Source organism: Capsicum annuum, chromosome 9, assembly GCF_002878395.1.
Source record: "Capsicum annuum cultivar UCD-10X-F1 chromosome 9, UCD10Xv1.1, whole genome shotgun sequence".
NCBI classification, from domain to species: domain Eukaryota; kingdom Viridiplantae; phylum Streptophyta; class Magnoliopsida; order Solanales; family Solanaceae; genus Capsicum; species Capsicum annuum.
This window is the reverse complement of record NC_061119.1, coordinates 89,562,287-89,634,375: the sequence shown is the minus strand read 5'-3', so window position 1 is coordinate 89,634,375 and position 72,089 is coordinate 89,562,287. Positions and strand designations below refer to the sequence as shown.

General features: G+C 34.9%; 1 protein-coding gene and 1 pseudogene across 1 annotated transcript; both read right to left on the bottom strand.

Moving 5' to 3' along the window:
* Positions 1–38,526: 38,526 nt before the first annotated feature.
* LOC107841426 lies at positions 38,527–39,735 on the bottom strand (annotated as a pseudogene).
* Positions 39,736–58,898: 19,163 nt separating this feature from the next.
* LOC107841427 (elongation factor 1-beta 2-like) lies at positions 58,899–64,051 on the bottom strand. The gene is made up of 2 exons (XM_047396278.1): positions 63,940–64,051; positions 58,899–59,212 (listed from the first exon to the last, which is right to left on the bottom strand). Exons 1-2 carry the CDS (start codon positions 64,049–64,051, stop codon positions 58,899–58,901), a joined length of 426 nt encoding a protein of 141 aa, XP_047252234.1.
* Positions 64,052–72,089: the final 8,038 nt, after the last annotated feature.

Below are 72,089 nucleotides of genomic sequence, written 5' to 3'. Positions count from 1 at the left end.
ACTTAAGATTAGGCCCCCGATGCCCAAAACTTATCACCACCCTGATAATGCCTATCACTCGACTACTTTAGGTAAGGATCACTAGCAGTAGAGAAGGGTTCAAAACTCCCAAAATTCTCTTTCTACCACTTGCTGCCATCCCAACTATCCTGAGACTAGCACCTTCTTAATTATAAAACCTGCTCCTTTTACCCTGACAATCTCTAAACTCTACTGGTTTCCTCTTATCATCCTCCACATACTACATATGAATGTCAACTTAGAAATATCTATCTCTTTAATCAACAAAGCAGTCTTTATTTCCAAGATTAAATCCTGATTCAACCCAGAAGCAAACTTTCTCATCATCGCTCTCATGTCAGCCACTAAATCAGGAGCATACCTTGACAGTTAGTAAAACTTCAAGGCATATTTCTTGATATACATTCTTCCCGACCTGAGATTCACAAACTTCTTCAGCTTTACTTCACTCAGATCTTGAGGAAAGAAGCAATCTAAGAATGCATTAGAGAAAGTATCCCACGAAACTAACTCTTCCACATTAATAGCGCTCACCTATATCATGTAAAGTTGCTAAAGACGATCGTTGACAATATCCCAACTCGCGTTGAGGTTGAATCCACAAGGAGTGAAAGATAGAGTTCTAGTAGTATAGGTAATTAACTCCTACTAAGATAATACCCAAAGTGTTAGTACATTAAACAACATAATTGAATTTTTTTGGGGGTGGGGGGTTCTTAATAAAGGGAGAGTGAATATTGCTAGTAACTAGATTTCACAAACTAAGCAATAAACTTTGATTTGAATTTGATATTTGAAGGATCTTGGGATCATTTCTACCTAAGGGAAACTTAGGTGTGGGTGTGAAATATTTGATGCACATGCAAATAAACTTCAAATGTAGTAGGCTAGTTCTAGGGCCCTTGAGGTTAATTTCTCAATAAAACCTCAAGGATTTCAATTGTTGACCCTTTCAATTACTTAATAAGTGTGACAATTATATTCAGCCACTACCTCAATTAGGGCATCCTTATTCCTAGGATGATACCCGTGGTAAAAATCAACCATAAAATCACCCTTATATTTGAGATAGTGAAAATGAGTAGATTAAACCCAATAAATATATACTATTGCCTTGGTTCTTGCATCCCTATTTCAAGGATGATGAGGGTTCCTATAGTAAACTAAAACCCCTATTTCAATAATGGTTTGAGATTTCAAGAGCATGGAGTGTTTGCTCACAAAACCATGTGCATATTTGGGGTTTTCACCCACAAATCCCATTTCAAGCAATAGTATAACCCATTATCATCTAACTAAAATGCACACAAATACATCACAACCCATAACTAATTTGCTCCTTAGTTCAACATAATTCCAAGACTAAAAGATTTAGTTACTCATGAAGAAAAGAGAGAAACATACACCAAATTAGTTGTTTAATGCTTTCATTCTTGAAAAATATCAAAATCAAAGTTTCTAAATCAAATTTGCAATTCTTGCCGAATTTAGGGTTTCAATTTCAAATTTAAAGTATTGCTAGTCTCTAGAATGCCCAAAATGGGTAAGGATTTTGAGCTTCTAAAGGATTTGTGGTTGGCTACTGAAAATTATGAAACTTCCCTGAGCTAAATCCCATGTGACCGCGATCACACCATATTCGCCGTGATCACAGCTACCCTAACTGCGTGTAGATCACCACGATCATGGTTGCTAACTATCTTGATTTACCGTGATCACGACCCTTAGGTTGCGACCATGGTAACTGGGGCTTGTTTCTTCTCCAAGTCTTCCAGCTTCACTTCCTTTCTCTTCCTTTGATCCTATCATGCCTATATCTTTTAATATCATAACTTGTATGTCTGTAATATGTGGATATTAGTGCATTAAATCATACATAGGTCTCTTTTATTCATTCAAAACATGGTAATGTGCATGAATATCGAGCATTAATGAGCGGTAAATTTACCACTCTTCAACACCCCCAACTTAAAGCTTTGCTTGTCCTCAAGCAACAATACCCCTTACCATGAGACTATGCATATTTATGCCCACATTGAATGACCTAAATGATCATAATGACTTTAAGCTTAGTTAATACAACAATTTAGCTTTTCAAACATGGGCAAAACACTTTGCACAACACCCCTCAACATAAAATGTGATTTTTCAAAGATGCAAGAGACTTTAAATAGAAACTATGCAACAATTACTAATACTCTAAAATTGACTCTTTTTTACCCCAACAACATTATACTCTTTTTGCCCTATTTTTTGGGAGATGACAAAGTTACCTACCTCGACTTATTTACATGCCTCTTCACAAGAAAGAAAACTTCACACACCAATTCATCGAGTATGCAACAAGAAATTTAAGTGTAGAACATACCCTCTCTCCAAAGAACTCTCAATGTTGACAAGTACCATGCCATAGGCTTGCGTCTATTTTCAATTGCCACTACAATGAAAATACTAGGTTAGGAATCATAAAGGGATTTTTGTGCTTGTAACGTTGGTTCAGGGTAGGGTAGGATATCTTTTAGGAACAACATGCCTAAACCCTCCTTGAACATCTACATAATACCATTTCATCCAACTTTTGGTCATGGGCCACTTTTTTTGTTTTCACTTTACATATGTGCCTACTATTACTTCCTTGTTTCACCCATTTTCTTTTATTTCTTTTTCTTGCAATTTTCATGCAATTTTTTCTTTTGTTGGGTCCTTTATTATTCTTATTCATTTGTTTCAATGCTTAAGAACATAGGCATTCACTTTACACTTCATGGACCAAAGTTTCCTCTTTCAATCATCACCACCCCCAACTTAGGCTTTTAGCCTCAAGTTATAATTTTAAGTTCAAAGAGGGTAGGATTCAAAAGAAGGATAAAGATGGAAAGGATCATGGCTTGTAATGTGTTTGCCAAGGAAAGATCTAAAGGATCAAAGTGGCTGAATAGGGATAACGACTATGCAAGGGTAGGCATTTTAGGCTAAAGTGGACTTTTAATGTCGCAAAGATGACATAAGATCATCTCCCCAACCAAGTGGAATCAAAATTAGCCTTCAGAGACTAATGAGGAAAGTTTTAGATGGTAAAAGTGCACATGAGATTTGAACAAATAAACTCACCACACATGGTATATAAAATTCGTCTAGGAGGTTCAATTGGCCCTTTCGCTAGAGATAAAAAGCAGAGTATTTTCTAATTTTCACAAGTCAAAATTTTGGAGTCAAAAAAAGAGAAAAATATTTGTTACAAGGATGATCACATCCATGCCCTCGATTTGTTTTGAAGAAAATTTGGACGAAGGGGGGCGTTCACTTTGTATGGGCACTACACATGATTTACTAATTATGGCACCAACCCAAGCCTTTATCTCATATTGTGATTTTCATACAGACCAACCAACCATATGGCTATTCTATATTCACCATAGGTGTAAATTCTATCCCTAAATCCAAAATGCTACAGGTACTCAGACTTCCTTTGTATTTGTGACTTTGATGCCACGGGTACTTAGAATTCCCTTGCATCCATGACTCCAAACCCAATCATGATGCTTTCCCCTTAAGAATGTCATCACTCAATCTATCATAGGGAAAACCTCGTCTAATATTTCCATAAGTAAACTAAAGAAAAAGTAAAAATCTTAGAATAAAATAACTAATCCATGCAACTATGGGCACCATCAGAGTACCCAAATATTACAACCCAAGTCGTCAAAGAGAAAAAACAGCAAAATATTTAAAAATATCAATAATATAGGTAAAAATCAAATGAATATGGATACAGGCACCCCCAACCAAAGAGGTGGCAGTGTCCTCACTGCACAAAAAATCAAGCATAAAGAAAGATAAGGGTTCTCCCTGAAACTGCATCAAGAGCTGCTGTTAATCTCATACTCTGCATCATCATTATCCTCCTCAAGATTAGACCACTCAGTTGAGTCCTCATCATTACTCTCCACTCAAGATAAAGGAAGTCGATCATGGGGTTTTAGGACCTTGTAAAGGCCCTTCACCCCATTCTATATCTTATTAAATAACCTCTCTGTTTTTCTCCCTTATGACCATCTTTTCATGTGCAACCTGGAGATTACAATATGACACTGCTAAGGATGAGTAGGCTTTCTTAAGCATAGTAATGGTAGTTCCCTGCATCTTCTGTTCCTTTTGATACTTTGCTTATTCGGAATGTGACACATGTAAATGTCAAGTGGTGGATGGCTATCCCTTTCCCCGAGGTAAACCAGACATAAGTTCCTTAATGGATACAATATTAGCTCCAATGTCCTCAAGAGGCCTAGCGGTGGATAGCCTACAAGACTCAGGCTCCTCGAATGTTGACTTTCCCAAGTCGATCTTTTTTTTCTTTCTTTTACCTGGTGTACCCTCGCCTTAAATTATCAAAGGATCGATGGGGGTACTATGGTGCACCCAAGTTTTTCTAGAGTATTCTTCAACCCCAGCTCTCCTACAAATATTAGTAATCAAAGAGGGGAAGAAACATATGTACCACTTTTGTTCTTAAAGAACTTCTTATCAGAAACCACAAGCTGACCAACATTTAAAGGAATGCCATCTAGAATGCAAGTGACAAGTTAGACCAGCAAAATAGGGACTGATGTGATATGGGTGCGGGGGGAGACTCGGCTATATATTATGTTCAACCGAATTCATGCCTTGGAAGTGAAGTCATTCGTGTAGATGTTACTCTTGATTTCTGCCTATGAGACCTCCTTTTAGGGACATAATCTTTCCACCAATCAACATCCTGGCTCACACCCTTTTTCTTCGAACTCACGCATGTTTTCATTTGGGAGACCGTAGATATCATTAGTTCACTCTGCCCCAAGTTCACCGTTTTCCCTCGAATCTTGATAGTCATGCTGTATGGATCTGAGAAAAACACTACGCTAAGGTTGGCATAGAATTCATGGACCCATTTCTTATTTGCCTTACACAGATCTGGGGAAAAACACCGCCACCCTATAAGCTTGTCATGAAATGCTAAAAGTTTGTGACATATTATCCAAACATATTCATCTCTCCAGAAGCATCTTTGTCCTCGAAAGATCACCATAGTAGTGAGTGTGGAACTTGGATGCCATGAATCAGATGTGGTAGTATTTGTCCATTAGATTATCCTAAAAAAAGCATACAACACACACAACCATAAATACTATTTTTTTTGCAAAAGTATGCTATTTTACTCACCAAATCCCATTAGACAGTTGCTTGGTGGTGTTCATGCAAAAATTTGAAGTGCAGTATTTTTGTGCAGGGAAACAAATTATACTTGGTTACCATAACCGTGGGCCATGGTGCCGCGATCGCGTGGTAGCGATCACAACCCTCAAGCTGTGATTGCGATAATTAATACCAGTTTTAGAACCATTTTCCATGTTCCAAATTTTCAAATTTAAGGCCACAAGCATGATCTAAAAGAATAATCCACATTAACAGCGCGAAACAGGCCTACTAAGTACTCTATTATGCCCTTAAAATGTAAAACCATTATTAAGCATTCATTTGGGTATTATATCGAGCGTTTGGTGTGCACTCTTCATTTGTCTATATCTCTACACATATTTTGGGTACTTATGACTTTCCCTCTTATGTGCACACTATAATCCAGTAGCTAAACACCACACAAGTACAATTTATGAAGCAATTAAGCATGACAATCAAAGATTCAGGCCCTCTCTACAATATGTATTCTATAGCCTATTTTCAACAATTAAAGCATGGATTCATGACACCTACAGGGTATGTACTTCAAAAGGGATGCAAGGATGTTATTGGGGTGCTCACAGTCTTGGCAAGTAATGGATCTAATCAGAGAGTAAAGTTGAAAAGGGAGTGTGAGGGAAATAGGGAAATCAGATGGCTAAATAGCTAAGATGACCATGATCACAGTCAATTTCTAGCGATCACAGACATGCAGGTGACCATGATCGCAGCCTAGGGCCCGTGATTGTAGCAGCTGAGAGTATTTTTGCACCCCTATTTTCCCCTGCTTAACTTATTTCACAATTTGATAGATTTTCCCCTGTTCAGTTAATAGTGCAAAAATTTCATTCTTTTCCCTTTTTAAGCTCTTCCAACTCATTTAATAATGCCACAAATGGATGGGTTATTTAATTTTTAAAATTAAAATCTATACTACAAAAGCAAAAGCAAAGAATAGGAGCCACTTTTGTGGTATTTGTGGGTTTCCTCCCACATAGTGCCTTGGTTATCATCGTGGCTCATTTTCTTCCTTTTTTTATTATCAAGGTGAATCCCAATATTCCTCGAAGTTCACCTTTTAAATTTCAACATCAACCACGAATTACACTTGAAGTTCTGTGGGTTGTTTTCTTCTCTTGGAAACCTTAAAAAAAACCTCATCCTCATGCACTCTGAACTTCATCTCCCCAATTTTTAAGTCAAAAATAGTGCTTTCAGTGGATAAGAAAGTTCACACAAGGATGATGGTACCTCTTGGTCCATTTCATAATCTAGAACTACAAAGTTCACCGAAAGTATAAATTTTTCCACCTTGAATATAACATCAAACAAAATTCTAATCGGTCTCTTGATTGGCCGATCTGCCATTAACAGTCTCAAAGATATCGAGGTTGGGGTAGCTAATCCAAGATTTTTATAGATGGTAAAAGGCTTGAGGTTGATACTTTTACCAAGGTTGCATAGAGCTTTCACAAACACATGCATTCCGATGGTACAAGTGATGGTGAAAGCTCTAGGATCTTCTTTTTCTTCCAAAACCTTGCTATTTACAATAACACAACCATGGACGACTTCAATTGGGTCACCTTCAATGAGATTCTTCTTTGATATCAACTTTTTCATGAGCTTATAATATCCCAGAATCTCTTGGATAACTTCAAGTAACGGGATATATAACGCCCCAAAATTGGGTCCCGAGACGTCACACGGTGCTTAGGGTAACAAGTGACCCCAAGCTAACCCTCCTACTGGCATAACTCATAAGCAACTGATAAAATGCTTAAATCTATATAAAATCAGTAAAAACATAGAACTTCTCTAAACTTGATCAATATAAACATGAACTTTATAAGATTACAACTCTACTTTTACCAAACGAAACTGAGACTGAATACATTAACTTTTACTGACTGTCTATGAAACCTCTACTAGTACTGACTTTAGATAGTCGGGTCATGACTCCCAACTATCTAAGTTCAATATGACTAAAATAAGAAAATATGATACTTCTCGAATTGTATAACCAACTCAAGACCTCGAATCAAAAGGACTCGTCACCTGCTGACTGGGAGTGGCAGACTGACTGAATGTGGTATCTGCACTACAATTTGTACCTACATTATAAGACACTGTAGCACATAAAAATATATGGGGCTCAGTACTTTAAGGAATGTACTGAGTATGTGGGGGTGCAATGCAACATTATAAATAATATCATAAATGATTATGAAAATCATGCATGTTGATGATAATGACTTTCTTTGCTTGAATTAACTGAAATATATTCCTTGTAAATCAGAAATAGTAATGCAAGCATTATATATCTCATAAATCATTATAATTAACTCAAACTCTTTAACTCATGACTTAGAGTGACTCGGTAAATCATGAAACTTGAACTCTTATGGACTTGGGAGGTTCTTATAACCGACATAAACCATGTGAGCTGCGTGGAGTCTAATATTTTTCCCTCCTAAGGAGAGAATCCCACATTGACGGGAGCATCATACTCTTGCTAGGGTGTACAACCTAAATTTAGTGATCACAATCTCATACTCGGCCTCCGGCCCATAATTATCAATATCAATCCTATGGTGGAACGTAGTTTCAGGGAAAATACCACATTTTCAGCTCGGTGCTAAATACTACTCCTAGACACAAGTTCAGAACGTATTAGGAAATCTACCACAAACATCACAAGGGTCTATCATGAAGATCATATCAAATATCTTTCTCATTTATCAAATCACAATCAATTTGTGGATTCCTAACTCGACTCAAATCAAATCTATCTTTCTCAATATCAAAATGTATCGATTCATTAAATCATGGCAACATCATTAAATTTGAGAAAATATCAAGACTCATTGTAACAACTCAATCTCATGAATCAATATACTCAATAATCCAATTTTTCATAAGAAAGCTTAAAGCTTGACACATGTCTTGAAAGCACTTGAACTACCAACTCATGGTAGAAACATGAAATTCACAATATTAAATATCAAGTCATAATTTGGAAATTGTAAAATAATCATGTATCAAAAACTTTAAGAAAACATCATAGAACTCATTCTTGACTCTTAAGCTCAAATATCAATATATATATTCAATAATCAAACTTCTCATAGAAAAGCTTAAATCATGGCTCTTATCTCAAATCATTTGGAAATCATCAACTCATAATAACAATATTCAACTCATGAACTAAGTTCTTAATTTAAGAAATAAAATGATGAAATAATCATGTGTATCAATATTGAATAACTCAAATATCATAAATCATTAATAAAGTAGTTTGGGTGTAAACCCACTTTGCAAAATCATGAATTTCAATAGTAGAAATTAAATCTTTGGGCTCAAGAACAAAATAAGTGTTCTTGTTCAAACCCCACATACCTTGGATTATGATTTAAAGATGAGCAAGCTTGATTGGAAACTCTTCTTCACACTTTTGAGCTAAGTTCTTGATGCCTTTGACTTGGAGAACTTGATTCTTGAAAAACTTGGTGAAATCTTTGGAAGATTCTTGAATTTTCTTGTAGAAGATTTGATTTAGGATTTTGAAAGAAACCCTAGTTCTAGATCTTTCTTGGAAGAGAAATGAGAGAAAATGAACTTCTCCTTTCTACTTGGATATATATATATATAGGACCAAAATGGGCAGAAATGACCAAAATGTCCTTGAAAAAATGTCCCTAAATTGCTGAAAAAAAATAGCTGATGACATCTGTGACAATCCATCAAGTCCGTGATAGGCCGTCATGAATTGTCATCACAAAAAGGATAGATTTTATGATTTTCGGCTTAAGGTTGACGACATTTTGTGACAAGCCTTCAAACTTGTGACAAGCCTTCAAACTTGTAACAAGCCTTCAAACTTGTGACAAGCCATCACAAAATGTCGTCACAAAAGGTTGGATTTTGTGACTTTCTGCCTTAAGGTGACGGCATTTTGTGACAAGCCGTCAAGCTTGTGACAAGTCATCACAAAAGGTCGTCATGGAGTTTCTAGGCTGACACACTGGAGTAAAATAAGAATAACTCTTTGCTACGATATCGGATTTTGATGAAATTTGTATTCTTGGAAAGCTAATTCAAATATATATGTTTTGGTAGGTCATGGGCTCAATGAGTCATAGTATAACAAGAGATATGATCATTTGAAGTTGGATATGGAAAAATCCTTCCCAAGAATTCAATCGGTAAGGAATGTTTTGATTCACCTAATTGCTAAGACATCTTTGAGGCATTAATACACATCACCCTTGAATAGAAAAAATCCAAAGTACTATAATTTATCTCTCATGATATTGATTCATGGTTTCACTATTGGTTAGAGTCTCGGGGTATTACAAAATAGCTCTAACTCTTTCACCAGGTGTCCGATTCGGGTGAATTTTATGTCGATGGAAAGCTTATCCAATTCTCCACATGATAGAAAGTGGAATTTAGGGAAATAAAATATGATATAAACAAAAATAACTTTTGAAGTCATCCATATTCACTCAAAAGACATATTTAGGCTTAAGAAATGATTGGGGTATTACAGGATATTCGTGGAAAGATTCCTAAGTTTGGACATAAATTTATTGAGTTTGTCACCCTCCTTTTTTCTATGCAACCTTTGTATAAATGGGGAAGGAGATTGTACTATGGGCCTTACATCCTTTTGTGGCTTCTTATTCTCAACAACCTCATCGTCAACTTCCACCAATTCTTTTTCATTGTATTTTTCTTCATGAGCTTGTGGTGGCACATATTTTGGCTTAACCTTAGGAAATGTTTCACCTAAATCTTCTATCAAGTGATCACCAAAGGTACTTTTACTTCTAGTGACTATTTCTAAAACTTGAGCTTTATTCTTTGGGTTTACAATAGTGTCACTTGGAAGATTACCCCTTGGACTAGCATTTATTTAAGTAGAAATTTGCCCAATTTGGGTTTCCAATTTTTTGATAGAGGTGGAGTGAGACACAATGGTTTAGGAGAGTTATGAGAAATCTTCTTTCATTTTGAAGATCAACTTGTCCGTTCCTTCTACCTTTACCAAAAAATTTTCCAAAACATCTTCGAATTTACACTTGTCGAGGTCCAAGGAATATAACTCTTTGTTCTTTGCGTGATCATGGGGAGGTACATAGAGCTCATAATCATCGTATCTATCTCTCTAATCACAGTCACGTTCACGGTCCGTCCAACCTTAATTCCCTTATTTCCTTTTATAGGCGAGGTGGGAACCTCCCGGATAGTTTGCCAAGTACCGAATCTCCTCATTAAGATTTTTAGCCTCTTTATTGTCTTCATAGGATTTTGATGTCATGACATTCACCACTTTTGTAGGTGTTCCCATCACATGTTTTGTCAAAAGTTCAAGTTGCATGATCATCTTAGCCATGTTCTCTTCTCTCTCTTTATCTTATTTCCTTTGTTCCTTGTCAACCAAGGATATAGTGGGAGAAATCTTAGGAACCTCCGCATCATGGGTATGCCATCCTCGATTTTGCCTGGTAACCTCCTCAAGTAAATTTATTGCGACATGATAATTCAAATTCACAAGATACCACCCCGCTGCATTGTCCATAATTTTTTTATTGAGTAGGTCAAGAGCACAGTAGAAAATTTAGAGAAGCATCTTCTCTAAGACCTTATGGTTTTGACATTGAGTTAGTTTTTTGTCGAACCTCTCCCATACTTCATACAAAGAGCCTCTATTCAATTTCCTAAAGCTGATGATTTCATCCCTCAATTAAAGTATTTTGGACGGTGGAAAATACTGGTTAAGAAAGGTCGTGGTGAGTTCTTCCCATAGAGTGATACACCCAGCCGGAAGAGATCAGATCCATAATACCACATCTCCCATTAGAGAAAATGAGAAAAATCAAAGACTAATAGACTCCTAGGTTATGTGTGCGATATTAAAGGGTGCACACACCTCTACAAAATTCTTTAAATGAAGGTTGGGGTCCTCAAAAGCTTGCCCCCCAAAAATTCACTTTATTTGCAACATGTGCAACATTGCACTTGTGACATGAAAGACACCATTACCATGAGTTGGTGGTATCCGGATGGCACTTGAACGTCCAATATTATTGAGTTGCCCCTCATCATTAAGAGGGTCATCAAAAGACCCGACTTGACTAGCATTGTCGCTCATGGTTCCATGTATGCTACATAAATCACCTAAAACAAAACGCAAAAACAACAATGTAATGGGTAGCATACATAGAACCATGAGCAACAATGCTAGTCAATATCCCAACTTGCGTTGAGATTGAATCCATAAGAAGTGAAAGATAGAGTTCTAGTAGTATGAGTAATTAAGTCCTACTAAGATAATACCTAAAGTGTTAGTAAAGTAAACGACATAATTGATTTTTTTTTTGGGGGGGAGGGGGGCAGCGGCGGCGGGGGGTTCTTAATTAAGGGAGACTGAATATCGCTAGTAACTAGATTTCACATACTAAGTAACATGCTTTGATTTAAATTCAATATTTGAAGGATCTTGGGATCATGTCTACCTAAGGGAAACTTAGGTGTGGGTGTGTGAGATTTGATGCACATGCTAGTAAACTTCTAATGTAGTAGGCTAGGTCAAAGGCCCTTCAGGCTAATTTCTAAATAAAACCTCAAAGATTTCAATTGTTGACCCTTTCGAGTACCTAAAAATTGTGACAATTATATTCCCCCACTACCTCAATTATGGCATCCCTATTTCTAGGATAATAACCAAGGCAAAAATCAACCACATAATCACCCTTATGTTTAAGATAGTGAAAATGAGTAGATTAAACCCAATAATTATGTACTATTGCCTTGGCACCTACATCCCTCTTTGAAGGATGATGAGGGTTCCTATAGTTCACCCTAAATCTTCTTTCAAGGATGGTTTGGACTTTCAAGAGCATGGAGTTTTCACTCACAAACCCATGTGGGTATTTGGAGTTGTCACCCACAAATCCCAACCAATTTAATCAAGTAATAGTATAACCCGTTATCATCTAACTAGCGTGCACACAAATACATCACAACCCATAACTAATTTTCACCTTAGTTCAACATAATCCCAAGACTAAAAGATTTAGATACTTATGAAAAAAGAGAAATATATACCAAATGGGTTGTTCAAAGCATCCATTCTTCACAAATATCAAAATCAAAGTCTCTATATCAAATTTACAATTCTTTCCCAATTTAGGGTTTCAATTTCAAATTTGAAGTATTTTTAGTCTCTAGAATTCCCAAAACGGGCAAGGGTTTTAAGCTTTTAAAGGATTTGGGGTCGGCTACTAAAAATTACAAAACTGCTGGGCTAAATCCCATGTGATGGAGATCGCACTAGCTTCGCCACGATCGTGACTACTGCGACCACATGTAGATCACTTTGATCGTGGTTGACCATCTTACCTTCCCGTGATAGAGGCCCTCAGGCCATGATCATGGTAATTGAGGCCTCTTTCTGCTCCAGGTCTTGCAGCTGCACTTCTTTTCATCTTATAACCTGTATGCCTACAAAATATGGATATTAGTGCATAATATATAGGTCTCTTCTATTCATTCAAAACATGGTAATATGCATAAATATCGAGCGTTAATGAGCGGTAAATTCACTGATCATAACATATCACCCCTATCATTGTCCTACTATTCATATCATTGGTATGCAACATCTTTGAGTTGATAAACTACAAAGTTTACCCTCCCTCCACATTGGTAGCTTGCATCACACAAAATATCGTCTATATTTCATCCAGGAAAGCCTTTGGATCTTTCTCCACCTTCACTCTAGTAAAAGTAGGAGGACTCATCTTTATAAATTTGTCGACACTTGTAGCCTCAGTAGACAAAGCACCAGACGTACCTCGCTCAACCTGAGAGCAACCATCTAAGCAATAGTATGAATAGACTGGCAAAATTCTGCATTAGTTACCTCACCTTATGAAGGACTAGTAGCAACCAAAGGAACTCTAGAACTATCATCGATAAGACCCTGAGATCGAAGATGAACTTCAGACGCAGAAGTAACCCATCAATATTATCCCCAGATGGGACTGAAGAGTTTCCTTGTGTTTGAGATCGTCGAGGCATGATCTGAAAAGTGAACAACCAATGATTAGATCGGACTTAGACTCCAGGCTTGAAAATAGAATACCAAGAAAGTGAATGACTTGTAGCTTCTCTCTTATGAGTGTGGCGCGTTACACACCCCTTAAAGAGACTCTACTAGGCACGGCTTTGTGGACTCCCAATTCACTATAAACATAAAGATCTGATACCAATTTTACATGACCTAACCCAAGGACTTGTCACAGTGGTCATCCCAAGTATGACTAGGACCGGAGACCACCCCCATTACCCAACCCAACCTCCAGCTGTCTGCCCAAAGTGGGCTGAATTTTGAACATATAACCAGATAGCATAACTGGAAAAGGACTGATTTTAGCATAGTTCTATTCCTAGTCTAACCGTACAAAGTCATCCCATCCACCAAACTATACCATCCAAACCACCAAGATAAACCAAATATCGAACCAAGGGCTATTAGCCAAGCAATAACCAAATTAGATCCAAAACATAATATGATTAATCCCAAATGAAATATGATGGAATAGTGAGAAATTATGTCCAATGATGTTAGCCCCAATACCAATGCAAATATTAAGGACAACACCAATAGTGATATTGCCCATACCAACCCATAGCAGTACCATAAAGCCTCTAACCAAAAGAGTAAGAATATTCATTTGGGACATACCCCCAACCATAGCCAAAACTATTATCCAAAAATAAATTAAAATTTCTAAAAATATCTATAATATGAAGTAGAGCCTCCCCAAAAGATGGAAACTCACCACTTTAGTCCAATAGTTGTCCCCGAGTTAAATACTATGTAAGAGGAGTAGAATGACCGGTTCCTTCATAGCATGGGTAAACAGCTACCTGAAGATGGGTTAGCGAGTGAACACTAGCATGAACTCAGGATAAGGATAAAATAATGCCATTTATATAATCAAGTAAAACCATCCATATGCATACAAACCATACATATATATATAGAGACATACCGGGAAAAGGGAACCATGTTTAGTATGCCATTAAAACCTTTACCTGGGATGTGTAGTTTTGCTTTCCTAAACCAGCCACGGGCTATATAGGTTCAACTCCCCCTACTGAAAGGGCCCCAGTGCGTGAAGCCGCACGACTATGAAAGAAAACCTGGGATGAATAGTACATCCCCCAAATATAAAGTGCGACATCATGCTTTTGGTCACTTTGACCAAGTCTCATATCGGCAAATATGAGTTTTTAGTTTTGGTCCCTCCAAGACCTCCACCTTCTATGGGTTTCCTACACACCACACCATTATTGCCTAATTAAAACCATAACCAAGCAACAAACAAATACATTAAGCATTTATTAACCAAGGCATTATTAGTGGTATTTTTATACCGACTATACTTACAAGTTTTGTCCATAGCCAACCATATATAGATTTAAGGGATTCTATGTACCCTTCTATTAACCGTATGCATCACTTGAGGGATTCCTATGTACCCCAAAAACATAACTATTTAACCTTTTTACCTTTCCAAACTATTTAAACCATGATTAATTACTTTACCAAGTTTAAAATAAGCAAGAGTTCCATTAAAATGATCAATGTAATAAAACATCCTAATAGGCATTTTGTCAAACACATTGGGGGCATAATATAACCAAAACCAATTCTAATTACTATTTAACCATTCCCATGCAATAAAATTATCAAAAGCAACCAATTAATCATATAAATACATAATTAAAGCCATGGTAAACCATAACCATTCATTTATAATCAAAACCCCTAAAATCAAAGTTGAAAACCGAAAATCATACAACATTAAAATCATGAAAACCATTCATAAAAACTATGCCTTAGTTGAATCTAATAGTGAGGGAAGAGACATACCTTAATTGATAAAGTAGACAGAGAGATACCAGCAACAATATCCCCAAATTAGTCCTCTAGTTTAAACCCTAGCTTCCTTACCTAAAAAGCTCTTAAGAGAATTATAGAGTTTTTAGGAAGAGTTTCTAAGTGTTAATAAATAGAATGATAGAGTAAATAAACTCCCCAAGTAAGTTAGAAGTCGTGAGTCCATATTAGAGTAAGTGGAGAAATACCCAGAATACCCCACTTAAGTTGCACAAAAATCCCATCAAAGGGATATGACTAACCCCTATGAGTCGTACCCTCGTTATACGAGTAGTATCCACTACTCGTACCCTTGGACTTCTCCTTGGATCCAATACTATCCAAGTTATGAATTATCCAACTCAAATTGTATCCAAATATATGATCCGTAAACTTCACCTATATCCTTGGAAGAATCGAGTCCTAAGAGGATTGAACACTGTCCATCATATAAGTTCCTGGTACAATTCAAACCCTGACTTACGAATCATGTTGAGCCACTCGAACTCAGATCCAACATAAGAGACCAAGTTTAAGATTAAGCTAATGAAACCAAAACTAAATGATCCATATCCAATCATACGACTTGCACCATTCAAATTGTACCCACTCCAGTGACTAAAATCCATCCCATTAATCAACATTGGTCAGTATATGGCTAGACTATACCAATCATACTCCAAAATATGGCTCATACCCTTGAGTCGTATTGGGTATAAAGACCAGAATACTAGAAAATTTTCTAAGGAGCAAAACCCAGGGTGTTCAGAAACCCTAGGTGCTAATGCGACATCCACTTAAGCATATAGGGATTGCTAAAATAACCCTCAGTTTGATAGACAGGGCCGCTAAAGCAACTATTTCTTAAGTGACCCCAAAGCCGCTTAAGCGACTACACAAGCAGCTGAGGCATCAGATTTTACTCAGTCCAAATGAACTTTGACTGTATGCTCAAGATTTATTTGGAGCCCGACATATGCAAACAAACGATACTATCATACTATATCCAATAGTTCAAACTTAATAGAATCATCAAAACTTTTATGCGATGTCATTTTGACTAAATATAGGGCCCATACCTAGTTCTACCTTTTATCAATTTATCCAATAGTGAAAAATGAGTTTGAAAGTCTTATAACCCAAACCAATGATCCCTCTTAACCTAAAACCAACATTTCAAAGCTAAAAATGCAATCAGAATTCTTTTCTGAGGTGATTTACTAGGAGTTTCGGTATGAGACCTATTTCTCAACTCCAATAGCTCCAAACTAGAGAAATAAGAATAATATCCCAACGACCTACCCAAAAACTAATCCGACAGTTTTGGCAAGAATAAAAGACCTATAGCCGCTATGGGGAGGTACAAAAAGTCAAAAGTGCTTGGAAATAGAGGAAATGACCTACAAGATCATTATATTTTGGAATAACAAAAGAGAAATAAGTGTTGAAAAATATAAATATGTAGAAGCAAGTCTAAATAAAAAAATAAGAAAATCTAAAGATGCGCTGAAGATAGTTTTTATTTACATTAAAGTGTTAATTTATTTTGTACGTATATGTTTTATATATTAGATTAACAATTTGTAACTATTTGTTAATATAAATTTAAGGGGAGTTTTATAGTCCTCCAAATAAATTATTTTATCTTAGGATCAGTGTGCACATCAAGACCGATATTGTTACTATGTTCAATCAATTAGAGAAGCCTCAATCAGAAATGTTTAAAGATACTTGTTTTGGTTATTTTCTTGAGATAAATCATTTATTTATTCAAAATGAGTACATTAATGCCTTTCTATATAAGGAGGTCATTCTGGATGGGCCCAACAAACTTTCTGTCAAAGATCAATGATGTAGTATTGACTTTTAGTCTAAAAGAATTTTCAAGCATGATGGGTTTAAAATGCTTTATTAATGATTAAAGGGTGACTATGTATGATTTCTAGAGAAGAACTATATGTTTGAGACATATTTTGGTGGTGCTAAAAAGGTACAATAGTTTAGGTATTGTAATGCTTTGTGGAGAAAAGTTAAAAATTAGGTAGTAATGATGTGAAATTAGCTATGATTTACTTTATCCACTTGTTTCTATTCTCAAATGAAAATGATCACCCTATTAAAATGATTTATTTTGATCTATTTGATAGTGGAGCCTATAATACCTTTCCTTGAGCTTTAGCAATTTTTAAGGAGATAGTGTTCTCACTGTATGATAAAGCTCGAAACATAAAAAACATGTACAGGTTTGGGGTTCTGCCATTTGTATTATAGTATTTATTCTACGAGTGTTGCAATTATTTGGCATGGTATATTGCTACTCATATTGGTAGCAACTGACTATGTATGCTTAACAGGAAAGTGAATGAGAGGCCTACATTTAATAATCTAATAGTGGACAATATTAAGATGGAGAGCATTGATAAGGCACTGCATTATCTATGATTGTTATTGATGCATTCTTTCTTATTTTTTCTCTGTACTTTTAGAATCTCTTTTAATGTTTTCCTTTATAGTGGATGGTGAGAAATATTTGTCCTACTCTTAAAGAGAAATTATAGTGATATCTTCAAAGGTTCTATGATAATGCCAAAGATATGTCTGAATCATCATATCATGGACATACTGGGCATACTAATGATTTCTGTAGACCAACTCTTCAAACTATTAGGGTGCAACATATAGTCACCAAAAAGGACCTCCTATTAATATACCTTCTCAAATTATCAGGGTGTAAGGTCATATAGTCACCAAAAAGAATCCCATGTGAACCTAATCCTCAAATTATTAGGTTGCAAGTAGATACATTTACCAAAGAGTACCCCTTGTTAATCCATATTATTTGAGCTCTGAACTGAATGAACGATGGAGTGAAATTGGAATAGTATATATCTTTCAATTTCTTTTTGTTTTTATGTTAATTTATGCATATAGATATTTTGTTTATAATATTTTTTTTTATTATAGCTTAATAATCAAGTTACATGACTTAATTATTTTGCTTTTTATTTATTTGAGTCACTTTTCAAACTCGTTATCGACAACAAAGCTAAAAAACAGAAGCTGACGAGCATTCACGTGATAAGAAAGACAAATCGGATGGTCTTGGTGGTGTTGTGAAAGATGGACTAGATGAACATCCAAAGTCATTTCCTGAAAAATTATCTTGATAAAAACAAAGGATTTCAAAAGAGTCATTGACCTAACACATGAAAAAACTGATAGAGTAAAGTTTCCTAGGATTCTTCGCAGGTCTTCCTTTATAATTTATTTTGATTCAGGTGTGAGTAGTTTATTGGTAGTGACTGAAAGTGTTAATTTTAAAATAAAATATCCCTTTAAGATTAGTATTAATATTCCCTTTTAAATAGAAATGTTGTTGTCCTCTTCAACATAGCTTAAACATCAGAATGAGTACATTGTCTTTTCTAAAGTTGTTGCATTGTATTTTTAGTGAATGGATTTAGTGATTTTATTCCTTTCTTAATCATTTTACAATAACTATCAACCTGATCTTAGAATTTACATGTTGGATAAGAAGGATTGTTTCGCAATGTTGTATACCTTTGGAGATAGATAGTCTAACACTGTATATTTCATTATTTTTTTTCAAATGTTCTATAAATTATCATTTTTTCTTCTGATGTTAGGTGATTGTGACTTTAGTTACAATGGTGTATCATTAATGTATAACAACGGATATGTATTCTCTTTTTGAGTGCATCTTAATGCATGCATGCTTGTTTTTTTAAGAATATGCAACGTGTATTTTTGTTGTAAAAGAACTATTTCTTTTGAATTGTGAGAAACTTATAGATCATGAAAATACTTAAAAGACCCAAATATTTTATACAAAAAAATAATGCTAAGTAGCCCTTTAAAGATTTCAAATTGAATGAATCACTGGTGGCAACAATGATATCATTTACATATACAAGAATAGTAGCAAAAGAAGTTCCTCATAGATACAAAAATAAGAAAGTGTCAGTCTTGGATTGTATAAAATAGAACCTTAAAAGAGAAGTAGAAAACATAGCAAACCACTGATCTGAGTCCTACTTTAATCCATCAAGGGACTGACAAAGGCGACAAACTCTGCTATCTTCAGCCAATGAATATCCAGGTGGTGGTCGTATATAAACTTCTTCTTGTAAAACTACATGAATAAAAGCATTATGCATATCCAGTTGATGGAGTTCCCAATAATGTACAACTGCAATAGCTAAACAAATTTACACTATAGTGATTTTGGCAATTGGAGCAATCATTTCATTATAATCTAAACCTATAACTTAGTTGTATCCTATAGTGATAAGGCGCACTTTATACTTCTCAACTGATCCATATAAGTTAAACTAGATGTTTTAGATCCATTTATAACCAATAGATCTGTTATCTAATGGGAGATGTGAAACACCCTATAACTTTGACCCTTGAAAATTTCTTGAGCTTTGAGCTCAATGCCTTGGTAACGACTCAACCTATAAGTCGTACAGTGTCTTGATGAATTATAGGGATGAGTCATGCCAAAATTAGTAAGTTTGTGGCTTGATTCTACACTAACTATGAGTGGCTTACTAAGAACCATAAGGATAAATTATGAGTCATTAGGTTATTTGTAGGGAGTCCCAGTATCAGTATTAATTTGGGTTCTGTGTTGACTACAACTAGACCCTATGAGTCACAAGGTCCAATGAAAATTCCCATGGATGAGTCATAAGTATAATAGTGTAGGGTGCCTTAGTGGTACTGTCTTGGTTATGACTCGTGGTGATGAGTCGTAAGGAGTGGCTACGTGTTAAGGGTTGACTCGTAGTCAAAGGCTGCAGTTTTTCAACTTTTAAGTTAAGGACATTCTAGACATTTCCCTTCTAACCCAACTTGAAACCCACATCTTATAACCCCTTTAGAGTGTCATTAGCACTCAGAAACATATCTAATTAACTTCTCAAATACTCATAAATCCTCAAGGTCAAGAACACGTAGGGTTTTTAAGAGGTTGATTAATTAGGGCTTTAAAGGGTGATTTCTCTCCGTACATCTTACTATTTCAGGTATATGAATCTTTCCTGATTGTTAATTTTTTAAAAAGTATATGTATTAAAGTGTTAGCCATATAGAATTTTTTTGGGTTTTGAAAACAAGGGTTGTGGGTTTTGAATGCTTATTGTGGAACAATGTTTTTTCTGATTTAATTATAATTATTCAAGCTTTAAATATGGATTTGAACTTGTGGGTGCATGGGTATGGTGGATAAATTAGGGAATTGTGATTTTCCCAAACTTGTGACTTTTGGAATGGTTATGACCCCAACCCATAGTGTGAAATTAGTTTTGAGTTATGAGAAAGGTGGGAATTTGTAAAATTGAACTAGTATAGAACTATTATATGATATAAAAAGCTATTTAAAATAAACTGGTCTAATTTAATGAAAAAATGGATTCGGTGTCCTCCACCTTGTATTAATGAACAAAGAGAGTTGTTTTCTCCAAGTTAATAGGAATTGTTTTGGCATGATTATTGTTACCTTACATGTGTAGTTGGTATTAAGATACAAACAATATATGCCTTAATATGGAATATTATTCATGAATGGTATATTGTGATAAATGTTTTAACTGGGCTATACATAGGGTAGTGTAGCTGAGTCGTGAGAGTGGATGTTAGGGCCACCAACACTTGAAATTGCATTTACCGACGCAGGGGTCATAGTGACCAGGGAGGTTTGAGTCCCTCTTATTATTATTTCATGATTAAGGAGGTTTGATTCCCCTATAAAACATTATATGATCAAGTGCTTAAGTCACCTTAGTATATATTGGTAGGTTCGGGTCCCTCGTGTGCATATATATAAGATTATTCTTTGGTTCATATGGCTACACACTCTAGGCCCTGAATTGAGTCCCTTGTGTACATATATATTATATTATTCTATAGTTCATGTGGTTACATAATCTGGGGCCTGACCCAAGGGTGAGAGGTGAGGCCCATATAGCCTGCGAGTACTATGATATAACGACTGAGCTATACAATTCAGGTTAAGGTTTTAAAGTGCATGGTAAACCTTGTTCCCTACCACAGCATGATATGTATATATATATATTTGCATACGGTTATTGTACATTGGTTTACTTGATTTGAATTGACGACATTATTTTATCTTTATCCCTAAGTTACATACTAGCATTCAACCCGTTAACCGTCTTCAAAGGTTGTATCCCCACACGATGCAGGAATGGGCCATACTCCTACTTCTCTTACCCAATGATCATGGATTGATAGAGATTTGACTTGAAATGGTGAGCTTTTATGATTTAGAAGGCTCCATTTAATGATATTATTTCTCTTTTTTTGTTATAGACTATCAGATATAATTTTGGCTATAGTTGGGGTATGTCCCAATACTTTATTAATATTCAATTTTGGTGAACTATTTAGAAGACTTTTTCTGTACTACAATGGTTATTTGATAGTATTAGTTGGTCGTTTGGCCAGTCGTCGGTGGTTGGTTATGAATATGCATTAAAAATTTCTTAAGCTATTGCATGTTATCTTGTTATATGTTCAAATTCACCTGACATGGATGTAAGGTGGTTTATGGTTTGGGGTGTTGGGGTGGTCTCTGGTCCTTGTTTGACTTGAGATACCTGTCATGACAAGGCTATGGTTTGGGTCGTGTCAAGGTGTCATCAGAGCCTAGGTTTTGTGTCATTAGGTATCCAATAAAGCTGTGTTAAGTAGAGTCTCATTTATAGGTGTGTAGTCTACCACACTTATAAGGGGGAGGCTTTGAGCTATTTAGAAATGTTTTCCTTTCTTATTGTCTTATTTTGGATTGTAGAGTCTATGGTCTTGAAATCTCCCCTAACTCTCATATGTTCATTTTTCAGATCATGGCTCCCAGACAATCTAAAGCTCATAGAAACTCCTCTGTCCCACTTAAGGTTAATGCTGATTGGACATGCCCTGCCTATGCTGTACAAACCTCATTTAGGGGTTTAGTTCCTGATTTTCCTTCTGAAGTTCAATCGGTCCCCTCTAGTCCTCCCCGATCTCCCCAAGATAATGTTTTGAATGCAAAATTTCATCAGTCTATTCATATGTTAGCTCAGTTGATAGCTTCTCAGTCTGAGCATATAGCTTCTATTACTCTATTTTCTAAGGTCACGAAGTTTAGCTAATTTATGAGGTTAATTCCTTCAACTTTTACTGGTGTTAAGGCTAAGAAAGATCCTCAAGGTTTTATATTTGAGATAGAGAAAATCATCTAGGTTATCTATACTACTAATGTGGAGGGTGTAGAATTTGTTACCTATCAACTGAAGAATATAGCATACTAATAGTATGAGAAAATGGGAATAGTCTAGAGGGGACAATCTAGTGCTTTTCTAGGCTGCTTTTTCCTTAAGAGTTGAGGGAGGTAAAAGAAGAAGAGTTTGTTAATCTTAAGTAAGGCGTGATGACGGTCAAGGAGTATGCCTTGAAATTCCACCGGTTGTCTCGGTATGGTCCTAGGTTAGTGTCTAGCATGAAGGATAGAATAAGAAATTTTCTTCTAGATTGTCCTGTGATATGATTCTAGAGAGTAAAACTACCTATTGAATAATGATATTGACATATCTAGATTGGTTGTGTATATGCAAAAAGTGAAGGAAGAAAAAAAAAGCAGTCGGAGATAGGGAAAGACAGAGTAAGAAGTTTAGATTTTCTAATCAGGGTGGAAGTCACTAGTAGAGTGGTAGAGATGGCGGAAAGTGGTCTAAGAAGAAGTGGGAAAGTTTTGGTTCGTACTATAAGGCTAGTGCTCCCTATCTGAAGCAGTCGAGTGATCATCATTCTTAGTATGATAGCGGGTTTAAGGCATATGGTGCCTAATCTCAGGTTGGTGGGGCTCAGTCAGCTCCATCATATCATCTTTGTAGATTTTACGGGTAGGTACACCATAATTTTTGTGAAGAGGGGAGGAACAAGTGTTATAAATATGGTTAGATTGGTCATTTATAGAGATATTGTCCTTCTAAGGTTTCTTCAGGGGCAAATAAGGTTCATGTTGCCACTTCATCAGCTCCTACACTAAAGGGTGCTTCTTCTACCTCTGGTACTGGCACTGGTCAGAATTGCTTGAATGCTCTTGCTACCCTCCTTGGTTTTGACTGTTTGGTTATAATTATTGACTTTAACTAATGTCTTTAAATTATTACTATTTTATCTTCTTATATGTTCGAAATTCATCCGACATGGGAGTAGGGTGGACTCTAAGCCCTCTCCCAATTTTGTCACTAGTATGTTACGACTCTTTTCTCATGATGTATACTACTTACTTGATATGGGGTCAACTCTTTCTTATGTGCCCTTATTTATGGATGTATATTTTAGTTTTGGTCTCGAGTGTATCCTTGATCCCTTTTTTGTTTCTACTCCAGTGGGTGACTTTGTGGTTACTAGAAGAGTCTATAGGGGTTGTTAATATCTATTGGTAGCAGAGAAACTCTACTAGATCTGATAGAGTTAGAAATGGTTGATTTTGATGCCATATTATGGATGGACTAGTTGCACTCATCGTATGCCTCTTTAGACTATTTAAATCATAATGTCATATTTAAATTCCCTAATAAACTGGTCATTGAGTTGGAAGGAGATTTTCTAGTACCTAATGGAAGATTTATATCATATCTTAGAGGCCGAAAGTTGATTTTTAAGGGATTTCTTTATCATTTGATCTTGGTTAAAGATTCTAACTCAGAGGGTCCTTACAATCTATTCCCGTGGTTAATGTGTTCCTCAAAGTTTTTCTTGGTATCCCTCCCGATAGGGAGATTGATTTTGGGATTAACCTTATTCCAGACACTCGTTCTATCTCTATCCTTCCTTACAGAATGGCTTCGGCTGAGTTAAAGGAGCTTAAGGAGCAGTTGAAAGACCTACTTGACAAGGGTTTTATCTGTCCTAGTATGGCTTCGTGGGGGGACTCCTATTTTATTCTTTTGTAAGAAGGATTATTCCTTTTGGATGTGCATCGATTACCATTAGTTAAATAAGGTTACGGTAAAGAATAAGTATCCTCTTACTCGAATTGATGATTTGTTTAACTAGCTTTAGGGTGCTATTTCTCTAAGATTTATCTTTGATTGGGTTATCATCAGCTAAAGATTATAGAGATGGATATCCCTAAGACTTATTTTTGAACCCGATATGGTCACTATGATTTCTTAGTTATGTATTTTGATCTTACTAATGCCCTGGTGGCATTTATGGATCTCATAAATTTGGGTGTTTCGTTAGTTCTTGGATTTGTTTGTCATATTATTCATTGATGATATTTTAGTGTACTCTAAGAGTGAGGCAGATCATGCCTACCATCTTCGAATCATGTTGCAAACCTTGAAATATCTACATTTTCATGCTAAGTTTTCAAAGTGCGAGTTCTGGTTGAAATTTGTTACTTATCTGGGTCATGTCATTTCTAGTGAATGGGCCAAGTAGATCCACAAAAAGTTGCAGTGGTTAGAAAGTCGCCTAGACCCAGGACTCCAATCGATATTTAGAGCTTCTTGGGTTAAGTCAGTTATTATAGGAGCTTTATGAAGAGTTTCTCGACTATAGTTGCCCCACTGACTAAGTCGACCCAAAAGAAGGTGAAGTTCTTGTGGTCTGATGCTTATGAAGGTAGTTTTAAGAAGCTAAAAGATAATTTAACTTTAGCTCCTGTCTTTACCCTACCATAGGGTAATGATGAATTTGTGCTTTATTGCAATACATCCAGTGTGGAACTTAGTTGTATCTTGATGCAGCATGGTAGGGTAGTGGCCTATGCTTCTAGGTAGTTGAAATATCATGAGAGGAATTATCCAACTCAAGACTTGGAGTTGTTAGTTGTGAGATTCATATTGAGTATTTGGCATCATTATTTATATAGGGTCCATGTAGATATCTTTTCTGATCATAAGAGCATACAATATGTATTCACCCAGAATGAGCTGAATCTTAAGCAAAAGAGATGCCTTGAGTTGTTGAAAGATTATGACATGAGTCTCCATTACCACCTTGGTAAAGCTAATGTGGTTACTGATTCTCTTAGTAGGTTATCCATGGGGAGTCAAGCTCATATAAGCATAATTGGTGAAGTATATTCACTTTTTGGCTAACCATGGAGTTCATCTCTTGGATTTTGAGAATGGGGTTGTATTTGTTCAAAAGGTGGCGCAGTCCTCTCTTGGAACAGAAATAAAGGAGAATCAGGTATTGGATCTTGTATGAATGAAACTTAAGAAAGATGTGGGTCAACAAAAGGTTGTAGCTTTTGAGATTAGTGGCGATGGTATCTTGAGGTACGAAGGCGGATTATGTGTTCCCGATGTAGATGGGTTATGAGAGAGGATCATGGATGAGGCTCATGAGTTGCGTTATGCCATTAATCTTGGTTCGACAAAGATGTATCATGATCTTAAGGAGATTCATTGGTGGAATAATATGAAGCGATATGTGGCCAGTTTTGTGGCTAAATGCATGGTGTGCCAACAAGTGAAGGTTAAGCACTTATGGCCCAAAGGGTTGCATCAAGAAATTTAGTTACCGGTGTAGAAGTTGAAAGTGATTAACATAGATTTCATTACCAATCTTCCTCGGGCTCAAAATTAATTTGATTTGATTTGGGTTATCATGGATAAGATGACTAAGTCTTCTCAGTTCTTTCCAGTGAGGACTAATTATTCAGCAGAGGATTATGCAAAGTTGTTCCTCTAGGATATTGTGAGTTGCATAGGTCACCTGTTTCTATTATGTCAGATTGTTGCACTTAGTTCTCTTCCTAGTTTTGGTATCCGTTTCGAAGAGGTTTGAGAAATAAGGTGAGCCTTAATACTTCTTTCCACCCATAGTCAGATGGGCAAGTGGAAACAAATATTTAGACATTAGAAGATATACTTCGAGCTTGCGTGATTGACTATAGTGGTAGTTGGGTTGATCATTTTCCTCTTATAGATTTTGCATATAATAGTAGCTACTACTCCAGTATTGGGATGGCTCTATTTGAGGCATTATATGGTAGGAGGTGTATATCTCCTATTGGGTGGTTCGAGGTTGGTGACGAGAAGATTTTTGGCCCTGATTTGGTTCACCAAGACAAGAAAAAGGTGAAAGTGATTTGAAATAGACTTAAAGCTACCTAAAGTAGCCAAAAGTCCTACACAAATGTAAGAAAAAGGGTGTTGGAGTTTGGTGTTAGTGATTAGGTGTTCTTAAAGATATCTTCCATGAAGGGAGTGATGTGGATTGGTAAGAAGGGAAGCTCAGTCCCCGCTATGTTGGCCTGTACCTGGTTTTGAAGAGGGTTTGTAGTGTTGCACATGAGTTGGATTTGCCTCTTAGTTTGAGCTCTATTCATCCAGTGTTTCACGTATCGATGTTGAGGAAGTGTGTGGGAGATCCATCACTGATTGTTCCTATCAAGGATATTGGTGTTTTGGATTCTTTATCATATAAGGAAGTCCCGGTTAACACTTTGGATCGGAAAGTTTGTCGGCTGTGAACAAAGGATGTAGCTTCAGTAAAGGTTTATTGGAAGAACCACAAGGTATAAGAGGCTACTTGGGAAGCTAAAGAGGAGATGAAGTCCAAGTATCCATTTCTATTCCCTATTGCGGAAAATTGTGTTTGAGGTATTTGTTGTTCTTAATATCTTAGTTTTCTTTCTTTGTTAAAGGAAGATCGTAAATTCCTTGGTATTTTTATTTTCTGTATTAAAGGTAAGAGTAGTGATGTTTGGGGTCTAATCGTGCTGGTAAATGCCTTGTCACATTATTTTAGGATGAATGATTCAAGTGGAGGATAATTGAAGCACCCCAGATTTTTGGCCCTGGAAATTTCTTGAGGTTTGAGATCACTGCCTTGGTAATGACTCGCCCTATGAGTCGTAGGGTGTCTTGACGAGTTGTTGGGATGAGTCACAACCAAATCAGTAAGTTCGTGGCTTGATTTTGCATTGAGTACGAGTAGGTCACTAAGATCCATAAGGATATGTTATGAGTCAATAGGTGTAACTATAGGTGTCTAGTGTAACTCAATTTGTGTTTTGTGTTGACAATGACCGCACCATATGAGTTGTAGGGTCCCATTACGCTTTCTATGGTTGAGTCATAAGGATAACAGTGTAGGGTGCCTTGGTGGTACTGCCTTGGTTACGACTTATGATGACGAGTCGTAAGGATTGGCTACGAGTCAAGGCTTGACCAATAGTCAAAGGCGGCACTTTTTCATCTTTTAAGTTAAGTATAGCCCCTTTAGGATGTTTTTAGCACTCAAAAACACATCAAAGTAACTTCTCAAATACTCCCAAATTCTCAAGGTCAAAAATACTTTGGGTTTTCAAAAGGTTGATCAATTAGGGCTTTCAAAGCTGATTTCTCTTGGTACATCTTACTATTTTAGGCATGTGACTCTTCCCTCATTGTTAATTTGTTAAAAAGCATGTGTGTTAAAGTGTTATTCACATGGAATTATTTTGGTTGTGGAAACAAGAGTTGTGGGTTTTGAATTCTTATTGTTGAACAATGTCTTCCCATGATTTAATTATGATTATTCATGTTGTAAATATGGATTTGAACTTGTGGGTGCATGGGTATGGTGGATGAATTAGGGAATTGCGATTTTGCCAAACTTGTGACTTTTAAAATGTTTATAACCCCTACCCATAATGTGAAATTGGTTTTGAGTTATGAGAAAGGTGCGAATTTGTAAATTGAACTAGTCTTGAACTATTACATGATATAAAGAGGTATTTGAAACACAATGGTATGATTTAACCAACAAAGGGAGTCGGTGACCCCCAACTTGTATTAATGAACAAAGAGAGTTGCTTTTTCCAAGTTAATGGAAATTGTTTTGGCATAATTGTTGTTACCTGCAAGTGTAGTTACTATGGTGATACGAATAATTTATGTCTTAATGTAGAATGTGGTTCATAAATGGGATTGTGGGATAAATGTTTTAACTGGGCTATAAATAGGGTTGTGTTGCTGAGTCATGAAAGGGGAGGTCTGGGTGACCGACACTAGAAACCGCATTTGCCGATGGTGGGGGTCAATGTTACCAAGGATGTTTGAGTCCCCCTTATGAGGAGTTTATGGGGCAAACCCCCAACTAACTCTAACTCACTGAATCATAATGAAATACTGAACTGAATAAAATAGAATATCACATCCTCGATGGATGAGGAGTTACCACTACTGCTGCTGAGAACTACTGAGTTGTCTAAGGATGGTCGGGAAAATGCACATCCGAACCTATATTATAAGACAACATAGCACAAGAGAAAGGTATACGATCAATACTTTGAATGTACTGGTACGTGAGGTAAAGAATAACTGAAATACTTGCATAAATTGAATGTAATTACATGAGCTTGTAAAACTGAATATGCAAGACCAAGCATTTTAATACACTGACATTATCTGAATAACTAGTACAATTTGTATAACTGATTGAATAAATTCTTGCAACTAACTACTCGGTCTAGTAACACTGAAGTGAAATAGACTGTCAATACTGATCGAAACTGTGGGAACTATTATTTAACCAACATGAACCATGGATATTACCATAGATTTCAATGTTTGAACCATGTTGAGGAGGGCTATTCTATCCTTGCCATCAGAGTGGAACCTGAACTGGAGTACTCACTATACTGAGCCCAATTTGAGAAAAAGGGGAAACACTCTTTGGTGAGTCCCTAAATCCTACAGGAGCCTGTAGTTTCTAGGTAGTAGGATTGCTGAACCCACACTTCCCTCTCGGTGATAAATCCTACTCCCAGCTGAATGACACTGGTGTTATTCATAGTTCAATATAACATGGTACTGTACCGACAAGGATCAACTTGAACTTGGACATAGTAATGAAATCTTGGTCTGACTAACAAGTATTTTAAAAGTCTGAAATAGCAAGTAAACACATAGGTATAGGGTATTCATAACCCGCCAACACTGAATGATTATAAAAAATACGATAACAACTCTTAAAACAACAAGATGAAGTCATAGTTCAGAGACCCAAAACATTGCACAGTTTGATTCATGAGTATAATACATAGATTTAAGCATGGGAACATATCAAACTTAGGAGGATATCAATTTCTCATCAAAATAATGAAATTCAAGATAAAACATCAAACTAGAAATTTAAAATATGAATAAGTACAACTCTTATTCTCTTTAGTCCCTTAAATCACATGATAATGCTATGTTTTCAACACATGAGGATTTGGGAATGAACCCTAACTTAAAACATGTAAATTCAACTTGAAAATCATACATTTGGGCACAAGGATAAAAGATTAACCTTGTTCTAAACCCCACATACCTTAATAGCTAGATTCTTGATGATTACTTGAACTTAGAAGCTTGAATTCTTGGATTCTTGGGGAAAGGAGCTTGGATTTTGTTCTTGGGAAGGAGAAGGGTTTCTAATGAGGAATTTTGATAGAAAGGAGCAAATAATACCTCTATATATGTCCCCAATCATGTTATGGATGACTTGGGTTAAGGGAAATAGACTCAATTGCCCCTTGATCTCTTTAATCAAGAAGCTGGATGTAATACACCAATGCACCACGACCCTCACTTCGAGGGAGTAATCTACCCACCACGACCCTCACTTCGGGGGAGTAACCCACGCACTACGGACCCAAACATAGTGGGAAAGACCGACGCGCACTACATTAAAATTGATATATAGCTACGAAATTATTAGCTACGAGATGAAATTCATCACTAATTATTGACTTTTTATGACGATAACTATATTTCGTATCTAAATACATGAAGTACATACTTTTAGTGCTGAAACATACCATTTTGTAGAAATGTTTTTTTTCTCTAAAGATTCCTAGCAAAAAATATTTTAGCGCCATTTATTAAGTACCATTAGTGACAAATTTTAAGTTTTCAGTGACACCTTTTTTTGTCGCTAAATAACGTATCCAATTCGTGACAACTTATTATTTGTCTTGAATTAGTTATAATTTTATACAAAAAAAAAATCGTCATAAAAAATGAGTTATTGCAATAGAGACAAATAAGAGTTTGTAGTTAAATATTGTCATTTTTAACTACAAAATTTGATATTTAATTGTGACTAGAGTTTTTGTCACTAATACTATAAGCAATTAGTGTCGATCATTTTATTGTCTCTAATCAACCTATGACTAAGTGAAAACATAATTTTATCACAAAATATGACATCATTTAATAGTGACGATTTTAAATTTGTAGCTGGATAATTTAACTTTTTGGTACAAACAAAATTTCATAGCAAAATATAAATTAATCTTTGTCTATTCTTGTTTATAATTATAGAAAATGTATATAGATATATCTATAGAAAATAAGACTCGATCTAATTGTGTGAAGGTGAAGGTTAAAGTGGACCTGTTGAATGAGTTTTTTGGAAGGATACAAAGTAAATATGTTAATCTTGTCACATGTGGGAAACATTCTAAGTAGGCCTTGCAAAAATGAAAACTTTCGGCATGAAAATTCAGAAGTTCCAGCGATCTAATTGAGTTTTAGTTTCATCCATGTCTTTTTGAACTTTCTTTCTCTGATAAAAAACAAATCTTTGGAGCCATCTTTGTCTATTTGAAGGAAATTAAGATTGTTGTTAGAAATCTGCATGTTGTAGGTTCTCAATCAAGCTATTTATAGGAAAATCCATGTCTTTTACTATTGTTTAATAAATGGAATCACTGGCATTAGAAATAAACCATTCCTAACAAGTTCTTCTTGTTCTTTTCAGTAGTTGCATTACATAAAATGCTTGATTAACTAGCAAAAAACTGCCAAGTGGTTGATGCTGACTACTCTTAACATCAAATATTAAGCAAGACTATTTACTGATCGATCTTTGTGGCCTCACAAATCGATCAATGTCATAGATTCATTAACTATTGAGAATGAGTTAGTTAACAAAGATACCAATTTACTATTTTTATCATTTCCTTTACAACACAAAGTAATGTCGTAAGTTTATCTTCTTTGTATACCACTTGTAAATTGATGTTTTTCCCACCACATGAATAATAAACTTTCAAATAAACAAATTGACTCTGCTGCTTATTAGTAACTCACAAGCATTCTTTTCTATATTGTGGAATGGAGCATCTGCTAACGAAAAAGTATATCAAAGAACTAGATAATACAAAAAATGTTATGGATATAAACTTACTGAACTACTCGCATCCAAAAAGAGAAATATAATTATCTTAAGATGCTCATAAAAATATCAGCCTATCAAGTCTCTGAACTCTAAAAGCCACTCCTTAACTGATATCTTCTTCATCCTAGTAGTGCTCAGATTCAATGTTTGTAACTTAAAGCCTAAACCTTGTATTGTTTCAACCAAACTGGAAGCCACCTGTAACGCCCCAAAATATCATCCCAAGAAGCTACACGGTGCCCAAGGCTACATGTAGCCTCAAACTAACCCTTTAAGCCAAAACACCATCCTTGGGTTCCAACACAACAACATACATGCTATGCTAAGGATATATATATATATATAACTATATATCATATCACATCGCACATGGCATGGAATATCGTTAGACTGTACATATATGGAATTTCTATAACAAATCAACCCAACAATACACTAGTCTGACATAGCCTCTATACAGCAAAATCAATGAGACATTGGGACAAACCCCCAACTGACTCAACAGACCAACGGGATCACAAAAAAATAACACCAAAACTAGCAACTTGGTCCTCGAACCATGAGGACTCACCACTAAAGGAACGTAGATGCGGCACACGGATATCACTGTCGCGGCTGCGTCTGAGTGCCTGAACCTACATCATGGTAAGAATGTAGCCCATAGAGAAATATGTAGGTCAGCATAAGATACATACTGAGTATGTGGGGGCGCATCCAAAATATAAATGATATCATAAATTTCATAAAAACGTACATACGGACCATAACGACACACCTGGAATGAGTGACATTGAATCATGCAACTCATAACATCTTAGATAGGAAATATAGGAGAAAAACCTTATAAATTATTATAGATCATCATAGGAAACTTGACTTACCACATCAAAACTCAAAGTGACTCGGTATTTTAATAAACATGACTCTTATGGACAGGGGAGTTTTTTATAACTGACAACCCCATATGAGCTACGTGAAATACCAACATTTGAAACCTCTGTTGGCGGGAGCGTCATACTCTTTGCCAGAGAGTACGACCTTAAAACTGCAATAATCACAATCGGGCTCTCTGGCCAATAATATCATCATCAAACAACCCTACGGTGGCACATAGGTTTGGGGAAATACCAAATTTCTGTCTCGGTCCTAAGTACTACTCCCCGACAAGCTCAGAACGCATTAGGAAATCCACCATAATATCACAAGGGTCTATCATAAAGACCAAATCAAATCTCTTTCTCATTTATCAAATCATATCAATTTGTGGATTCCTAACTCAACGCATTTTAGCTCAAAACATTTTAATCTTCCTCAACATCAACAAAGTATCAATGCATTGAACCATAACTGACTCGACATTTGGACAAGGATATGAAAACTCAATACATAATATTTTCAACAACTTAACTCATCAAAACCATCCAAAAAAGACCAAGACTCATTGCAACTTCAATATCAACATTTCTCAATTTTCCATCCAACTCTTATTTAAAGGTAGTTGAGACATCAACCCATAGTAAGGATATAGAATTTCCAATATCAATTAGAAATTCATAATAAGGAAATAGTGGAATGATAGTATAAATCAAGGATTAACATATTAAATCATCATACTCTCATAATCAAATACTTTTTGGACATAATTCCATCTCAACATCATACACATATAGGATGACATAATCCCATAGCTCATGGACAATAATATAAGATATAAAACCATATTTCTAATTCATGGTAAAACATGTAAAATCTCATGTCAATGTAATTTAACAAAAATACCAGGCACAAGATCGAAAGGATAATCTTGTTCAAAGCCCCACATACCTAAAAAATGGAAGATGAATATGAACTTCCGAATCCGGAACTTTATTCACGAAAATAAAGGGTGCTTCTCGAAGTCCTTAACATGATCAACTCAAATCCCAAATTAATTTGAAATTTCTATGGTTCAATTAAGAGACATAGAAGGATGAAATTTGGAGTAGTAGGGTTGGGGTTTGAGCCTTAGGAAATTTTTGAGAAAAATGAGCTATTGAATGCTCTTAATGGACTTAAATCCATGATTTACCCGGATGGATTGGAGTGGGAATGACCATAATACCCTTAAAAAATTAAATAATGTCAAATCTGTCCTTTGGTGGACTGTTTTGATAGGCTGAATTAGATCGACCATAACTTTTACTCCGATGGCCAAATTGGATGAAACCAATTTCATTGGAAAAAGGACTTTCATAGATTTCTGTTGATATATAGTAGCTCACCCAGATCATTATGTACAAGGAGTTATGATCGTTTGAAGTTGACCCTAAAATTCGCCTAGCCTCAGTATTTTTTCCCTGCACATTTACTGTTCACCACTATTCATGGTTAGATCGGAATGATCATAACTCATCGTTCGAGTGTCTATTTTGGATGATCCATATATCATTGGAAAGATTATTTGATGCTCTACGCGATGACAAGTTACATATCAAGAAATTCCACACAGAAAAATTATTAATCACGATAAAGAACAGAATTCAACACATTTTCATCCAAGATCTTAACGAAAAAATTTTATGGGGCATCACATCATCTCCCTCTTAGAAACATTCATCCTCGAATATTGATAGGTAGGTCAAGAATACTATGAAAATGAATATATAGAGAAAAATCATCTTGCCCAAGCATATACTCCATTCTAGATTTTTTTGGATATCATAGAAAACACATAAGCCAAGATAAACATAGCAATAAGGATTAAATCAAAAGAGAACGATACCTTTCATATGCTCAGGATTCGTAGGAAAGAGGTGGGGATATTTGATGTGCATATCCTCTTCGGCTTCCCAAGTAGCACTCTCCACGGATTGATTTCACCAAAGGAACTTCCTTGTTTCTTAGCCTACAAACTTGAAAGTCAAAAACCTCAACCAAAATCTCTTCATATGAAAGACTATCTTGAATACCCGAGCTTTTGAAAGGATTAATCACAATAAAATCACCAATAGACTTCTTAAGCATAGAAACATGGAAAACCGGATGGACGTTAGATAATTCCGCGGGCAATTCAACCTTATACACTACCTTCCCAATGAGATCCACAATCTTATAGGGACTAATGTAATGGGGACTTAGTTTTCCTTTCTTCCCAAATCTCTTCACTCCTTTCATGGATGAAACTTTCAAGTACACTAAATCACCAACATCAAATTCAAGGTCTTTCCTCCTTACATCCGTATATGATTTTTGACGACTTTGGGCGGTTTTTAACCTTTCCCAAATTAACTTAACCTTCTCTATGGCCTCAAACACCGCATCTGGTCCAGTCGCGGCAGCCTTACCAACTTCAAACCAACTTATGGGTGATCTACACTTTCTACCATACAAAGCTTCAAACGGGGCCATTCCAATAGTAGCATGAAAACTGTTATTGTAAGCAAACTCGATTAATGCTAAGTGCTCATCCCTACTACCTTTAAAATCAAGCACACAAGCCCTCAACATATCTTATAAAGTTTTAATGGTTCGCTCGGCCTGACCATCTGTTTACGGATGAAAAGAAGAACTTAAACGAATTTGGATACCAGACCCTTCTGGAAAGATTTCCAAAACTTAGAGGTAAACCGAGTAACTCTATCAGAAATAATAGCCAAAGGGATTCCATGAAGTCTGACGAGTTCCCGAATATATATTCTAGCATAATCTTCAGCTGTATACGATGAATGCACAGGCAATAAATGAGCTGATTTCATCAGCCAATCTACGACAACCCAAATCGAATCATAATGGTGATGAGAAGGAGGCAAACCAACTATGAAGTCCATATTCACTTCTTCCCACTTCTAAGTAGGAATGCTAAACTCTTGCATCACGCCACTAGGCCTTTGATGCTCTATTTTGACCTGTTGACACGTGGAACACTTTGCCACAAATTCAACTATATTCCTCTTCATACCATTCCACCAATAGGTTTCCCGCAAATCATAGTACATCTTGGTAGCACCAGAATGAATGGAGTATCGCGTACCATACGCTTCCGCCATGATCTTCTGCTTCAAGTTATCAACATTCGGAATACATAATCTTTATCGAAGTCTCAAAACGCCATCCCCCCGTTGGGCAAAAACCTCCACCTTTTGGTCTTTAACTGACTCTTTTAACCTAACCAAGGTAGGATCCCTTTCTTACTTCGCCTTTACTTCTAAAACTAAAGAGGATTTGGAGCCGCTTTGCACTCCTATACTACCCTCATTGCAACTTCAATATCAATATTTCTCAATTCTCCATCCAACTCTTATTTAAAGGTACTTGAGACATCAACCCATAGTAGGGTTATAGAATTTCCAATATCAATTACAAATTCATAAAAAGAAAATAGTGGAATGATAGTATAAATCAAGGCTTAACAAATTAAATCATCATACTCTCATAATCAAATACTTTTTGGACATAATTCCATCTCAACATCATACACATACCAAATGACATAATCCCATAGCTCATGGATAATAATATAAGATATAAAACCATATTTCCAATTCATGGTAAAACATGTAAAATCTCATGTCAATGTAATTCAACAAAAATACCGAACACAAGATCGAAAGGATAATCTTGTTCAAAGCCCCACATACCTAAACAATATAAGATGAATATGAACTTCCAACTCCGAAACTTTATTCACAAAAATAAAGGGTGCTTCTCAAAGCCCTTAACATGATCAACTCGAATCCCAAATCAATTTGAAATTTCTATGGTTCAATCAAGAGACATAGAAGGATGAAATTTGGAGTAGTAGGGTTGGGGTTTGAGCCTTAGGAAATTTTGGAGAAAATGAGCTATTGAATGCTCTTAATGGACTTAAGTCCATGGTTTACCCGGATGGATTGGAGTGGGAATGACCAAAATACCCTTAAAAAATCAAATAATGTCAAATCTGTCCTCTGGTGGACTGTTTTGATAGGCTGAAGTAGATCGACCATAACTTTTTGTTCCGATGGTCAAATTGGATGAAACCAATTTCATTGGAAAGAGGACTTTCAGAGATTTTTGTTGATATATAGTAGCTCACCTAGATCATTATGTACAAGGAGTTATGATTATTTGAAGTTCACCCTAAAATTCGCCTGGCCTCAGTATTTTTTTCCTGCACATTTACTGTTCACCACTATTCACGGTTAGATCGGAATGATCATAACTTATTGCTCGAGTGTTTGTTTTGGATGATCCATATATCGTTGGAAAGATTATTCGATGCTCTACGTGATGACGGGTCACATATCTAGAAATTCCACACAGAAAAATTATTAATCATGATAAAGAATAGAATTCAACATATTTTCATCTGAGATCTTAATGAAAATTTTTTTTGGGGCATCACACCACCCCTGTAGCTTGAATCATCGTTTTATTTTAAACTACATCAAATAATAAAAGAGAGGTTATCACTGAGCCAAGGATATACCATGTTTCATTTCTTTATTTTTAAATGCCTTATATTGAACTTCTTAAATGGTTCTTATATTTATTTGTAACACTAAGTCTAGAGGAAAATTTCTTCGAGTTATTTATATAGGTGTTATCACATACTCTTCTGAATACATATTCTAAATACCCCAGACTCCCCTACTTCCCCACCTAGCTACTCTAGGTTGGGGGGTAGGCCCTGGGGGCGAATAATTCACCATAATACTGATTCTCTCCCCATTTTTATTCATTAAATAGAAAGATTATTTCTCCTGATTTTGGACAACAATGGAGTTCTCCCTAATAATTAGCCCTTACCTCATCAGTTTTCTATGGGCTTATACTGTATAACCAAATAAAAGAAATTCATAATTACTATAAAAGAATTGTACCTTGAAGCCTTATGGGACAATGTGACAGGTAGGAGTCCAAATAGGATATGCCCTCATTATACTTGTAAAATAGACAATCGTCATATGTTCTATAAACACATCTGAAAACATAAAACCAAGATGTGCCTGACCATCAAAATTTTGTTGGCTATAAAATTAGATGACAAAGATAATAGACACGCACATATCCTTTTCGGCTCTCTACTCCACAATGAGATCCTAATAGCCATTCCACTAGGGATACTAATATAAACTGAAGGCAATAAGCAGAAATAAGGTACTCAGATTTGAATTCTGATGAAAATATATGGTATCTTTACCTTCCACTTTTATATGCTTGATCTATGTTTTCAATGAAATTCTTACACTTTTTGGACTGTATGTAGTTCTATGTTAAGGTACCAATAACTTCAAAGGAAATCCTTCAAAATGCCTTATTTTCTATAGAATATTTTGAAAACTAAAAAGTGATAAGTACTTTATAACAGCCTTTTTTCACAAATAATTTTATCCAGTCACTTTTGACAAAGAAATGAGAACTTTCCTTTTTCCCTCTAGATATATCATAAAAAGATATTGTTCATTTAGATAGACTACCACTATTATTTCTAGAGAAGCTCTAAGCACAAAAAGATAGCACAAGATAGTCCACTATATTGCATAATGAATCTAGGAAATCTATATGGAACATAAAGCATGCTTCTAACATTTATTACTTTAATGCAGTATCTCTAAGGTGCATTATGCACTGATAAAGATGTCAACAAGTACCATTAAATTATACAGAAAAGGAATATTCAGTGTTCTCTGCAACTTCAAATATTTTATATCTCAAATGCACAGACAACTAAAGTCTTTTGCCAACGCATAGACAAAATGGCATATACAACAGTACAAGAACAAGTTTTGAACTTAACATACTGACTTTACCTCTAAAGCATTAATCATATAAGGAATTGCAGCTTCTTTCATTATTTTTTCTGCTTGTGATAAGAAAGGTATCCCATTAGTTTACCATTCATAGAAAAATCCATAAGTTTTACAAAGGATATAGACAGCTAAAAATTTAAAAGAAAAATAAAACAAAACTAATACATTGAACACTTCTCATTCTTCTATACGGTATTAGACAAATTATTAACTACACCTCACTCCCAAACTAACTGGAGTTGGTCTATACAAATCATGTATATGCATTCTTTTTTGGACCCATTTAATGTCACTATATAGAATGTCAATATGGAAGCTGTATTATTGTTTATTTTGTAATGTCTGACATGCTACTCATGTTTATGAGAGATTACCCGTAGAGATGGGACAGAGTCCGGACAAGAGTTCAAATCGGATATCCTACTCATAATTCATTCTCCATGTATGAATCTTAAATATTTGTGCTCTACTCTACAGGTCAGGCAGGCCAAATTCAACTTTCTCATCGAATCGTCTAGGACGTAAATAAAGCTGGATCAAGTGCATCAGGTCTGTAAAACAATATGATGGAGCTATAACTTGATCAAGATGATAACAAGCTGGTAGTAGCATTTTATGCTACCAAACATAAATATATTACTAACAAATAGCTCCAAATTTTAATAACCAAAACATCAAATAACATAAGCAACTAAAAAACAAAAAGTAAATGTGCATACTGATGGAAAAATAACTGTAACATATAGGCAAACTAACCTATTGGTTTCCATGAGAACTTAAATATTCCCTCAAGCATCAAAACCATCTAGCTAGTTCATAATTTCAAGCATGGTCCATTGAACTTCATTATCTCCCCTAACTCCATCATTAAATCTTGCCCTTGAATGACATCTACTTCATTGAAAAACACAATGCAACGTTTCTTGGAGTGTGCCATCTATCATATTAAATGAATAAATGCTAAAGTTAAACCTAAATGGGTTCAATAATAACTGTGTAATATTCGATAGTGTGATTTTAGTTTAATAGAAAGGATGTGAGGTAGCGTAACTCACGAGTTTGAACCCTGTAACACACATGAAGTCTGATATTTAAGTGGGAACATAGTATGTCAACACTCTTAGTGGGACAGTTGGAGTTGTCAATTAGTGCCTCTAATCAGGAATATTCCACGAACCTTTCTATCCCCCTCACTAATATATTTCTGAACAAACTCACTACTAATAATGTAAATAAAGCATGCATCTATACGACTTGCAACTGCTCTGGCAAGTAATGATTTCCCAGTATCAGGAGGACCATAGTAGGGAACACCCTTAGGGAGATCAATTCCAAGTTTGACAAATTAAGCAAGAAAAGGATCTCAACCTAATTTGTCAACCAACAAAAAGGGAAAAAAATCTATAACACAATAGAAGAATAAGCACAAAAAATCTATAACACAATAGAAGAATAAGCACTCATCAACAACTCTCGCATCTTCTCAATTTTCTCCTTACATCCTCCTGCATCATTATATGTTACATCAAGTTTTTCCTTGATAGTAAATTGACCATAGCTGAGATCCATTCTTATATGTAACTGTAACCTAATAGCATTACCTCATCCACCAATGGCTGCATTAACTTGTCCATTGAATCAACATAATCGTGGGTTACCTTGTATACAAAGAAAAATATATCAACCCACTTAGAGAAGTGGAGCTGAGATAAAATAGATATAGCATTAAAAAGATATTCAATGGCCCAATGTGGCTAGTGAATAGAAATTTCTCTATTCTCTCCCTCAAGTTGATGGAATTTTTTTTACCGATGCACTTCCTGCTGACTGCATAATGCTAGAAAACTTTCATAATATTATTGTTTAAGGTCTCCTTTCATTGTGAAAAGGGGGTTTTGAACATCAATTGGACCCTTAAACCATAGTCATCTGTCTAATCTCATTTGCACTAACCAATCACATTAATAGCTGGAAGCTACAAAAGTTTGTTAAGAATCTAATCTTGCTAATGTTTTGAATTTTAAACTCATCCCGAAACCTGATTTTTGTGTATATTAGTGGGTCTTGAATTTGAGGAAAGACACTTTTAGCCTTTTCATTATACATAGTAGTCTAGCTAGTTCGATTCCATTTCCAAACATTTTTTACTCTTTATATCAGAGACGTTACAATTATGATACCTGGCTAAATGACAGGTCGTCCTGGCAGAAATAAATTCTTCTGACATAGAAATTCAAAAGTTCCACCGATCTAATTGAGTTTTAGCTTCATACATAACTCTCTGAGCCTTCTTCCTCCTATAAATGAATTGGGCAGTGTTGAATGGTCAAAATAAGGATTATTTAGAAGAATGAAGAGGGAGAGAAGTATTGGGAGGAATAACCAGCATAACAGGGTCTTGTCTATAAATCCTTATAATGATAGTCTATCCAAGAAAGTTTGTGTACCAAAAACTATAATATCTGATCCAATATGGACAAAGAGCAACTATGAAATTAGATGTAGGACCAAAATAAAACTAAAGAAAGAACTAAGTGCTTCATATGGACCAATCAAATGCGAACATGGATATCTTTATGATGTGGTTCAGAATCCTTGTGTTTTATAAATACTTAGCAGAATGACTATATAAGGACTGGGTTAATTGATTCTTTGTCTGTCTTATGTCTTCCATGTTTAGAGGCCTAAAAGTAATTACTCTTCCTTCTGTGGATTCTTCTATTTCATCTGAATGACCTTCTGGTTTCTTCCCTTTTTTTATCTCACTTCTTCTTTATTTTAGGCTTTAATCTAATATAATCCATCGAACAATCCTATTTTATATTGAAAAGAGAATAAAATTAATCCCATCTCAAATAATTCCTCAAGTTTCAATAGAAATAGTAAAATGCAAAAAAAAACCTTGGATTTAACATTTGCCTCTATTTTGAGAGAGTCCCTACAACCACTCTTTCCATCCTGGAATACACTTAATCCATCGAACAAACTACACCAATAGTAGCATAGTAAGTTCATAAAACATAAGTATGCAAAAGAAAAAGTAAGCTAATGAAAAATAAAAGCTTGGCATCTACCCATTAGATGATATGAAGAGCTTTCCATTTCGATATTTTGGATTCCTATTGTTTATTAAATGATATGACATAGCAAAGATAATAATTTTATATGTAATTACTCAGCACCATTGTGTCAGGGTGACAAATTGATCCTAGATCATTATATTTGAGGTCATTTGCTACAAGCACCTCAAAAATATGATTCTTGTTATCTTGAAAGCGGATTATCTTCATATCCTCTTCCAGTTGTGTTTTCCATTTGATGAAAGTTTTTATAGTTTTCCTTCTTTCTACAAAAAAAGTAAGATACCAGAGAGTGAAGTAAGAGACTGGACATGATTATCAAATGTTATTATCATATAATTAATATGGTACCAGGATATCCTCTCTTAGGAGAGCGCTCCGCTCCACTTTTGCTTTTTGATCTAATTATCTAGTAATAAAGTTGGATGAAGTGTATCAGGTCTGGAAAAATAATAAGATGGAGCTATATCTTGAGAAACACGATACCAAGCTAGTAGCAGCATTTTACGCTACCAAACATGAATATATGGATGAGAAATAGCTCCAAATTTTAATCACCAAAACATCAAATAACATAAGCAACTGAACAAAAAAAATAGATGCACAAATTGATGGAAAAAAATAAATGCAGTATATAGGCAGACTAACCTATTGGTTGCCATAAGAACTTAAATATTCCCTTGAGCATCAATACCATCTATCTGGTTCACAATTTCAAGCATGGTCTGTGGAATTTCATTGTCTCCCCTATACCCCAATAGTTCCTTAAGCCTAAATCTATCTTTTGAGTGGATAGAGGTGGATTCAAAAGTTATTAATGTTTATATTATGTTTTATTTCTCTAATTTCTAATTTTTTCATGTATATCATTGAATAAGCTTTCCATCGATACCAATTTCATCGAAATCCAACATCGAACGAGGAAGTTATGGTTGTTTTACTAAGCAATGTCGGAATCGTCCAGGCCTGACGGTAGACCTGAAGGACATCCAAGTCCTTGGTGGACCATCAATTGTCCCATTAAGACAAGTTAGTAACCACTTTTTCTGGCCATCGTGCGATGGACAAAATGGCGGGCCGCCAAAAATTTAACGGATCGTCAAGAGGACCGTCAAGTCAAGGAAGAATGTCCCATTTCTACCATGAGTTAGTATTTCAAGTGCTTTCGAGATATATGTCAAGCTTTAAGCTTCCTTATGACAAATTGGATTATTGAGTATATTGATTCATGAGAATTGTGTTGTTACAATTAGTCTTGATATTTTCTCAAAGTTATTGATGTTGCCACGACTCAATGAATTGATGCATTTTGATATTAAGAAAGATTGATTTGATTTGATTCGAGTTAGGAATCAATAAATTGATTATGATTTAATAAATGAGAAAGATTTTTAGTTTTGTTTTCATGATAGACCCTCATGATATTTGTGGTGGATTTCCTAACGCTTTCTGAGCTTGTGTCTAGGAGTAGTATTTAGCACCTAGTGGGCAATATGGTATTTCCTCCAAAACTACGTGCCACCGTAGGATTGATTTTGATAATTATGGGTCAGAGGCTGAGTATAAGATTGCGATCACTAAATTTACGTTGTACTCCCTGGCAAGAGTACGACGCTCCCACCAATATGGGGTTCTCTCCTTAGGATGGAAAAACGTTGGACTCTATGTAGCTCACATGATTTATGTCGGTTATAAGAACCTCCCACGTTCATAAGAGTAGAGTTTCTTGAATTACAGAGTCACTTCGAGTCTTGAATTGTAAAGTTGAGTTGTTTATGATGATTTATGAGGTTTTATCATATGATTTATTTACGATAAGATCTTGAAAGGTATGTTTCAATCAAACTCAAGCCAAGTAATCCATCATTGTACATATGCATATTTTCATGAAACTGATGATGATATTTATATTGTTACATGCACCCCCACATACTCAGTATATTCCAAAGTGCTGACCCACATATTTTTCTATGGGCTATATTTTCTCATAATGTAGGTTTAGGTACTCAGCTGCGTTAGCGATATTTGGGTGTTATTTTTCGTCTGCTCAGTGGTGAGCCCTTATAGTTCGAGGACAGTATTTATATTTTGTTATACCATTTTGTTGTTACGGCTTTCAGTACTATTTGAGTCAATTGGAGGTTTGTCCTATAGTCTCTTTGATCTTGATGTATAGAGGCTTTGTAAGACTAGATGGTTGGTATGTACAGAATTTCAGTATTTCAGATTATATAGGCTATTTTCTTATCTTATTCTAGTATGTTTATGAAATATCATTCTCTCTTATATTAGCACGACAATTGTCAAAGTGAGTTCTAGAAGTGATGGCAGGTTTAAAGGGTTAGATTGAGAATGCGTATGGCCTTAAGTGTCGTGTGATATCTCGAGATGATATCTTAGGGCATTACAAGCTTGGTATCAGAGAACCTAAAGTTTAAAGAGTCCCAGGGAGTCTAACAAGGTGCATTATGTAGAGCCTTGATCATCGGTGTGTTGCCACATCTATGAGAAAGTGGCTACTGGACATTTTAGGAAAAGTCATCTCTTTCTTTCAAATGTCTATCATGCCTATGACTGTTTGTCTCTGCTATTAATTCATGCTCTCTTATGACAGAAAATGCCTCCTCATCGAGCTCATAGAAACAATTAGCAACCTCAACCCGTTGATCCCCTAAATAAGCATATGTCACATGCAGAATTTTGGGCAGCTTTCCAGGCGCTAGCCCAGGAAGTTACCACCAATACTTAAGCTAACACCCATGCTACTATTCTGCCTCCACAAGAGAATAATTCTACTTTAGCTCAGGTTCGTGACTTTATGCTGATAAATCCACTTGACTTCTATGGGTCACAGGTAGGTGAAGACCCATAGATGTACTTGGATAAAGTGAGAAAGATCACCAAGATTATGCACGTGACTAAGAAGGAGAGTGTTAAATTGGATGCCTATCGAATGAAAGATGTTGCATATGATTGGGTGGAAATATAAAGGGAAAGTAGAGGAGAGGATGTCACTCCCATAACTTGGCAGTTATTCTAGGATACATTCTTGGATAGATTCTTTCCTCTTGAGATGAGGGAAGCGAAGATAGAGGAGTTCATGAATTTGAGACAAGGCTCCGTGACTGTTAAGGAGTGTTACCTTAGATTCAATCAGTTGTCCAAATATGCACCTAGTATGATGGCTGACTCCAGGACCATCATGAGTAAGTTCGTGACCGATGTTTCAAGTTATGTTATGAAAGAGTGTAGATCTGCTATGCCTAATAGAGAGATAGTCCTTTCTCAGTTGATGATACATTTCCAACATATTGAAGCTAATAAGGTAAAAAAGAGGTAGAGAGTAAGAGGGAATAAAAGATCTAGATCAAAGCAGCAGGGATTCAGTCAGTCCAGATTCTATGGAGGGGACGACCCTTAATTCTAGAGATGTCGGTTTATGCCCACGCCTTTCTTAGTTAGTGCTTCCACACCTAGAAGTAGGCAGGAGCAGGGGAACAGGCCTATCCCCTTAAGGTTTCAGGAAAGTGTAAGTAACAGACCTCATCCTCCTTTATGTGTCAAGTGTGGTAGAGATCATTTTGGCGAGTGTTTTGTTGATCAGAGAGGTTGCCTTGGTTGTGGCAAGTTGGTCCATCGATTTATAGATTGTCCATAAACTATATATGGGAGTCAAGATACTCATCCCCAGAGTTAGGCTGCCAATGCCCCCACTCCCGTAGCCCGCCCAGTTCTTCCTCAGGGTGCCTCTTCTAGTACTGTTAGTGGTTTACACCATAATCGCTTCTATGCTATACCACCTCTCCAGAGTAGGAGGATTCTCCAAATGTTGTCACTAGTATGCTCCGTGTCTTTAATTTTGATGTGTATGTATTGATGGACCCCGATTTGAGTTTCTCTTATGTGACACCTCTGGTTGCTATAAATTTTGAGATAGACCCTGAACGGATTCCTGAGCCTATTCTGGTTTCTACCCCTGTAGGAGAGTCTATTATTACTAAGCGAGTGTATAAGAAGTGTCCTATTACTGTCCTTCATTGGGTCATATGTGCTAATTTAATTAAGTTAGATATGGTTGATTTTGACATCATGGGTATAGATTGGCTTCACTCATGCTATGCATCTATAGATTGTCATACTTGAGAGGTCAAGTTTTAGTTTCCTAACGAGCCTGTGTTTCAGTGGTTCGGGAGTTCTGTAACTCCGAAGAGCCATTTCATATCCTACCTTAAAGCTAGAAAGTTGATTTCTAAGGGTTGCATCTATCATTTGGTTCTAGTTAAAGACACTAAGTTTGAGACTCCGACTATTTAGTCAGTTGGCATTGTTAAAAATTTTCCTGATGTTTTCTTGGAATACTTTCCAGGGGTCCCACCTGGTAGAGAAATAGAATTCGGGATTGATCTCCTTCCCATCACTCATCCTATTTCCATCCCTCCATATCGTATGGTTCCCATAGAACTTAAAGAGTTGAAGGAGCAACTCAAAGATGTCTTAGAAAAAGGCTTTATCATACCCAGTGTTTCCCCATGGGGTGCACCTATTCTATTTGTATGGAAGAAAGATGGTACATTATGTATATGCATTGAATACTGTCGACTTAACAAGGTGACTATTAAGAACAAGTACCCTCTTCCTAGAACCGATGATTTATTTGATCAAATATAGGGTGTAAGTTATTTCTCAAAGATAGACCTTAGATCCGGCTATCATCAGCTTAAAGTGGGAGAGTTCGATATTCCAAAGTCATCTTTCCAAACCCGCTATGGTCATTTTGAGTTTCTTGTTATGTTCTTTGGGTTAACTAATGCTCTAGCGACTTTCATGGATATTATGAACCAAGTATTTAAGTGGTATCCAAATTTGTTTGTTATTGTGTTCATAGATGATATTCTTGTATATTCCTGAAATGAGGATGATCATGTGGATCATCTTCGAATCATGTTGGAAACCCTTAGAGCTCATCAATTATTTGTAAATTTAGCAAGTGTGAATTTTGGTTAAGGTCAGGTACTTTTCTGGGTCACATTTTTTCTTTCGAAGGTATTAGAGTTGATCCTCAAAAGACAAAAGCTGTGAAGAATTGGCCTAAACCTACCTCCCCATCTGATATTAGGAGTTTCTTGGGTTTAGCTGGTTACTACTATCATTTTGTTGAGGGCTTCTCTTCTATCACATCTCCCATGACTCGGTTGACCCAAAAGAAAGTTAAGTTCCAGTGGACAGATGCCTTGAGAAGAGTTTTCAAGAGTTGAAGACTCGACTCACTTCAGCCCCAGTGTTAGCTTTACCTGATGGTACTAATAGTCTTATGGTGTACTGCGATGCTTCTAGAGTTGGTCTGGGTTGTATGCTGATGCAGAAGGGTAAAGTTATAGCTTATGCCTCTAGACAGTTGAAGCCTCATGATAAGAATTACCCAACCATGATCTTGAATTAGCAGCTGTATTTTTTGCTTTAAAAATCTGGAGACATTATTTATATGGTGTTTATGTTGATGTGTTTATTGATCATAAAAGCCTGCAGTATGTGTTTACTCAAAAAGAGTTGAACCTTAGACAACGAATATAGTTAGAGTTGCTAAAAGACTATGATATGAGTGTGTGTATCACCCGAGCAAGGCCAATGTTACAGCAGATGCTCTTAGCAGGTTGTCTATGGGAAAGAATTGGCTCATGATGTGCATCATTTATCTAGGTTGGGTATTAGATTGCTTGATTCCACTGAAGGGAGTATGTTAGTTCAGAGTAGTTCCAAGTCCTCTTTGGTCTCGGAGGCAAAGAAGAAGCAAGACAGGGTCCTAGTTTGGTCCGACTGAAGGAGTCAGTTAAGGACTAGAAGGTAGACGTTTTCTCCCACGGGGGAGATAGTATGTTGAGACTGCAAGGTAGACTTTGTGTTCTGAATCTTGATGATTTGAGGTAGAGAATTTTGGCTGAAGCGCATGGCACACGATATTCTATTCATCCAGGTTCTACCAAGATGTACCGCAATTTACAACAAATTTATTGGTGGAATGGTATGAAAAAGGATATTGCAAAGTTCGTAGAGAAGTGTTCAACTTGCCAACAGGTTAAGATAGAACACCAAAGACCCAGTGGAATAATGTAAGAATTCAGTATCCCTACTTGGAAGTAGGAGGAAGTAAATATGGATTTTGTGACTGGTTTACCTCCTTCTCGACATTGTCATGATTGGATTTAGGTCGTTGTACACAGGTTGACTAAGTCAACACATTTTTTGCCAGTACATACATCTTTTACCGTTGAGGACTATGCTAAGCTATACCTTCGAGAGTTAGTCAGGTTGCATGGAGTTTTATTTTCTATCATCTCCGATAGAGGTACTCAATTTACTTCTCAAAAACAAGTACATATAAAAAGTTAGCAGGCAAGCCCTATAACTAAAAAGTTAAAGTCAACTAGAACACAACTAGGTAAGAAGATACTTTGTTGATTATTTTAGTAGAGCAGAAGAACAACGAGGATCGAAAAGGCATTTTGGTTTTGGATTTTTTCCTATGTTAACTTATATGTTAGTTAGACACTTCTGCTAACTTGCACCCTTAGCCTCCATCTTACAGTTGAATTGCTTGACTAAATATAGCTCATCAAAATCTATGTTAAGAGTCTAGATTGACACTTAGAGGTTCTCCAATCAACTCTTATTTCCTGCAACATCATAATTACATTTTGCACCCTTATCTAATTGACATTCAAATATTTGATTAGAATTATCTTCTTCCACCCCATAATCATTTTCTTCCACAAAATCAGATATATCACCACAATGGGGTTTATTCTATCATGCAACTACTTGGGCAGAACCACATCAGTGATATATGAATTACTCTTGGTATTACGATCCATGTTCTAAAAATCTTCTTCCTTTGTAGCCTCAGGATATCAATATTTTTTCCATTTGTTTAACCACCAAACAAGCAAATTTCACATGTATCTTGAGATATCTTTTCTTCAATCAAATATAGGTTGAATACTGAAGGTAACATACAGACTTGAATGTTAGAAAGAAACAGGAAAGGGCAACATCATAATTTTCTACATAAAATAATAGAAAAGCTACACCAAAATTTTCTACATACCATTTATCATGATTAACTAACACATCTTTATATAGTAAACTATGATTGTGCTTATCCTGATTTTATTGACTTTTCCTTCTATTATCAGTTATTTATCTATCTATTTATTTTTGGTAAGTTCAGTTACTACGTTGTCTGTTTGTCTTTGAATGGATTTCCCCTACATTATTCACAAGAATCACCTAAATTTTGGAGGAACAAATCACAACAAAATGTGAACTAAAATAATTAGATGGAACTATCATAAAAGAGGACCAAAATTGAAAAAACATATTGAACTAACAAAGTTTTCTTATTGATGAATGAAAAGATAAGTGTAGGATACAAATTTTTTAGAGGAAATAAATTGGTTGAACTAGTATGATGCTGCACTTTTCCTTAGAGGGATCTGCATATCAGCAAACATACAAATGTTAGTTTTAGTGGTACTTCATCTTTTGATGAAGCAAGTACTTTGCTATCATATCAATGTCATAATGGTTCTAATTATGGAGATGGACTCAAAGGTTAGAACAAGAAGAGATTTTATTCCGGGATAAGGAAATCAATCTAATCATTTACTGTCAGGGAGCTTGTAACAAGCAAAAAGCCAATATATTTTTTATCTTCATGGAAATTTAGCTCAATAGGCGTGTCTGGAAATAACTTATGAGGTTACATAGCAAGTCAATGTCGTCGTTGTGATATATTCTATCAGCTTTATTGTTAGTAGTACTATATCTTTCTCCTCATGGTCACTAATGTACTCAACCACAGTGCCATCCTCTTGGTTGGAATCTTCCTCATTATAATCAACTTCAACTTTGTATTGATTTTGAGCCTCCAATTCAATTACATTTGCATCTATGATAGTCGACTCAACATCATCTCTATGTAGTTGAATCAACATATCAGTTGTATTGTTAACAATTGATTTACTTTCAAGTGACAAATCTTGATACACTTCAGCATTTGTAACAGGCAACTCATTATTTTCTACCTCTGAGTTTTTCTTCTCTGGCACATCATATATGTGTCTAGCTTGAAATTTGAGCACAATTCGCAAATCGTCCCCCAGTTTTGGGTCATTAATATAACATACTTGATTTTTTTTAGTATATAGTACAAAAGGATCATGTTCATACCAAAATCTTTTAACACAGATGCTCGGAAATTTTTTTCTTCTTGCATCCCTGTTTTCTTGCGAAGATCAAACCACTTGCATTTGAATAGAAAAACTCAATTTTCTTCAACATACTCTAACTCAAGGATGTCAATTATGATACCATAAAAATCAATCTCCACTTTTTCATGAAGGCCTCTAACAACTATACCACAATTTTGACGTTTACGTAAATTATCGCATTGTTGAATATGGTACCTAGCACCATTTACAATACAACCAGTAAGTTTTGTTCCACGTATATTAGGACCTATAGCCAAAGGATATACTTTCATGATAGACCTTGACTTCTCCTTATTAAATAACTCCATAATCTATGAGGAAAAGTTATTACTTTTAATTAGTAAAGAATAAAAAGATAAAATTTAAGCACACAACATAATAACTATATTTAAGTTATTTACCTTTCTTCTAGACCATGAAGAAAATTGTTCTCTGTATTTCTCTTCTATATCTACAATACCTCTTTTTTATGCTCTTTGCATGTAACAAAGTAAGTTATTTAGAAACAGTTTAAATAAAAAATATCAATATATGTAAATATATATATAAAAGAACTACTTACTCAAGAAAAGGTTCTACTTCTTCGCAATTATTCAACACATACCACTATGCCATGTCAAAATCTTTCTTTGGTATGGCATTATAATCATTATATTTATATGGTTTAGTATTTTTCGATAATATATCTAAACTAGGCCCATCATTATTGCTATATCCATCATCATTTCTATCTTTACAATTAAATCTAGTCTTAATGTCATCAAGATCAATAGAACAAAATGTCAAATATTCATCAATAATATAGCCTTCTGTAATGGAACCTTCAGGTCGTGCCTTGTTTTGTACATAACACGTTAGCTTGCAAAAGAGCCTCTCAATTTTGTACATCCAATGATATTGTACTGGTCCCCCATACATTTCCTCTCATGGTAAATGTACAGCTAAATATACCATAACATCAAAAAAATGGGTGGAAAGATCATCTCAAGCTTACATAATATAACAATTATATCCCTTTCTAGTTGTTCCAAGTCATATCATATCAATGTCTTACAACATAATGTCGAAAAAAATCACTTAACTCAATTAATGCTGAAGAGATATCTTTATTTTTAAATCTACGAATAGCAATAGGCAGCACTCAATGTAACAAAACATGATAGTCATGACTTTTGAGTCTGGTCATCTTACCATCATCCCCAGCTACACACCCTGAGATATTTGAAGCATAACCATTAGGAAATCTAAAAGATTTTAACAATGCCCAAGACTTCTTTTTCTTTTCTTTCAACATATTATAATAAGCACCAGGCATTGTATAATTAGAACCATCATGTTGCAACCATAATTCTTTTCTTATGTTCATATCCTTTAGATCTTGTCTTGCTTTATATGTATCTTTAGTTTTCCCCTCAATATTCAATAATATGAAAAAAATAGCCTCACAAATGTTCTTTTCTATGTGTATGAAATCTAAATTATGTCACAACTTCAAATTCTTCCAATAGGGCAACTCAAATAGAATACTTCTCCTTAACTAATTAAACTCTTAAGCAAGACGTTTCTTTTTTTAATTATTTTAGTATTTTCTTGGTCTATAAGTACAGAGTAAATCCAACTGTTGGAAGATATCATCACCTGAGAGATCTTTTGGCTTCATTCTTTTTCATATCTTCCCATCAAATTTCTTGCTTTTTCTCCAAGAGTGACTAGATTCAAGATACCGATGGTGACTCATGTAAGAAATTTTACCTCTTACCCTTTGTAAAGATGCATCCTTATTGCAAGTAGGACATGTCATGTATCCCTTAGTGCTCTATGCAAATAAATTGCCTAATTCATTAAACAAAATCATATGTTCATTAATAGTTTATAACCTGAACATAAAAATAACATTTGCAAAAAAACAAGATTCACTACAACAATGAATGAAAATTCAATTTTCTCAAGTGCAGTCAATCAATTAAAAGAACACCTCTTTTTCATGTGAAAATACAATTAATAATTGCACAACTTTTCTCTCTAGGAAAATAGATAACTAGGAAAGTAGAGAATTTTAAAAGATACCATAAGTTGGGAAGTCTTTTATGGTCCATAAAATAACAACATGCATTTCGAAGCATACCCCAGCTGATGCATTGAATGTCTCTACACCATCACTCCATAACTCTTTTAATTCATCAACCAAAGGACGCAAATAAATATCAATATCCTTTCCTAGTGCTTGGGGACCAAGAATAAGTAATGACATCATCATAAATGGGTCCTTAACATATTTTCATGGAGAGCAATTATAAGGAACAAGAATGACAGGACACATACTATATGATTTGCTTATATTACTATATGGATTAAAACCATCAGTTGCAAGACCGAGTCTAATATTATGAGGTTCTTATGCAAACCACTTATGATTCTTGTCAAACTCTTTCCATGCTTCAGAATCAGTGAGATGCCTTAATGCATTTGCCTCATCAAGACATTTCTCTTTATGCTACCTCATGTCCACATTTGTTTTACTAGACATAAATAACCTTTGAAGTCTCGATTATAATAGAAAATACCCCAAAACTTTATGAGGAATCCTATTATCGCTTCCATTATTAATTCTCCACCTCGAAGTACAACAATGTGGACTCTCTTGTCTATATTTATGTGCAATCCAGTACAACACACAATCATTTTTACAAGCATAAATTGAAATGTATCCCAATCGCAAACCTTGCAGCATATTTTTAGCATCATAATATGACTTAGGAAGTGTCTCGTCAATAGGCAATGCCTCTTTTAGCAACTCCAAAAACATATCAAATGATTTATTACTCCATTATTTGTATACTTTCAACTGTAATAACTTCACAACAAATGAAAGCTTCAAAAATTTCTTACATCCCGAGTATAATTCACGTTCAGCTTCATTCAGCAATTTGTCAAATATTATAGCTTCTTTCTCACTCATATTACTACCCACATTATTATCTGTCTCCTCCGAATAATTGACAAACGATCCTTCAGCGACCTCTTCTAACATAGTACGAATTCCATCATCCTTATCATGGGTTTCATTTTCGTCTTTACTGTAAACTGCTTCATGATTATCTCCCATTTGTGATTATTTCCTATTGTGTTTTCAGTGCATGTAACTTTCCATAATTTTTTTGGGCAATAAGTGGTCATGCACTTCTTCTTGTGTTTGAAAAAATATATTTAAGCAATCTGCACATGGGCATCAAATTTTTGTATTTCAATCAAAGTGAGATCAAACAAGCTGCATAAATGATTGGACACCCTCAATATATCTTTTAGTAAACTTTGGTTCATGCATCCAACTTTTATCCATAATCACCTGCACAAGCAAATAAATATCATAGGATTTTAAGCCTTTACAATAACTTATTATTTTATAATTTTCTACAAAAAGTTTAGATACGGTACCTACCCTGCCCCATTATTTCAAATATTAAATTTCCCTAGCCCTGCCCTACCCAATTTAAGCGTTGACCCGCTCAATTTAAGCCTTTTCAACCCCCGCCTTTCTCTATTTCCATCTTTACTTATGACAAATCAACTCATAAATCAGAACTTAGTATTTTGATATCAAGAATAAAAAAAACATTATTTACCTTTAGTTTTAATATATAGAAAGTCAAAATCCAACTATATTCACCCAATCATAGAAATCGTCTACCCCAAAACTAAAAGTTACAATCTTGAACATGAAATTCAGATTAAAATATAGATTAACCATAGGAAATTAAGGTAATTAAACTAAATCAACTCACCTAAATGTAATATGATAAACCCTAAACTAAAAAGTTACAATATTGAACAAGATTAGAATTAAAAAAAAAACAGAAAATTTAGGTAATTGAATTAAATCAACTAGCCTAAATGTAAAATCATATACCCTAAATGAAAAAAGTACCAATCTTGAGGAAATTTAAGATTAAAAATAGGAATTAGAGGAACCTTAATATGAAAATCTTGAATCTTGAAGGGGTTAGCTTTGTTTGTGAATATCCAGCTTAGAGGTACCTGAATAATTTGTTTGGACTTGGTAACATTTGCCTAAATTACGTACATGGATCGTGACATGTTGTTGATAACTTGAACTTGATAGAGCTGTTGTGTAGCATTCTCTAAGAAACAAGGAGAAGGATTTTGTTTTTTTTTGAACTTTAAGAGAATAAGAAAAGAAAAGAATTCAAAAAAAAAGAAGCTAACAAGAATTTTATTTTAAAAAAAATAATAAAACAAAATGTTTTTAAAAGTACAAAAAATTCAAACATAAAAAAAGAAGAAAAAGGTAGTATGTGCGTATGCTAACTATGTTAGGTATATTGTTCAAATCGCACCTCCCTGAATATGGATCATTTCAAAGCCTACATCACTATGGAATAATTAGTATACCAAATTGTCTCTTATATATGATTTTAATCAAAAATAAATATTATTAATTAATATTAATTTTTATACAAAAAATATATCTTGTAATATTTACTTGGTGTAAATATCAGATACATATTTAGAGACTCAACCCAATTTTTTACCGATGATTTTTCATATTTTGAGTTCTTAATTATGGAGATTTATAGTATTTTTTACTATTTTAAAATAATATGTGTATTCCTATCCTTATTAATGTGATTGTGATAGTTTATGGAGAATCAATCAAAAATTTTATATGTAGATAGCATTTTAAAGTATTAATTATTGTGATTTGTGATAGTCTCCAGCTGCTTTCCAAGCCTATTGTATATATATTAGTAAAGTAATATATATATATATATACACACACACACTAGATATCAGAGTTCTCGTGATAGCACAGACCCAATTTATGTTACTTCCTCTGTTCATCAATAATTATTCACTATTAACTTGACACACATGTTAACAACTTATAAATGATAGGAATAATATTACCATATTATTATTCTTTGGATATTGTTGGACAATAAAATTTCAAAACCAAGAAAATAAATAATCAAGACAAGAAAAATATTGCAACAATCATTTGATTTATTTCAATACGTGAGTGTTACAACCTCTATCAATCCTCTGATTTTCCTTTTTAAATATAAATTCAAGGGCTTCGAACTTGATCATAAATTTGAACTTGATTTGTGAACTTGGATGATTTGATCCTGACTTGTGCTTGAATTCAAGCTTTCGGGGGATTGCTCTTGAATCTTGCGGTCTTGATCTTGAATCTTGGTGATACTGAAGTTGAATGCTTGGGCTTTGTAGAGGAATTGGGCTTAGCAAAGTGGACTCATCATCTATAGCGCAAATCAATGGGCTAGCGTAATAAAAATTGAACTTTAATTAAATTCATACATGTTTAGATTTAAATAATTAATTTAATTATATTAATGTGCAATATTTATTTAGGAATAATATATTTTGAATTTAATATAATCCAAATTTCATATGGATTAAAATTTCATTGCTCACAGATATAATAAATTTAATGCTTTAAAAATATTTGATAATACATCGTATTTAATATCAATGCTAGAATAGGTAGAAATGAGTAAATTATCTATTGATTTTTCAAACTGGCCAAGTATTGTTGGACATATAATTTTTGTAGTATAGTAGATAAGTAAAAATGGACGGATGGAGTAATGTCTTTGTTCCAATTTATGTGTCACAAATGTAATTTGAAATTGACTAAATTAGCTAAGTGTTTTTAAAAATATTTAAATTATTAATTATTGTAATAAAATTTTAAAATATTATATTATATGTGTCCATCCATTACTTTAAAATTATAGATCCGTCACGAAATATATTCTTTGTCCAACTCTAAAAAGAAATTTTACCAGTTACATCAAATATTTGTTATTTTAGTTTGAGAAAATGCTCTATTTCCACCTTGAACTATACGCAAAAAGGCTGAGTCACACCCAAACTTTAGGAGGGTTCTATTCCCTCTGGACTAATTAAAATCGTATTTTTGACAACCTTAGTGCCGACGTGGCACAACACACTGAAGGGTCCACATAGGCATATATGTGTGCAAGGTATGTACCACGTAGGCACTAAGGTTGTCAAAAATATGATTTTAATTAGTCCAAGGGGATAATAGGACCCTCCTAAAGTTCGGGTGTGTTTCAGCCTTTTTGCATATAGTTCAAGGTGGTAATAGAGCATTTCCCCATCTAGATCCTTTTTCTTCACATGAAATTCAAATTTAATCAATTCAATTTATTAAATTAAACAACGTATTTTTTTATAAATAGATTTAAATGCTTTTTAGCTATAAACTACTTTCAATTTTGAGTTCTGATGGATAGAGAATTGAGACGTCAATATTTTAAGAATTTTCTCTATTTTAGATTGGAACTATGGCCTCTTATTGTGAAGATGTGTGAAAATGATTTCAACATAAGCTTTTAGTTATGCGTTTCATGATATGTTGTCATGTTTATTTTTTATTTTATTTTTTAGAGATATTTTATGTGTCTTGTTTGTTGTATTACAAACCTCCATAGGCAACTTCTTTTAAACAAAAGTTCTTATAAGAATTTTATTCATTTTAAAGGTTAATTTTCGACACTAGATAAAAGTCAAGGTCTATTTGGATTCTATTTATAATAAGAGATGCCTTCTTCTATCCCTTACTAATACCGTAATTTAAAATGTAGTAAGTACTCATTCGCTTTTACTTATTACATTTTTACTTAACTCATCTATTAAAAAGAATAATTAATAACATAATTATTTTATTATAGTATCCCTATTCAATGTTTTTTATATTGTGTCTTGATAACATATAGAAGCTAGAGTAATATTCCCTCCAGACCAATCATATATGCTTCATTTTATTTGAAATGCCCCACATGTTGAAGATAGTAGAAAGAATATATATTAAATGTGTACTCATTTTCATATATATATATATATATATATATATATATATATATATATATATATATTTATAAGACTAGATATCAGAGCGCCCGCGCTAGTATGGGCCCAATATATGTTACTCCCTTGGTCCATCAATAGTTGTTCACTATTACCTTTGACACATAGGTTAAAAAATAGTAAAGGATAGGGATAATGTTACTATATTATCTTTGAATATAATAAATTTAATATTTTGGAAAATTTATTGTATAATGAATCGTATTTATTATCATTGGTAAAATCGGCAGAAATGAAAAATTATTCATTGATTTTTCAAACTAAACAGTATTGTTGCACATCTATTTTTAATAAAATGGACAAGTAAATATGGACGGAGGGATTAATGTTTAGTCCCAATTATGTAACAAAAATATAATTTGGCGTTAACCAAATTTTTTTAAAAAATTTAATTATTTATTATTATAATTTATAGTATTTTTAAAATAACTTTTGTATTATATACGTTACTTTCTCTATCCCCATTTTTTTACACATATAAAATTTTATCATAGTTAATGTTGAGAAAATCCAGCATTAAAAAATCACCCAAATAATATTTTCAAATTAAGAGTTTTTGTTTAAAATTTATTTTTTTAAAAAAAAAATTATGAGTGATAATGTCAAAATAGTTTTTGTTTTTTTTTAGAAATTATGCAATTAATGTTATTGTTTACACCAAATAAAACGCCACCTAAATAATATGCAAACATAATTAGGAAAGAATTATTAATATATCATATTTTGTATAATTCTTATAAACCCTACCAAAGGACCCTTAGTTTACCCATAATTTCTCTCTTAAAAATATTTATTTATAACTAATCATATTTAATTATAATCAAATAAAAACTTGTGTATCTTAATTAATTAATTATAATTTTGTGATATTTTATTTGTGAATACACTGTAATAATTTATTAAATCGGTGTAATTATTTGGTGCAAAAATAAGTATTCAATATATTATTGTAATGCAATAAATACTTGTTCTTTTGCCTTTTCTGTAAGCTTTGTATGTACCAAAAACACCAGATATAGTGAATAAACTTATTATTCTATTTATTTCTAAATTAGTTGGCTGAATAAACCTTTCCAAACATTTAACCCCAAAAAAAAACTTTCCAAGAATTTCTAAACCTTTCCAACAGATGTTGCAGCTACTACTCATACAAGCATCCATGAATTGTTGAAAGAATTAAAATTGAATAGATATGTGTTGAATCCTTTTTAGGCATTTGTAGGGTTACATTTGAAATTTTTATTTGTACAATCAATTGTTGTGTAATTATAATTAGATGGGGAAGCTATAAATTGGTCAAGCACTACTCAACTTCCTAAATTTTCTCAGTTGATCTAAGGCACTATGAGGGAAAATGGAGAAGAAACCATTTTTGGGCGCTTATTTTTTTTTTAGGTTTTTGGCTCAAAAAAAAATTTCAGGAAAATCACCATATATATGAGAAAACAAAAGAAGGAGTTTCATTGAAAAGTGAAGCAAAATTTCTGAATCTGAACAAGAAGACCAGGTATGTATTAGTCCTCATACTTTATCATTGAACGAAATTAGATAAATAATTGCATTCAACAATTATATATCAAATGATTTGTTAATTAGTGTCTGGCTCATATTGGTGAATTCTATTTAGCAACGTATTATCAGAAAATCCTATTAGTTACTAGTTACTTAGCAATGGATTAGCAAAAGATATTTAGCTAATTTCTGTTAACTTGGCGAGGGTTTAGGAAAGGAAATGGTGTTCTGGTAGCTTACTGATATGTCTGATTAGATCTTACTTTTGAAGATAGTCACAACCTAACAGTTGCTTCAGAAGGTTTAGATCTTTTTCTAAATGCAAATTATAGTAAATACAGAAGGATGTTTCCTTAAGTCCCCCCATTCTAAGTGTGAGGTGTGTGATGATCTCTTCCATTTCGTCAAACTCTAGGGAGAGAAAGGCTTCTAGTTTCTGTAGTTTTGCTAACTTAAAAAGATCTCTAAAAGGAGAAAGTTGCGTATCTAAGTTCTTCAGTATTTCCAAGTTGCAAAACCCTCAACATTATGAAATTATTACAGAGACATTGGAATATAGTTTTTTTCACAGTTAAATGCCTATTTTTCATTACTAAATGTACTTGAACAGAAATGGAAATACAAAACACTAGTAATAAAGTATCACAACTCGAAAACTAGCAAAATTACAACCTTACAAGGCTCGAGACTTATAAAATTCCCTAGTACGTTGACCTTAAATAATTTTGAAGGCAACAACATCACAGCTCTGTACGTATTCATTGATAGGCTCTATTGTTAGACGTTCCTCAATTAGAGTATCCACCGAGAAAAGTTCATTAATAATGGTAAGCATGATCTGCTTTTTCTTAATCCTGTAGACAACCACGACCAATTTGGATGCCCCCCTAGAGAAGACCTTCCACCTTAATACTGGGAGCAACTTCCTTAAGTTTCTTTACGTCAGTTTCATGATCCCAAGGCTTAACATCCATAAGAACAAATGACTTTTCACTTGTTTTCTTCTTGGTAGATTCCTTAGTAGCCTCCCTTGCTTCTGCTGCCTTCGTTCTTTCTCTATCTCTTCTCTAAAGAGATCGATGTCATTATCATCATTGTTATTATTGGCAGGCTTAATAGCTTCCTTAGCTGGTGCAGCTGTAGTAAGAACATCTTGGCTTTCAAATCTCACACCAACAACTTTCCCAGGAAAACTATATGCATGTTTAGCAGAAATATCTTGGTAGTATTTACTAGCATTGGGATAAATATCTGAACTAGGTTGCTCCAAGATTACCCATACAGCTTAATATGAATAGTATTGTGGCCTTGGCTTGTTCCCTATTTTTTTACGTATCACTCATTGTCCAAGAGGAGTGTTTTTTCTATTCAGATCTGGTGGAAAAGTCCGCCTTAGTCCCACTTGAGTTTTTGGACTCACTCTTCGAGGCTGTAGGTGTTTCTTTGGGTGCCCTCTTCTTAGAGATATCCTTTTGTAGCTTTGTTTGTGCATTTGGTACCATTATACCCATAGGGAAAAAGGTCAGTATCATTTGTGAAAAAGTTGAACAAGATTTCCAAGTTGAATAGTAATTTTATTACGTAAATTGGTTAGTGCTAAAATCTAGATAACGAGCTTAAGTTTTGACAGTAGTAGAAGAATTTTCTGAATTAGAAACTATATTAATTTAATCTGTTATAGTTGTACAAGCTAATGCATATATAGACTCATACCGACTTAACTAATTTTGCCAGATAATCATTTAACTATGAATATAACTGATAATCGAAATAATAACTAACTAATTATAAGTGACTTTAACATGCTCATGCTTAGTTCAACACTTCCTCTCAAGTTAGAGAGTACAGAATGTTAGACAACATGTTGTTGTCTGCCCAATCCTTTGGTCAGTAAATAGATTAGGCAACTTCTGTAGAATAAGCATAGGTTCTTCTTCATGTCCACTCCTTCTCAAGATTAACTTGGTGAGGCTTTGTTAAAAGAAGTGGTGTTCTAGTAGTTTATGTGTCACAGACCACATAAAGAAACAAGAGAAGCAACACGAATCATCCTCTTTAATTACCCCTAGCTTGTAAGTCATATAGTTGTACAAAAAGAAATTCAGCATACATTTTAATAAAAATTAAATGCTAAAGGCTTTATTTTTTCCATTTAGTTTGTTTGCAATCTATAGGTGATTGCAAATGTATATTTGTCCCAACACTATTGGTTTACTTAGTTATAGTGCTGATTTTAACAATAGTGAAGACAATTATTTTGCAAAACATATTCAAGATATGGGTATATCAATATGATTTTCGGCAAAGGGTGTAAAACTAACCACCTTTTTCTGGCTTGTTGCTCTTTCACCAGTTTCAATAGGAAGACTATTGAAGTTGATGCTAACTTGTACCCTGTATATATTAGTTTCTATATATCTATGTGAGTTTTCTCTTTTTCCATCTTAAAAAAGAAAAGTAAACTGAAGAACAATATTAACAACATGAATAAAAAACTATGTATACACACATCGAGATATAGATAATGGAAACAGAAGAACACAAGTAGCAGATTTTGATTCCATTTTAAGCCCCATAGTTTGTAATTAAATATTTGCATGTTTTATTAACTATTTATTTGTTAAACCAGTGAAATCTTAATGTTATGAATGTACTATAATTACATAATGCAAACAGAAGAACACAAGTAGCAGATTTTGATTCCATTTTAAGCCTCATAGTTTGTAATTAAATATTTGTATGTTTTATTAACTATTTATTTGTTAAACCAGTAGAATTTTACAAATCAATGGCACTGGGAGGAGGTATCTTTAGGCAAACTACACTTACCAGGGGATCTATTCAAGCAACTCAATCACTGCATAAATCAATAGCCCTACTCACATTGTTAATACAGGTAATACATTCAATTCAACTATAATAAATTTAAGTGAGCACTTAACAATTATTTGTTCTATTTTGTGGGGTTGATTAAACTTTTTAAGAAATGTAGGTTCTCTTCCTTGTTTTCTTTTCTAGTTGCTAATCTATAAAATGACCTGTTATCTTCTTTAAGCTTTCAACTTAAAGTTTTCTCTTGATCTATAGGAACCTTTAGCCTCAATAAAGCTCTTAACAATTATATAAAAAGAACAAACAAATACAAGCTCCACCAAGTCACAACAGGCTTTCAGGTGGTTATTAAATTTAAGAAAGCACTTATCATTTCTTGTAGTGATGATTTAGTAAGTGAGGTCCTATCATAGTTAGATCCTATGATTGTAAAACATCTGGAATTAGGTCTTAATATTTCTGCGACATTTCCATCCACAACTTATTATTTGTGCATGTCACCGTCTAAGCTATTCATTATATGTCTTGGAGAGGAAAAAAATAATCAAAATATTATTGTATATGACTAGTTATGTTTTCTATTGGTAGCTATTGTTGGAAGCTAGATGGCCTTAAAAATCAATCAACTATGCTCAATCCCAAAGTAGTTTGGTTGGACCGGCTAGCTATATGAATCCTGGGTATCCATTATCTAGATAATATATTTAATTGATATAAATAGGTACATACTTCTAGTTAAGTTTTCATCTCATTTAGGTAACAAACAGAAAATGAGGATTCTACTTTATGCACTTCTTTTGTTCTGTTATGTGGCATATTGACTGTACAGCCAGTAGCTAACAACTCTTTCTTCCTGCTATAACCTCATTCAGATATTGTCTTTGTTGAAAGTTCCACTTATCACAACTCAAAACCTCTTATTACTTTAGAAATCAAATTCTTAACACTGATACAATAAACACAGGAATAGACAGAAATTAATTTGATTTCATAGCTAGTTAGTATGACTAGTTAGTACGTTTAAATAATAAAAAAATATTCTCTTTCGGGATCACTAACTAATACTAATCTAATATGTGTCTTAGTTGTTGTATCTCCAAAAGGGAGACATGTGACTCCTTAACACATGGTGTCGAGAATATAATAAGATCTCTCCTATATTCTCTCTATTTTTTTAATGCATTTCTTGACTTAGTTGGTTGTTAAGACACAACAAAATAAACCAAAATTTAAGGATTTTCAATCTTTATCTTATGTATTATCAATATATTTGTAAATATATCTACGTATATACTCTACCATTTTTAGATTTAGGTGGCATTTTGAATTGATGTTTTTTCATCAGATGATTCCGCTAGACTCAGGAAAGGTCGTGGCAAGACTAGAGGGAAAGGTCTTGAAAAAATGAAGAAGGCTATAGGAAGCAAGATGAAAATAGATATCCTAATTTGTAAAGGAAGTCCAACTAAGCTAATTTAATCAGCCAAACTATCCAATGAATTAGGGATAATTGCTCGAAATTTCCTTTCACTTCCAAACAAGTGGAAGAAATATACAAAAGAGGACAAAGTTGCAACACTAATTAGATGCCACGTAAGGATTTTGTTCTCTTTCAAAATTTATTACATGACAAACGAAAATCTATGCTTTTAAGAACATTGGAGTTATAAGGTACTAAGCATGTTAGCAGATGTTATGATTTTAATTTTAAATTAAAAGGGATTTCGGTTGTTTTGTGTGTTTCTTCAATACTTATTTGTTTTTTAGAAGAGGTTTGAGATTAATTTGGAAGATCATTATGTGAAAGATAGCTGTGAGGATATTTTGAAAAATAGAAGCCGACAATGGCGCTACAACTTAAAACGAAAATTTGAAAGTGCATGCTCCGTAGAAGAGGCTCATAAAATGAAAGTTAATCTGTAGACCTCAGAAAATTGGAATAAACTTGTGACATGTGGACACTACCTGTTCATCATGAACGAGGCTTCACCATCTTGTTTAAACTGAATAGCACCATGAAGGAACACCCTACGCACGGTGAATGGTCCATATCACCGGATTCAAATACCCTTTTCTCTATCTTTTTATCATGATATAGCTTCATCTATTCTTTATACAGCGCTGAACTCTCATATATTTGCAAATAGAATTCATCCAACTCATTTATCACGATTATCCTCAAACTAACAACATTATGCCAATAGAAATTTATCTTTTTCTACACCCATAGTGCCTTGTGCTAAAGTTTGACTAGAAAGTGGCATGCCTTGCCGAACACAAGCTAATCTGGAGAGGCACCTATAGGCATCTCAAAAGCTATATAGTAGGCCCACAGAGCATCGTCTAATAGTTTTGATGAATTAGTCCTATTGGAATTCATAGTATTTGCCAATATGGACTTGATCTCACAATTAGAAACCTCAACCTGCCCACTCGTCTGCTGATGTAAGGTGTTGCCACCTTATGTTTACACCATATATTTTGAGAAGGGCCTTAAATGGATGATTTCAGAAGAAGGACCCACCATTGCTAATAATAGCAAGTAGAGTTCCTAATCAATAAATAATGTTCTTCTTTAATAAGTGGTGACACATCTACCGTCATTTTTGGGAAGCGGAACTACCTCCATAAATTTAGAAACGTAGTCAACCGCCACAAAATTATAATTCATTCCATAAGAGCTCACAAAAGGGCCGATGAAATAAATTCCCTTCAAATAAAAAAAACTTTAACTCTAAGTAGGTGTCTTAGGGAGTTCATGTTTCCATGAAATATTACCTTGCTGCTGGCACTGATCACATAAATGAGCAAAATCATGAGCATCATCATAGATAGTTGGCCAATAATATCCATACTTTAGAATTTTGTGGGTTGTGAGTTTACCATGATGATGACCCCTAACTGGTGATGAATAACAAGCCTCAAGAATGCTCATCATTCCCACCTCAGGAATATATCACCAAATAACTCCATCTGTATAAATCCAAAAGAAATAAGGATTTTCCCTGAAAAACATTCTCACCTCATGCATGAACCGCTTATTCAGTTCAAATGATAAAATTTTAGAACAAGATCACTTGCCAAATGGTTGGAAAAATAAGAAAAAGAGGGGATTAAGTCTTGAGATGCTTCCAAGACCCGCTTACCTAGAAAAGTATCATTGACATCAAGATCATTACCTAATTTTTGCATTTCCTCATCCTCGAGGTGAGATAAGTGATCAGCAACATAGTCCTCAATTCCTTTCAGGTCTTCCATATTAAAGTAAATTTTTTGCAACAAGAGTACCCAACAAATCAACCTCAGCTTTGTGTCCTTGGTTGACATCAAATACCTTAATGTTGTATGATCAGTATGAACTATGACTTTGGTTACTTTCAAGTAGGATCAAAATTTCTCAAAAGCAAAAACTACCATTGAGTAACTCTTTCTCAATAACTGTATAATTTTTTTGTGTGGGGACATATTATATAGGGTGAAGAATAATCTTATGTTGTTGGCCTAAGATAGTTCCTAAGGACATTCCATTAGATTACACATCACCCCAAAAGGAAATGACCAATTAGGAGATACAATAATAGTAGCTGAGTTCAATCACTCCTTAAGTGTAATACCCCGTACTTTTCCTAGCTAATTTCATCTCAAGAATGTCTAGTATTATTTTCTAAATTGAATAATGGTCATTCCATGAGGAATTTTCAAGGTTTTTCCTTTTTGTCATGTGGTAAATTCAATAGGATTTCCATCGATATAATATTCGCCCAAATCGAATAATCAGGTGAGAAGTTATGACTATTTTAAGTTCCTATCATAAAACAATGTGATATTAGTCAGTGGTGCACCACGCCACAAGAGAAAATGACATTTGGAAAATTACATTAGGGGTCCACGATTATGGAGTATCATGTCAGGGCCCAAATACAAAATTATCCTTTTCCAGTGTCTTAGCGTGATTTCCTCTGCATCGCGTCAAAGTTTGAGGTCGCAAAAGAAGGGGCAATGCGATAGCTCCACATCACGCCATCCCTCAGTTTCCCAATTGTCAAATTTTAGTGACACGGTGTGATAGTGCCGCGTCGCGCCAGGGGTTCAATTCGGGAAATTTTTACTGAAATTTCAAGATGCGTCCAGGGTTAAAAGGGTCAATCTCCCATGCCTATTTAAACCCTTTCACATATGATTCATCTACTTCTCACTCAAAATACACTATCTTCTATCAAAAACCACTCAAGAAAAAGCTAGGGTTTTCATAGAAGATCCAATTCCAAGAAAGTTTCACCATCAATCTTCACGAAATCATGAACTAAGGTATGCATAGTGTTCATTCATGAACTCCTTTCATCCATGAAGCCCAAGAATCTTTTTTCTAAAGTCAAGATTTTAGATTTTCTTTATGAACTTCATGTTTGGTTTGTTTTGTGTATGTTGAGAATGATCAATTGAATTGAAATCCATGTTGGGTGATCAATTTTATGTGGAATTGATTTGTATAGATGTATATTCATGTGAACCTATGAATAAACCCTAGATGATGAAACTAGAGATGAATCATGATGATTAATTATTGTATAATGATTTCTACATGTGCTATGCCTATCATGTGTTTGATTAAATGCCTAGATGAAGGAAAAGTGCCTAACTAGCATGATACCATGAAATTCCCATGTATGTACAAGTTATGCCTATCACATGTTTTGATGGAATACTTCTATATATGTATTATGGATTATGCTATTAGTTATGTGTTCAAGTAAGTTATACTCGGTCAGTTTTCCTTCCATCGAGTCCTGGGAGTACTTGTACCCAAAATATTAGTTGTGTACCTAGAGCCATATCGTGTTTCCACGATACTCTCAGTCAAGCTATGAATCCTTAGACTTCAGATAGTCTTATGACTAAGGAAATCTCCATGATCTCATGAACTAAGTTAGTTGTCATATATTAATAATATTCCATCAGTCAAAAGAATTCAGTAACTTAGTCCATGTTTAGTTTAGTAAATTATGTTCAGTGTCTATTTAGATGGGAGTAGAAATTAGCACTAAGTAAACCCAAGGATGGGAACTTACCTGTTATATGAGGGTGTCGTTCATAGAAGTAATCCTTGTATTCCAGAACTATATAGCCAGCATGAGTTGAGATATCATAGCCTACTATATGAGGATAGATGAGTTGGATTAGCCTGCTATATGAGGGTTCCCACCGTTCTCGCTGGAGTTACCTATTATATTAGGGTCACTCACATGTTGTCCTTACCAGTGGTGTGGTATTGACACCCTTCCAATATGGGCATAGATTGGACCCCAATTCAGCTATAATGCATTATTTATGGCATGTCAGTAAGATAACTACCTCCCACAGTCTCAGTAAAAGAACTTTGATAGTTCTTTAAAATTTAGGAATGTCAGAGACAGTCAACTCTAACACCGTGCGGAACTCAGATAGTTCCATCAAATTCAGGACGGTTAGATACAGTCACTCATGTTATTAATTATATTTAGATTTATTAATCATGTTATCACAGTATTAGTGTCAGTTGTTATATCCCATGCATGTAATGTCACGCTCATGCTATTTAGTCAGTTATTATTATTTTTCATGCATATAAACCCCATGCATTGAGCCTACCTCACATACATACCAATACATTCAAAGTACTGGTGCATTTATGCTATGGTGTCTTATACCATAGGTTCAGAGAAACGAGCTCCAGATCAGCAATAGATTCCAATTTCAGTAGTAAGAGTTAGAAGTGAGTCCTCATTATTCGAGGACATGATTAGACCCTATTATCTCATTAATTAGTTTATTAGTTGGAGTTAGTTGGGGATATATCCCATCAGCTCCTTACTCAGATAGTTCAGTTAGTTAGAGGCTTTCTAGACTATTATATTTCAGACTTTTGTATTTTCAGTTTTGTTTTGGGTATTTTGTTACCCTACACAGATGTTATATCATTCAGATTATGTTAAGTATTGAACCTTATGGCCTTTCAGTGCATGTTTTCACATTATTATGTGATATTATGCAGTATACAGGTACATATATCAATTATGGGTTAGCTTGTGGTCTTTCGGGGTCACGAGTACCGTATAGAAATCCGGGTACCAGATCCAAGCATTACAAACTTGGGATCAAAGCCTAAGGTTTAATAGTGTCCTAGGAAGTCTGAAAGCCACATCTAGTAGAGTTTTGTACATAGGTGTGTTGCGTGCCATATTTTTGTACAGGAGGCTATAATATGTTTTAGGAATAGTTTCCTTTCTTTCAGTATTCATGTCATACCAGTGAGCATAATCTCAAGTCCTTCTCTTAGTCTAATCCATTTCTCACTTTCTTCTAAAGAACATGCCTCCTAAAAGAAGAAATAAAAATTAGTCAGCCCCTTAGCCCGAAGATTTTTTGGGTTATCATGTTTCTTATGAGGAGTTTAGGGCTGCATTCATTACTCTTGCTCAGTCAGTTGCCGCTCAAAATGAATGGCCAGCAGTCATTCTAGCTAATCCAGTGGCCAATTCAGCCACATCTAGGATTCGGGACTTCAACAAAATGAATCCTCCATCCTTCCTTGGGTCTAAGGTAGATGAGGACCCTCAGGAATTCATTGATCAGGTTCAGAAGGTGACAGACATCATAGGGGTAACTACTGTTCAGAGTACAGAGCTAGCTGTATATCAGTTGCAGGATGTTGCTCATACTTGGTTCAAATAGTGAAAGTCAGAGAGATCAGATGATCCAGGTCCTTTATAGTGGGAGGATTTTGTCACTGCATTCTTAGACAAATTCTTTCTCCAAGAGAAAAGAAAGGCTAAGGTGCTAGAATTCATCAACCTCTAGCAGGAAAATATGACGGTGAAAGAGTATTCTCTTAAGTTTACTCAATTAGCCATATATGCCCCTGATATGGTTGCAGATAACAGAGCCAAGATGAGTAAGTTTGCTTTAAGGGAAAATGATAGCATGGTAAATGAGTGTAGATCTGCCATACTGAACAGTGACATGACTTTAGCCTGGCTTATAACTCATTCTCAGCAGATAGAGGAGCAGAATATTAAGTAGAAGGAGAAGCAGAATAAGAAAGCGAAGATAGGAAGTTTCAACTTCGCTCAGCCTAAATTAGAAGGAGAAAACCGTTCCCTATTTTGTCCTAATTCATCAGTTCCATCTCCTTCGTCATCCAGTTCTCCAGTTCCTACGTTCAGGGAGGCAACAGAGATAGAGTGCGAGGCTCTAAGTCCCAGGGCAGCATTAGTAGTACCCGTACCTATCCTCTTTGTTAGACTTATGGTAGGCACCATCAGGGTATTTGCAGAGCTGGTAGAGGTATTTTTTTTGGATATGGAAAGCTAGGCTATAGAGTTAGAGACTACCCTCAGTCAGGTTATCAAAGTCATCTCCGCTCCTCAGCTCAGTCTGGTTGCCTAAATCAGTAGGGTGCCACTATTATTGCTACTTATGGTCAACGCCCAAATTGTCACTATGCTATACAGTCTCGACAAGATCAGGAAAATTCTCCTGATGTAGTTACTGGTACGTTACAAATTTTTCATGTCCATGTTTATGCTTTACTTAATCCAGAAGCTTCTTTCTCTTTTGTCACTCCTTATATAGCAGTCGATTTTGGAGTCAGTCCCAAAATTCTAGCAGAGCCCTTTTTAGTCTCTACCCAGTGGGTAAAACCATCATAGCCCGATGGGTATGCATGAACTGCTCGATTATGATATTTTAGAAAGTAACTTCAGCAGACTTAGTCAAATTAGAGATGACTGATTTTGATATCATTCTCGACATGGATTGGCTTCATTCCTACTATGCCAAAGTCGACTATAGAAATAGAATAGTCCAGTTTCAGTTTCCAAATGAGCCAATCCTTGAGTGGAAGGGTAGGGTATCTGCTTTCAGGGGTCAACTTGTTTCCTACCTTCGGGCAAGGAAAATGATATCTAAAGGATGTGTCTATCATCTTGTTCAAGTTAAGGACACTAGTATCAAAACTCCCATCCTTGAATCAGTTCCAATTATAGGTGAATATTTAGATGTCTTTCTCGAAGATCTTCCAAGAATTCCTCCGTAAAGGGAAATAGACTTTGGTATTGATCTTATTCCAGATACTCAACCTATCTCTATTCTCCCAAACAGAATGGCGCCTGCAGAACTTAGAGAATTAAAAGAAGAATTAACGAATATCTTAGATATGGGATTCATCAGGCCTAGTGTTTCTCTATGGGGCACTCCAGTATTATTCGTGTGCAAGAAAGATGATTCTCTCAGAATATGTATATACTACCATCAACTCAATAAGATCACAGTCAAGAACAAGTATCCTCTTCCTAAAATTGATGACTTGTTTGACCAACCCAGTATGGTCACTGTGAATTCCTTGTCATGACATTTGATTTTACTTATGGCCTAGCTGCTTTAATGGACTTGATGAACCATGTGTTCAAGCAGTACTTGAATATGTTCATCATAGTCTTCATAGATAATATTCTGGTATATTCCCGTAGTGAGCGTGATCATTTAAACCATCTCAGAATAGTACTTTAGACTCTCATATATCATCAATTATTCACCATATTCAGTAAGTGAAAATTTTGGCTAAGGTCATTAGCATTCCTTGGTCATATCATTTCTGGTGATGGCATTAAAGTTAATCCTCAAAAGACCAAAGCAGTAAGAAACTAGCCTAGACCTGTCTCTCCATCAAATATCAGGAGTTTCTTGGGTTTGGTTGGCTATTACCGATGGTTTGTTAAGGGATTTTTTCTATTGCATCCCCTATGTCAAGATTGACTCAAAAGAAAGTCATGTTTTGGTGGTCAGATCCTTGGGAGAAGAGTTTTTAGAAGTTGAAGACTCGACTCACCTCAAATCTAGTCTTAGCTGTCCCAGATGGTTCAGATGGATTCATAGTGTATTGTGATACATCCAGAGTAGGTTTGGGTTGTGTCCTTATGAAGCATGATAAGGTCATAGCCTATGCCTCCAGACAACTCAATCCCCACAAGAGAAATTATCCTTCACATGATCTTGAGTTAGCAGCCGTAGTCTTTGCCTTAAAGATTTGGAGGCATTATCTATACGATGTTCATGTAGATGTCTTTACAGATCATAAGAGTCTTCAGTATTTCTTTTCTCTGAAAGATCTCAATCTTCTTCAGAGAAGGTGGTTACAGCTATTGAAAGATTATGACATGAGTGTTTTTTATACTCCGAGCAAGGCCAATATAGTGGTCGACGCTCTCAGTAGACTATCTATGGGTAGTGTTTCTCATGTTGAGGATAGTAAGAACAAGTTAGCTCAAGAAGTCTATTAACTTGCCAGACTAGGCATTCACTTAGTCGATACAAATGAGGGTGATATATGGGTTCAGAGTAGTTCAGAATCATCTCTAGTTTCCAAGGTTAAAGAAAAGCAAGATAGAGATCCCAGCCTTTTCAAGTTGAACGAGTCAGTTCAGGATAAAAAAAATAGAGGTTTTCTCCCAAGGGGGAGATAGTGTTCTTCGTTGTCAGAGTCGTCTCTGTGTTCCAGGTGTAGATGACTTAAGGCAGGGAATTCTTGCATAAGTGCATGGTGCACGCTACTCTATACATCCAGGGGCCACAAAGATGTACCGTGGCTTGCGGGAAAGCTATGGTGGACTGGGATGAGGAGAGACATTATAGAGTTTGTGGCTAAGTGCTCTATATGTCAGTAGGTTAAGATAGAGCATTAGAAGCCTAGTGGGTCTATGTAGGAGTTCAGTATTCCTACTTGGAAGTAGGAAATTGTGAACATGGACTTCATGACGAGTTTACCTCGAACTCGTCGTTAGCATAATTCAGTTTGGATCATTGTAGACAGAATGACCAAATTAGCTCATTTCCTTCCAGATTATACCTCTTATTCAGCAGAGGATTATGCCAAACTCTACATCAAGGAGTTGGTCATATTGCATGGTGTTCCATTGTCCATTATCTCAAACAGAGGTACCCAGTTCACCTCTTATTTGTGGAAAGCATTCCAAAAGGGTCTTGGTACCCAAGTTCATCTTAGTACAACCTTTCATCCTCAGATAGATAGTAATAACGCTTAAATTACACTCTTGAATGGGTGTAAGCGATTTTTGTCATTATAAAACCCAACTAGGTTGGGGTCGAATCCCACAGGGAATAAGGTGTGAACTCAAGTTGTTTACGATATAATTTACTAATAGTTTACTATTTCCTTAAATGGGGGTTTAAGCTTTGAAGATAATTGTTTATCACTTTGAATTTAATGTTTGTAACCAAGATTTTATGAGATGACCAGGATTATGTTCACTGGGGCTTACGAAACATGACAGATGCTACCATTAACTCAAGGTTCTCACGGTGGTTAGGATGACAAATTATATTTATCAATGATATGCTCAAATGTATCTCGACCTATTCGAGCGTCTAATTTCCTAATCCTCTCAAAATTAGGGAATCACAACTCATTACCCAGATTTTACCTCAAGTTAATAAACCTTGTTACAGCACTGATTATTAAATGAAGCCTTTTCGAGTCCCTGTTGATAATTCACTTCTTAATATTTATGATTTCTTTCTTAAGCAAACCAAAGTAGGTACGCCTATTGTTTGAAACCAGCAGACATAAATTCTAATCACAAAATTACCAAGAAATCCTAACACCTATTAAACCTTGAGTAATTAATTACCACTTTATCATGACCTAACCCTAGATCCCATAATCCAGGTTAAGGGTGTTCAGCCACTCATGATGCAAGAAATAAGCACACAAATTGAATTCATAATTGAGAAGATTAACTTACAGTAATGAAGGAAATCAAAAGTAAACTTGTAATTGAATCACAAAGCAAACACTGAAATATTGGTTTAGAGAGAGAGAGAGAGAAAAGTCGTATATTGTCAATATGTCAATGAATGATGGATAAAAATACCCCTAAAAACCCTAAAATAAGGTTTTAAATAATCAACCCTAAATAAGGAAATAAAATTAAAGTATCTAATTTTCTTCGAATTAGATGACGGCGCCTGTGATGGCCTATCATAATCTTGATGGCCTATCACGAACATTGTCAATTTCTCTACAAATTCATCTCCTGCTTCCTAAGTTTGATGATGATGGTGACACCCTATCATCATCTTGACGGCGTGTCATGATTTCTGTCAGAAAAACTTTCAGCAGCTTTATATTTTTTGTTTAAGGTTGACGGCATCCATGACAGCCTATCACAAGGCTAATGGCGTGTCATGGATGTCGTCAGCCACACTTAGCTCTCTATTTGCTTCTGATTTCATGTTTTTT

Excerpts from the sequence above, each read along its gene's own strand:
- LOC107841427 (XM_047396278.1), bottom strand. The coding sequence starts at position 64,051 with ATGGAAGACCTGAAAGGAATTGAGGACTATGTTGCTGATCACTTATCT. Across the intron at positions 59,213-63,939 it reads TGTCAATGATACTTTTCTAG|ATATTTATCCCAATGCTAGT; the intron begins GTAAGCGGGTCT and ends AACCTAGTTCAG.